General features: G+C 40.6%; 1 protein-coding gene across 5 annotated transcripts; it reads right to left on the bottom strand.

Annotated features, from left to right (window-relative positions):
- Positions 1 to 23,765: 23,765 nt before the first annotated feature.
- LOC107802414 (uncharacterized) lies at positions 23,766 to 34,861 on the bottom strand. Of its 5 annotated transcripts, none has more exons than XM_075221591.1 (7): positions 34,687 to 34,837; positions 33,056 to 33,108; positions 32,534 to 32,974; positions 25,908 to 26,800; positions 25,346 to 25,546; positions 24,738 to 24,933; positions 23,766 to 24,173 (listed from the first exon to the last, which is right to left on the bottom strand). In XM_075221591.1, exons 3-7 carry the CDS (start codon positions 32,583 to 32,585, stop codon positions 23,968 to 23,970), a joined length of 1,548 nt encoding a protein of 515 aa, XP_075077692.1. In that variant the 5' UTR covers positions 32,586 to 32,974; positions 33,056 to 33,108; positions 34,687 to 34,837; the 3' UTR covers positions 23,766 to 23,967. The 5 variants fall into 5 exon arrangements, with proteins under 5 accessions (XP_075077692.1, XP_016481402.1, XP_075077693.1 ...); XM_016625916.2 differs by having other exon boundaries at positions 32,727 to 32,974; XM_075221592.1 differs by lacking the exon at positions 33,056 to 33,108.
- Between the last annotated feature and the right edge of the window lie 33,996 nt (positions 34,862 to 68,857).

Genomic DNA, 68,857 nt, shown 5'->3' with positions numbered 1-68,857 from the left:
TACACCGGAATAGAATTTTGACGATTCCAACAGCTCCGTAAGATGATTTTGGACTTAGGAGCATGTTCGGAATTTCATTTGGAAGTCCGTAGTTAAATTAGGCTTGAAATTGCTAAAATAGGAGTTTAAGTTTGGCTGGGGAGTTGACTTTTTGATATCGGGGTTGGAATCTAGTTCCGAAAATTTTAATAGCTCCGTTATGTCATTTATGACTTGTGTGCAAAATTTAAGATCAATCGGAATTGATTTGTTAGGTTTCGACATCGAATGTAGAAGTTGGAAATTTTAAGTTTCATTAAGCTTGAATTGGACCATAATTCATGGTTTTAGCGTCGTTTTAGGTGATTTGAGGTTTCAAATAAGTTCGTATGATATTTTAGGACTTGTTGGTATATTTGGTTGAGGTCCCGAGGGCCTCGAGTGAGTTTCAGATGATTAACGGATCAAAAGTTGGACTTAAAAAGCTGCTGCAATTTTTCCTTATGCTGGATATTCTGGACTGTGTTCGAGCCCAAGATCGAGCCAAGATATCGAGCCCAGGGTAGACGGTCTGAGTCGAAGCCAGGGACGAGGCTCAATATCGAAGCCACGATCGAAGGCCTAGCTCGAGGGCCATGATCAAAGGCAAGGCTCGAGGGCCAGGATCGAGACCCAAGATCGAGAGTCACAATCGAAGGCACATGCTCGATGCCATGATCGAGGCCATGATCAAGACGATGACCGAAGCCCAGGCTCGAGGGCCTCGATCGTGGCAAGGCTGCCTAGGCAGATTTATAAAAGAGGGCATTCGTCTCATTTGCCATTTTTGACGAACTTCAGCTTGCGCAGAGGCGACTTTTGATAGATTTTCAAGGGAAAGACATTGGGATAAGTGATTCTAACTCGGATTTGGTCTACACACACAAATATATCATTGTTTTCACCATTTAATTAGTATTTTGGGATTGAAATTTGGAAAACTTTTATAGAAATCACATATAAACGATTTTTTAAGATTTCGGTATCGATTCAGAGTCAGATTTGAGTGAAACTGGTATGGTTGGACTTGTAATTGAATGGGTTGTCGGATTTCGTAACTTTCGCCGGATTTCGAGATGGGAGCCCCACAGACGAATTTTTAATTAATTTCGAAATTTTATTGAAAATGTAGTATTTTCTTATAGAATTGATTCCTATAAATTTTAGTGATTGTATCGAATTATTTTTTGTTAGATTCGAACCAATCAAAATTGGATAATCGGGAAAAATGCCTACTCGTGGATTAAATTGGAGCAAGACGAGCTAAGTCTCTTGTCTAATCTTGTGACCCCATAGGCGATTAAATTAAATAAGTATTGCTAATTGCGGGGGCTACGTTTGGACTTGTAATTGAATGGGTTGTCGGATTTCGTAACTTTCGCCGGATTTCGAGATGGGAGCCCCACAGACGAATTTTTAATTAATTTCGAAATTTTATTGAAAATGTAGTATTTTCTTATAGAATTGATTCCTATAAATTTTAGTGATTGTATCGAATTATTTTTTGTTAGATTCGAACCAATCAAAATTGGATAATCGGGAAAAATGCCTACTCGTGGATTAAATTGGAGCAAGACGAGCTAAGTCTCTTGTCTAATCTTGTGACCCCATAGGCGATTAAATTAAATAAGTATTGCTAATTGCGGGGGCTACGTACGCACGAGGTGACTAGAGTCCGTGCGTAGCTACTATTAATGCTAAAGTCTGGGTAGTTTAGGACTCAAAGCATGAATTACTTGTGTAAATTATATTCTTTGTTTAATTAATATTATTTGATATATATATATATATACAATTTTTAGTGATTGTATTGAATTATTTTGGCTAGATTCGAGCCAGACAGAGTTGGATAATCGTGGAAAAGGCAAAATCTTGGATTAAATTGGAGCAAGACGAGCTAAGTCTCTTGTCTAATCTTGTGACCCCATAGGCGATTAAATTAAATAAGTATTGCTAATTGCGGGGGCTACGTACGCACGAGGTGACTAGAGTCCGTGCGTAGCTACTATTAATGCTAAAGTCTGGGTAGTTTAGGACTCAAAGCATGAATTACTTGTGTAAATTGTATTCTTTGTTTAATTAATATTATTTGATATATATACATATATATTGTGAATTGTTAGATAAAAATATTAGAGGATGGAAATCTCATATACTTGTTATTTTTTTTGTTCTGTTTAAATTTATTTAATTGTTAAGAGAAATTGTTCTTCCTCTTGAATTTATCTTATAACAAATATACTCTCATTCCGGAGGTACATAAGAAAATATCCTCCTTTCTTGTGGAGCGGGCCGAATGCCTCGGCAGGATAGATGCATCTATGGATCGTGTTGCACGCCCTTCGGCAGTTGTACACGATACTCTGGATCGGGCCGTACGGCCTCGTCATAAATCGTGCTTAATAATAATAATAATTACACGATACTTGGACAGTTTATTGCAGCTTGTAAAGCTATTTGATAAATTGAAAATTTATTGAAATCGAATTGCAACTTGTAAAACTATTTGATAAATTGAAAATTTTATTGAAATTGAAGGCCTATAGCCCCGCGAAGCAAAAAATTTTCTTTTTCATTTTTAATGTGTAGTTTCTCTTTGATTTCTTTTTAGAAGAAAAAATTAGCAATGGCCTATAGCCTTCTTTTCTCTTTTTCTTGGCCGTTTGTCTACTACTAATTGTATTGTTAGAAAATATTTTTTAGTATAATACTCCATAAAAGTAGTAATTTAATTAGAGAGTTAATTATATTAATCGGTATTAAATATATATTTTTAAAACTGCTAACACTCATGCCCGACAGAAGCTGGTATCGATATTTTATGATTAATTAATAATAAGACACTGAATCTCATAAATATCTTTTTTCTTTTTGAGAACTACGAAGTTTGCACAAAAATAAACCTGTCAAAAAGTGTTGGTCATGCGATGGGTCCTTACTCCTTATAGAACAATTAAAGAAATTTAAGGAAAACAAAAAAGAAGAAAAAGAGCTTGAATGATTTGTAGTATCTACGTTTAGATCATAGCTAGAATATGGCCTGCAAATTTAAGCTTAAAGGAGCAAGAAAAAGAGGAGAAGATAAATGAACTAACAATTTTTTTTAAAGAAAATGTTAAAGATAAGCAAGGGAAAAATTATAAATGCCAAATACCACTGAGAAAGTCTATCAGAAATTTACTTGAACAGAAATGTACAAAATAATTGATTTTCTTTTTAATGAAGAGAAGTAATGTACGATACATGTATTACCCAAAAATCAAAACTGCCTAACCCGCAACCGCTTTGAATTTTTAAAATATTTTTGAACCCGCACCGCGGAAATTTAAACCCACCCCGCCCCGCGTAAGCTTAAATTCGCCCTGTTTGCCATCCCTAAGATTGGTGTACCTCTATCGTCGAGTTGTATGTCAATTAATTCATATATTACGTGTATTTATGTTGTCATGTTTGCATTATTGCCTTGGGTAATTTATTTTAACTTTTTTTTTTTAATTGATGTAGACTGCATAAGCATTATGACAAGGTAATATGTTTGATTCTATTTTCAATTATACCGACATGTTCTTTTCGATAATTTGATACATATGCTGTGTTTTGAGTTGAACTGTTTGTTTGAATAAGTAAATGATGAGCCACAATTTAAAAATTTGTAGCAGTACTATGAATGAAGACATTCAACTTTGTTTGTGGACCTTTGTTTATGAATCTTAGTAGCCTGTTTGGTCAAGGTTATGCTAAAAGCATTTTTTTCCAACAAAAGAAAAAGATGGTTCTATTTCAAAATTGAAGTGTTTGTTCAAGCTTTTAAAATGAAAAAAAAGTGTTTTTGTGGAGAAACAGAAACAGTTTTGGAGAAGAGGAAAAAATAATTTCTCTTCAGAAATACTTTTTTCAAAAGCACTTTTGAGAGAAAATATATTTAGCAACATTTTTTTACAGCTTGGCCTAAACACTAATTGCTGTTCAGAAATGCTTTGAAAAAAACGCCTTTGAGAAAAAAATATATTTGATTTTAAAAACTTGGCCAAACAAGCTATTAGAATGGTTGATTTAGGCATCGGCCGATCAACAAAAATAATAGAAGTCCGTTAGATGTTGCTTTGTTCTCACTATTGTATTATTTAAAGTTTTTATGACTTTGATCTACTGATGTGATGCCTTTGTATCTTGATTAGCATTGCTGGTTTACAATTATTGAGCTCATATTATATTTGTTGACAAGCATCATATATGGGTTGCATATTTTTGGACAGCAAATAAGAATTTATTACAAATGTGTTTCATACCTCTTTTATTATACTAACTTTAGTGTATGTGTGTTGCACGTGTGCTTGGCGTCAATCAATAAAAAATATATATATATGAAGAACATATAAATCAAGTTATCAAATGCTAACTTTAAAAATGTCTACATGAAGTTAATATTTTACAATAAGTATAGAAAGTTGTCATTTGTTTAAACGAATACCAAGAAAGAAAATTAATTAATGCCAACTCACTTAGAATATATTTTGTCTTCTAATGTTTCACTTTTGTTGTTAAACATTTGCATTTTTAATAATTTAACTCTTAATACTATACTATAACCGATTTATATGATGAATTTCGCAAAAAAATGACTTGAAATTTTTGCACACACGTTAAATCAAAGGCTTTTTTTGGTTAATCGAGACATAATGATTTGTTTTTAACGTTAAGGAAAATAATTATTTTTGTCATTGATTCAAATTTTAATATTAGCGCATGTTTAAATATTTAACTATAATTATAATTTTTATCCAATAATAATCTATGTTCATTGTAATAAAAAATCCGTTATGACATCACTTTTGGACTTTTATGTTAGTACAACCATTAGTGTTGTTGAATCTTACCAACACTTGTCTTTCTCTTATATTCTTAAAATTAAAATATTTTCTTAGTAAGCTTGATACTTGAAATTTGTAAAAAATAGAATTGATTGAGGTTGTTACATTTATGATTGCGAGATATTTGTTCATACTCCAAGTTTGATTTAATTACAAAAGTTTAGTTGACATTAAATACTAAATATAAGAAAAATAATTCAATGAGTATTTTATTATTTGAAAGAAATACTCGTAAACCTTGACAAAGTACTTCAAAAACTGGAAAAAAAGAAGAAGAAAAAAAAAGGATTCCTAAAACAAGAAAAGGAGAACAAGAACTACTAAACCTAAGCTTTTATAACAAAAAACAATACTCCTAAACCAATATAAAAAAATACTCGTCAAATGCTTGGAATTCAATACCCTAAATCTAAATATAGTTTAAATGAAGGACTCCAATCAAACAATATGTTTTTTTAGATCAATATCATAAGTGTTAGGAAAAGAATTTAGTAATTATTCCAAAATATTAGGAAAATAATAAATGACTATTCTTACAATTTAGAAAAATAACTTAAATTACTATTTTATCTGACGTGAAAGCCAGTTTTAAAGGGTAAAAAAGACAAACGATTATGAGCGAACACTATCTCGATGAATATGAACTATTAAAATAATATATATATATATATATATATATATATATATATATATATATATTTGAAAATTATGTTTGAGTGATAAAATAAAAGTTATAAAAAATATAAGTTCTTGAAAATAGTAATTATTGAACTTATCTAGCTAACATAATAAACAGAGAAACTATACCCCATATAAACCCTCGGGTCGTGACATCAATATATTCAACTTAAAAATCATTACAAATTTTATATAATATCATTACTTTAGTTTCACAAGTTATCGTTCTTCATTTTTAGTTTTAGCAATAACGCATTAACCCTTGAACATGTAAGTTATTATGTAAAAATTTGTTTGAAAAGTTATATATTCTTAAATTCATTATAGAAAACAGAAATAAAGTCAACTAACTAACAAAACATACCTTTTTTCTCGCTGAAAAAATACAAATTGTGCTATTAGTTCAATCAATAAGAAAAACTATAATGATTATTTCAACAAATTAGTAAAGAACTAAGCGTCTATGATTGTAATAAAATTATATGAAATTCACGGGTTATAAAAGGAGTACGTTAATACTATTTTAGAAGCAGTAAAAATATAAAATTCATGTTAAAATTAAAATTAGGTTTAGTTCTACCTTTTAGCCTTTAATTATTTTTTTAAAGTTACTTGTTGAAAGGTGGATTGTGAATATCCTTTGAAATATTCATGCTAAAAGAGTACTATTTTATAATTCTGTCATAATAAAATAAGAATTCCTAAACCTAAAAAAGCTATGTGTACTGTATACGGTTAAAATCAGGCCCATCCGATTTTACTATTTGACCGAGACCAGGGAGTTGCATCGAAGGTCAACCCCGTAGTGGATCAGACCGAAGCACAAGGACAAGGTACCGAGTTCGGAATTCGAGGTAACTGTCGAGATCGAGGCCAGTAGCGATCGAGACCAAATGAGACAGACATCGAGCAAGATCGAAGATAGCATAATAACAGAAAGGCGAGATATCCGTGACTGGTCGAAGATCATGGAGGAAATCTCAGAACATATTAAATCAGGAACGGTTAATTAGCTAATCATGGGATTTATTTCTGTAATTAGAGTTATACCATTAGTAGAATTCCTCTACTATATAAAGTAGAATTCTAATCATTTGTAACACACATTGTTCACACATATCAAAGCAATATAACACTTTATCTCTCGCTTATACATTCTTGTTCATCAATTTACTTCTGCTTTATTCATAATTGTTCTAATATCGACTAGTTCGAGGGCACTCTAGCTCGAGGGTTGAATTCCGTTTCAACACTGATTTGCTTTATCTTATTATTAATTTCTATTACTAATCTTCATATTTATCAATTGGTATTAGGTGAAATCACGTGTCCTTAAAATCACATTATAAGTTTAATTGTTATCCAATTTTAAGGGTAAACAGTTTGGCGCCCACGTGGGGCTAAGGATAGTAGTGATTGCTTAATACTGATTCCGACAATACATAGTACTTTACGCTTATTCTTGTAAGTGTTTTTGTTTTCAGGATAAACATGTCAAACTCACAAATAGCACCCACACATGGTGACAACGGCCTCGGATTTCACGGGGAAAACGATAATATAACAGCCCCAGGGATCGAGTGCCTCAGGTTGATCTCGAGGGAATACCAATTGCAAATCCCGTCGATGTTAGTTCACATATCGCCCTAAATGCAAATCTGGGCGCTTATCCCGAAGGTAGCGTACGCAGGGAAGGTCGATCAGATGGTCGAGGTACGCAGGGTGGAGAAGACGGTGGAGTCAGCCTCCAATTGATATTTGAAATACTTCAGGCTCAGTAAGCCGCTATAGCACAACTACAAAATCAGCACCGAGCACCAAGTGGGGTCGAACCCGAACCCTCACCAGAAGTTGTTCGTAGGGCCGAATCGAATGCCAATGAATCGGGGACTGATCCACCATTATGAAAATGCTCGAGGAGCTCACTAAACGAATTGAATCAGGTAAAAAGAAAATCGAGGTGAATGACAAAAAAGTAGAAACATACAACTCCCAGGTTGACAAAATACCGGGGGCACCACCGATTCTAAAGGGTTTGGATTCGAAGAAGTTCGTGCAGAAGCCTTTCCCCCCAAGTGCGACTTCGTAGCCCATTCCGAAGAAATTCCGCATGCCGGAAATTCCCAAATACAATGGGACCACTGACCCTAATGAGCATGTCACTTCTTATACATGCACAATAAAAGGGAATGACTTAGAAGATGATGAGATTGAATATGTTCTACTGAAGAAATTTGGAGAAACTCTATCGAAAGGGGCGATGATATGGTATCACAATCTGCCACCCAGTTCCATCGATTCCTTCACCATGCTTGCAGATTCCTTCGTGAAGGCATACGCCAGAACAATAAAGGTTGCAACTAGGAAGTCGGACCTCTTTAAAGTGAAACAGAAAGATAACGAAATATTAAGGGAATTCGTATATCGGTTCCAGATGAATGCATGGACCTACCCCTGGTCATAGATGATTGGGCTATTCAAGCCTTTACTCAAGGTTTGAACGAACGGAGTTCGGTAGCATCACGGCAGCTAAAGCAGAATTTAATTGAATATCTAGCGATGACCTGGGCCGATGTGCATAATTGGTACCAGTCAAAGATCAGGGTCGAGGATGATCAATTGGGGACCCCTTCCGGTTCCGTTTATCCAAACAGGCCCATCGACAGAGTTTAAAGGGACATCGACAGAGAACCCCGACCGAATAGAGATCGGTATCAACCATACAACGCAGATCGTAGAAATAGCAGCCCAGGACCTAATCCCGCTCGAAATGATCGAAGGAATGATCGAGGATAGAGTTCTCGAGGGCTCATGAGAAAAAGTGGCTTCGATAAACATGCCGATCCCACAGAAGCACCACGATTATCAGAATACAACTTCAGCATCGACGCATTAGGTATTGTATTAGACATTGGGAGAATCAAGGATACTAGATGGCCCAGACCCCTACAGACCGATCCATCCCAAAGGAACCCTAACCAAATATGCAAATACCATGGTACCCATGGTCATAGAACCGAAGACTGCAGATAACTAAGGGAGGACGTGGCCCGTCTGTTCAACGAGGGTCACATTCGAGAATTCTTGAGTGACCGAGCTAAAAATCAGTTCAGAGACAGGGATGCAAATAGGAAAAATGAAAAGGAAGAACCACAACACGTCATTCACATGATCGTTGGTGGGTCGACATACCACAAGGGCCTGTGTTCAAACGCACCAAGGTGTCGATCACCAGGGAGAAACGAACTCGAGACTATGTACCGGAAGGCACCTTGTCGTTCAATGACGAGGAAGCAGAGGGGATCTCACAACCCCACAATGATGTATTGGTAATCTCTATTCTTATGAATAAAATTCAGGTTAAATGTGTTTTAATTGGTCCAGGGAGCTCGGCCAATATTATTCGATCGAGGGTCATGGATAAACTCGGCCTACAGAATCAGATCGTTCCCGCAACTCGAGTTCTCAATGGTTTCAATATGGCAAATGAAACAACTAAAGGCGAAGTTATCTTACCAGTAAATATAGCTGGGACTATTCAAGAAACCAAGTTCCATGTGATCGAGGGCGATATGAGATACAACGCCCTGCTCGGAAGACCCTAGTTTCACAACATGAGGGCGGTCCCCTCAACCCTTTGCCAAATGCTGAAATTCCCGATGCTGGATAGAGTAAAAAGGGTGTATGGGGAACAACATGCTGCCAAAGAGATTTTCGCGGTCGATGAAGTAATATCGGTATCAGCACTTTCATTAGCAAAGGGATCGGAGTCAAAAGAAAAGAAGGAGGTTAAATAGCAACCACAGGTACCAGCCTCAACCCAATCAGAGGAACGAGGGGAGAACGAGGATGACGAACATTGGATTCCCCGATCCTTCATAATTCCCGATGACTCTGACGCCACAAAATCAATGGTCGAAGAGCTGGAGCAAGTCATACTAATCGAGTACCTACCCGAGCGAAAGGTATACCTGGGCACGGGGTTAACCCCCGAGCTCAAGGAAAAACTCATTAAATTCCTTATCGATAATATGGATAGTTTTGCTTGGTCCCACCTTGATATGACAGGGATCTCACCGGAGATCACTACCCATCGATTGAGCTTGGACCCAAAGTTCTGATCGGTAAAGCAAAAGAGAAGGCCCCAGTCCGAGGTTAAATATGCTTTCATCAAGGACGAGGTAACCAAACTTCTCAAAATAGGGTCCATCCGGGAAGTAAAATACCCTGAATGGCTAGCAAACGTAGTCATAGTCCCTAAAAAAGGGAATAAACTTAGAATGTGCGTAGACTATAAGGATTTAAACAAAGCATGCCCTAAAGACTCCTTTCCTTTGCTGAATATCAATCGAATGATCTATGCCACGGCCGGCCACGAGATCCTTAGCTTTCTCGATGCCTACTCCGGGTACAATCAAATACAAATAAACTCATAGGATCAGGAAAAGACTTCGTTCATCACTAAGTACGACACCTATTGTTATAACGTAATGAAGGCAACGCCTAGTAAATCGAATGTTCGAAAAACATATAGAAAAATCGATGGAGGTTTATATTGATGACATTCTAGTTAAGTCCCTGCGCGCAGAGAACCATTTGAAACATTTGCAGAAAACCTTCGACATACTAAGAAAATACAACATGAAGCTCAACCCGGAGAAATGTGCATTCGGGGTCGGTTCGGGCAAGTTCCTCGGCTTTATGGTGTCAAATCGGGGAATTGAGATCAACCCCGATAAAATTAAGGCAATCGAAGACATCACGATCGTGGATAATGTCAAGGTCGTACAGAGGTTAACAGGGCGCATAGCCGCCCTGGGTCGATTTATTTCGAGGTCCTCAGATAGGAGCCACCGGTTCTTCTCACTGCTTAAAAAGAAGAACAATTTTGCATGGACCCCGGAATGCCAACAAGCATTAGAGGAACTAAAACGGTATCTCTCGAGCCCGCCATTTCTTCATACTACGAAAGCGGACGAGCAACTCTAGTTGTACTTAGCGGTCTCGGAAATCATGGTAAGTGGGTCCTAGTTCGATAAGAGCAAGGCATGCAATTTCCTGTTTACTATGTTAGTCTAACCCTAGGTGAGGCCGACCCAGTACCCATACTTAGAAAAATTAGCGCTCGCTCTAATAAGCGCTTCTAGGAAATTAAAACCATATTTTCAATGTCACCCAATTTGTGTGGTGACTACCTATCCCCTTCACAATATTTTGCATAAGCCCGAACTCTCGAACCTATTGGTCAAATGGGCCGTCGAGATCAGCGGGTACGATGTCAAGTATCAACCCTGAATAGCCATCAAGTCTCAAATCTTAGCAGACTTCATGGCCGACTTCACACCAGCCCTCGTACCCGAGGTTGAAAAGGAACTATTACTAAAATCGGGTACGTCATCGGGGGTGTGGAACATTTTCACAGACGGCGCTTTGAATGTGAAGGGGTTTGGGTTAGGCATCGTTTTGAAATCGCCCACTGGTAATACAATTAGACAGTCTATCAAAACTTTAAAATTGACTAACAATGAGGCCGAATATGAGGCCATGATTACAGGTTTCAATCTAGCTAAGAGTTTGGGAGTAAAGGCCATCGAGGCCAAATGTGACTCCCTACTTGTGGTAAACCAAGTCAACAGAACTTTCGAGGTTCGAGAAGACCGAATGCAGAGGTACTTGGACAAACTACAAGTGGCTCTACATCGATTTAAGGAATGGACCCTACAACATGTACCTCAAGAAAAAACAACGAGGCCGATGCCCTTACAAATTTGGGGTCATCAGTCGAAGACGACGAGCTAAGCTCGGGGACTGTTGTACAACTTTCGAGGTTAGTAATCGAAGAAGGCCACGCTGAAATAAACTCTACAAGTCTGACCTGGGATTAGAGGAATAAATATATCGAGTACCTAAAGAATGGGAAGCTTCCATCGGATCCTAAGGAATCGCGGACTCTACGTACGAAGGTCGCACGGTTCACATTTGTCACGACCAAAATCTCACCCGTCGTGATGGTGCCTATCTCAATACTAGGCAAGCCAAAAATCTCAATAAACCACAATTTCTCTCAAGTTTGAAAATATAATATTTAAATATAATACAAACACTCCCCAAAACCTGGTGTCACTGAGTACATGAGCATCTAATATGAATACAAGTCTAGAAAATATAGTCTATAATAGTCTAAGACCAAATACGGTAAACAAAGAGATAGAGAAGGAGAGACAAGGTCTGCGGAACACAGCAGCTACCTCAAAATCTCCTGAAAATCAACCGCGCGAAAGGATTAACACCCGCTATGTTCGGGAATACCTGAATCTGTACACGAAGTACAGAGTGTAGTATGAGTACAATCAACTCAGCAAGTAACAATAATAAATAAGGAACTGAATATAGTAACGAGCTACACAGCTATGGTTCATTTCGAGTAATTCCAGCAAAGAATAGACATGCTATCAAATCTGGCAGTTTAATGTCAAATCAATCTTTATACAGTTCATGTTCATGTTCATGTAATCCGTATATCAATAATCTTTCAGATATTTCACAACAATGACAGATAGCAACTAAGTGCAACAACAAATGGAAATCAAGCACAACCTCTTAGGACAACAATCACTCACTGAGCTCCCAGCCCTCATCACTCCCTGGGCTCCCAGCCCTCATCACTTCCTGGGCTCCCAAGCCCTCATCACTCTCTCAATGGGTACCCGCGCTCACTGGGGGTGTACAGACTCCGGAGGGGCTCCTACAGCCCAAGCGCTATAATCTGCACGGACAACTCACGTGCCATAATATAAATATCTGGATCCGCACGGCCAACTCACGTGTTGCACGGCCAACTCACGTGCTATAGTATAATATAAGGATTCTGCACGGCCAACTCACGTGTTGCACGGCCAACTCACGTGCTATAGTATAATATAAGGATCTGCACGGCCAACTCACGTGCTATAGTATAATATAAGGATTTGCACGGCCAACTCACGTGCTGCACGGACAACTCACGTGCTATAGTATCAATATCTCACAAGCAGGCCCTCGGCCTCACTCAGTCATAAATCTCTCCAGTCTCTCGGACTCTCAATAATCATGAAATCAGCCCAAACAACAATGATATGATGTATCAATAATAATAACAGAGACTGAGATAAAATGTGCAAGTAAAAAAAATGAGACTGTTAGCATGCAATTCAACAAGTACGCGACCTCTGTAGGTCTCAACAGTACTATCACATAGCCTAAGCATGATTTCCAACATGATTTACAGTCAAATTTTATCAACACATAGAGAGCATATAACTAACAACAAATTATTCAACTTTACAGTTTCCGGGGACGGACCAAGTCATAATCCCCTCGGTGCACGCCCACACGCCCGTCACCTAGCATGTGCGTCACCTCCAAAATAATCGCATGATACCAAAATCCGGGGTTTCATACCTTCAGGACCAGATTTAAAACTGTTACTTACTTCAAGCCGTGAAATTCTTATTCTGCAATGTCTTTTCCTCGTGAATTGGTCTCCAAACACCTCGAATCTAGTCATAAATAATTCATTTCAGTCAATAAAATTCATTGGAATTAATTCCATAAGAAAATAATGATTTTCCATAAGAATCCAAAAATTAGCTCAAAAATCGCTCGTGGGGCCCACGTCTCGGAACTCGACAAAAGTTACAAAATCCGGAAACCCATTCAACCACGAGTCTAACCATACCAATTTTACCAAAATCCGACCCCAACTCGACCCTCAAATCTTCGATTTAAACCAAGAGGGTTTTCAAATTTTCCCAACTCAATTCACCAATTAAATGATAAAAACAACCATGGATTCAAGTAATTTAACGAATATTGAGTTAAGAACACTTACCCCGTTATTTCCTCTGAAAATCATCCAAAAATCGCCTCAATCCGAGCTCCAAATCGTCAAAAACTGAAAATGGGACAAAGTCCCATTTTCAGAACTTAAACTCTCTGCCCAGACATTTTCTCTACGTGATCACGAACATTCCCACGCGATCGCAAAGAACAATTTTCCATCGCCCAGATTTTACTCTACGCGATCGCGGACTTTCCCACGCGATCGCGATGCACAACATCACGGACATACGCGATCGCGGACTAGTCCACGCGATCGCGAAGCACAAAATGCCACTGCCTCACATTAACCCTACGCGATCGTAGATATCCCCACGCGATCGCGTAAAACAAAAAACCCCACTGACCAAATAAGCCTACACGATCGCAAACGCATTCACGCGATCGCGTAGAAGGAAAACATTATCAGATATCAGAAAATTCAAGCAGCTATTCAAGTCCAAAATTTTGATCCGTTAACCATCCAAAACTCACCCGAGCCCCTGGGGACCTCGATCAAATATACCAACAAGACCTAAAATATCATACGGACTTAGTCAAACCCTCAAATCACCTCAAACAATGCTAAAATCCTGAATTACACTCTAATTCAAGCCTAATGAACTTTGAAATTTCTAATTTCTGCAAACGACTCCGGAACCTATCAAATCACGTCCGATTGACCTCAAATTTTGCACACAAGTCATAAATGACATAACAGAGGTATTTCAATTTTCAGAATCGGATTCCGACCCCGATATCAAAAAGTCAACCCCCCGATCAAACTTCTCAAAAATTAAACTTTTGGCATTTCAAGCCTAATTCCTCTACGAACTTCCAAATAATATTCCGGACACGCTCCTAAGTCAAAAAATCACCATACGGAGCTATTGAAATCATAAAAATTCAAATCCGAGGTCATTTACACAAAGGTCCATATCCGGTCCACTTTTCTAACTTAAATTTTCAATTATGAGACTAAGTATCTCATTTTTACTCCGAGTTCCTTCCGGACCCGAACCAACTAACCCGATAAGTCATATATCAATTACAAGACATAAATTGAGCAGTAAATGGGGGAACGGGGTTATAATATTTAAAACAATCGGCCGGGTCATTACAATATTGGCCAAGGATGGAACATTGTATAGAAGAATGTTCGATGGACCGTTGGCAATATGTTTGTGTCCAGGATATACCGACTACGTCCTACGTGAAATTCACGAAGGCACTTGCAGAAATCATTCCAGTGCCGAGTCATTGGTTCATAAAGTCATCAAAGCAGGATACTAATGGGTCGATATGGAAAAGGATACAAAAGAGTTTGTTCGAAAGTGCGACAAATATCAAAGGTATGCGCCGATGATTCACCAACTCGGGGAGCAACTCCACTCAGTCTTATCCCCATGGCCATTCATGAAATGGGGAATGGATATCATCGCCCCTCTACCATCGACCCCAGGTAAAGCTAAATTCATTTTGTTTATGACTGACTATTTTTCTAAGTGGGTTGAAGCACAGGCCTTCGAGAAAGTCAGAGAAAAAGAAGTCATAGACTTCATCTGGGACCACATTATATGCCGATTTGGGATGCCTGCCGAGATCGTCTGCGACAATGGAAAGTAATTCGTCGGCAGCAAAGTGACAAAGTTTCTCGAAGACCACAAAATAAAAAGGATCATGTCAACGCCATATTATCCTAGTGGGAACGGACAGGCCGAATCGACAAACAAGACCATCATTCAAAATCTAAAAAAAAGATTGACCGAAGCTAAAGGAAAATGGAGAGAAATATTGCCCGAGGTCCTTTGGGCGTACCGAACAACATCGAAATCCAGTACGGGAGCAACACCGTTCTCTTTAGTCTATGGTGCCGAAGCTCTGATCCCGGTCAAAGTCGGGGAACCTAGATTCAGGTTTCGGTATGCAACGGAAGAGTCAAATCACGAGGCTATGAATACAAGCCTCGAATTGCTATATGAAAGGCGGGAAGCCGCCCTCGTTTGAATGGCCGCACAGATTCAACGGATCAAAAGGTATTACAATCGAAGAGATAATCTTCGACATTTTAAAATCGGGGACCTAGTTCTGAGAAAGGTCACCCTCAATACTCGAGACCCAAACGAAGGAAAACTTGTCCCAAACTGGGAAGGACCGTATCAGGTCCTCGATATCATCGGAAAAGGATCCTGCAAACTTGGCATAATAAATGGCGAGCAATTACCAAACAATTGGAACATATCACTCCCCAAAAGATATTACTGCTAAGGTATGACCTTCTCCATTTTTCATTTAAATTTTATATTAACCGATTGTATGTATTCAATCAAAGACATCGAGGGATTCTTCAGCACAAAGTCCTTAGGTCTGAAAGCACGTGTTGTACTCTTTTTCCCTTAGATCGGTTTTTGTCCCAAATGGGTTTTTCCGGTGAGGTTTTTAATGAGGCAACCATTGTTCGTGCTAAGTTAGAGCAATTCAACAGTATCCGAGGCTTCTTTACAATCAACCTCGAATACTGGGGAGCATCACCCTCAAATGTCAACTTTGTTACAAGGAAAGTACTTCCTGTCAACAGGGTCTCGATCGGTAAATTTTGTATATAAGGGCCAAACGGTCGAACGAACCGGCCCATGTAGATTACTCGAGCCCTAGTGACAAACATGTACGCATGTATGATCTACTGAAAGAAGTATTTTCTCCTTGCCAAATATTTCATGCCTTAGAGAAATTTTTACTTTACAATTTCGTGCTAGTGATTTATTGTGGAAATCGGCTTAAGGGCCGATCGCAACTAAAGTTTGAACAACTAAACCCGCACTCGGGGACTGCCGTCAGAAAAATCGACATGATCGAATTACTAAAACCTCGAGATCGTAAGACCTTAAAAAGACAACCCTCGATTTTATAGGCCACAGCCACCCCACTCGGGAACTGACACTTCGAACAAGTTCGAAGTACAATAGGGAAACAAGCCCAAGAGGCAAATCCCAAACTAAAGGCTACGGCCAAATTAATACGGTTCGGAGACGTCTGATTTCCGTTATAAAATAGGCCTTCGAATATTTTTATAAACCGGTTAAAAAGGCTACCCTCGGCTGAATTACTAAGGGTCTCGATAATATCGACCCTCGAAAACCCTAATGGGTGCAAAGTCGTTCGAACTCTCGAACAAATCCTTTATTTTATGCTAAGGCATTACGAAAAAAAGGGTCTCGATAATATCGACCCTCGAAAATCCTAATGGGTACGGAATCGTTCAAACTCTCGAGCAAATTCCTTATTTCATGCTAAGGCATAATAGATTTTATATGATTAAACAATAAACTTTTCAAGCCGAAAAGGGGGGGACGCCATTCTTTTTACTATGGTCGTATCGGCCTAATTCAAGAGCCTAAAGGGCCATTTTAAAGAGCCTAAAGGGCCATTTTATTTTTGAGTTCAAAAAACCATCCTCACTAAATTAAGACCTAAGGGTCACCCTGCTCCGAGTTCGAGCAAATATTCACTTCACTCGATTATAAAGGCTACACTAGTCCGACTTCGACCAAGTTGCCTAAACCTCGAACTTATGAGCAAAATTTTCATAAAGTATGAATGAAACAAAATTTTCACTAAATAGAAGATGAAATAAAGACAAGTCAAAAGGGAAAGAGATCTTTTATATATGAGAATATTTACAAGATCCGATCGGGACCCTATACAAAAAATAAAAAGAGAAAAAAATCCTAAGGTTCCTAATTTTCTCTAGGGGTAACTTCTCGATCGGGGTCCCCCTCCCCCGCTCTCGGACCCGTTCTCGGTGTCAGCATCATTATCATCATCATCATTGAAGGAGGCCAGTTCTCTAGCATCGGCTTCATGCTCTTTAGCCTTTATTATCTCGTCAGTGAGATCGAAACCTCGAGCATGGATCTCCTCGAGGATTTCCCTCCGAGATTGGTATTTGGCGAGTTCAGCAACCCAATGTGCTCGAGTTTGAGCGGTCTCGGCAGTCTCTCTTGCTTGGACTTGAGCAACTTCAGCATCAGACCGGTAGACGACCATGATCGCCTCCGCATCGGCCTTAGCCTTTTCCGTCTCGAATTTGGCCTTCACAAGTTCGGTGGACAATCGAGCCTCGAGCTCCTCTATTTTCTTTTCCTGAGCCGAGCTCTTCTCCTTCATACCTTGAAGCTGACTTTCGGCTGAAGGCGGTCCATATTTTGTTTCCACCCCAAGGTATCCGCCTTCATCATATTGATCTCCTCACGGAACTTCTCGATTCTCTCAACCTTTTGCTGAACCTGTGAGATTAAATTGTTTAGCCATCATCCCCTAAATTATGCCATGACTTTCTAAGATTTTCATTACCTGCTTGATCAGATCGGTCTGTTCTTTGTGAGCCGTGGCCAACTAGGCTCGGAGGTCCTTGATCTTTCTTCTTTTTGCCCGCTAAGAAGTTTGAGGGCATTTTTCTCCTCCGTGAGCCCTTGAAGATTGGCCTCACATCGACTCATCTCTGCTCGGGATTTGGAAAATGCCTTCTGATTGAGTGCCAAGGCCTATACGGAAAGAAAAAAGGAAATCAAACAGGAAAAGAAGAAATAAACATAAGTGTGATATCGACGAGGGGAATTTACGCTTACCCGATTCAGGACTTGTTGAGCCTCATCGAAGAGACTCGATGCTTCGCTCGAGTCCTTCCTGGAAATCTCCAAATCACTCAGGCCGGTAGCGTCTTCGACTCCTGTAAAGTAACCACGGAAGGGATCCTCCCCTTCGTGGGCTCCTTCTACATCGGGAGTCCTCATAGCTTGGGCCTCCCGAATTGCCTCCTCGAAAAATGTAAGGAGAGTCGACGAGTCTCCAATTCCTATTGCCCAAAATGGGTCGCTTGGGGCGTTCTATTAATTTCAAAGGGCCTTAGAGCTAGCCCCTTCAGACATACCCGCCATTTGCTCATTCCGGTGGGAGGCATCTTCAGTCTTCGACAACTCGGGGACTTTGCCTGAGTCCTTTTACAAGACCCCTTTGGCTCGAGGCGGAATCTCTTCAGCCCCTACCAACTAAGTGGCCTTGGGGGCCTCGGTGTTCCTCTTCACTTGGGCCACCAGTTCGGAGCCGTTGTCTTCTTCTTCTTCTTCCTCTCTTAGGCGCCGAAGTACCTCTGCAGGCAGGGTGATGGTGTCTTTCTTCGGCTTACGAGCCGTATTTTTCTTGGGCTTTGGATCCTCGGAGGTTGAGGTCTTTTTCCTCTTTTTATCCTTCACCGGTTTTGTGACCGGGGTCAAAGTTTCCTCCTCACCAAACGGGGGCCTCATGGTCACATCTTTTCCTAGGCCTGTATACAAGAAAATTGAGTTAGTATGAGAAGAATATCTTGATCAATCCACTATACACGTGAAAGAAAGCTTACCATGAATTTTGGCCTCCCATCGGCCCTTCGATAAATCGCGCCATTGGCGTTCAGCATAGGTCGATGTCGAGACTAGGTCCCTGACCCAGCTCTTTATGTCGGGGATGGCACTGGGCATCCATGCAGCGGCTACATCGAAAAAGAACATCAGTGAGAGAAAGCAAAAAAGCCAAGTAAGAAATAGAAGGGGATCGTACTTATGTTTCATATTCCACTTCTCAGGAAAAGGCATCTTCTCAGCCGAAATTAGGTCCGAGGTCTTCACCCTGACGAATCGACCCATCCAGCCTCGGTCCTTGTCCTCGTCTATACTGGAGATGAAGATTTTGGTGGCTCGACGTTGGAGCTTTGTTAACCCACCTCGGTAAAGCCGGGGGGCAATATAACCTGATGAGGTGGTCGAGGGTGAAGGGCAGCCCGTCAATTTTGCTCGAGAAAAACTGAGCAATATGATGATCCTCCAGAAGGAGGGGTGAATCTGACCGAGGGTTACCTGGTACTTCTTGCAAAAGTCCACGATGATTGGGTCAAGAGGACCCAACGTGAAAGGATAAGTGTAAACACTCAAATACCCTTCCATGTGGGTAGTAATAGCCTCATCTGGGCCCGGAATCACTACATCTTTCTTTTGCCAGTTGCAATCCTCCTTTACCTTGTCGAGATAGCTCTTAGGTATCGAGCATAAGTATCTCGATACCGGATCGCAACGACCGGGAACCGATGAGGTCTTCCCTATCTTGAAATCAGAGTTTAGTACGCACCCCCCAGGAATACATTCCTCAAGGCGGGGTTCCACTGGCGCTTTTCTGCCGGCCGGTTGAGAAGATGAAGTATCTTCTTTTTGTGGTACCGTTTTTGACATTTTTGCCATTTTTGTTTGAGTTTGAAGAAAGAAGAAGCTATTGGGATTTGATGTTTAAGAAGGGGTTAACAACAAAACCTGAAGATCTTGTAGAATGGAAGAACTTAGAAGATGTAAAAAGCTTTGAAGAATAGAGGAGATTGAAAGTAAAGTTTGAGTAAATAGGAAAAATGCCTATTTATGGGTTTCACGGCGACGGTTCGAAACCACTAGTGGCCAACCACCAACTGACATGCATTAAATGCCTGGAGAACTACACTGACGGGACGTTTCGGTCACTTCTATCGCTTACGTCACGGAGGTAACGTCATGACAAGTCAAGGATCGAAGGCTCAATTCGTTTCTTGTCATTACACTCCAAAAAACGAGGGGACTATCTGTATATAGTTAAAACCGGACCCATCCAATTTTACTATTTGACCAAGACCAGGGAGTTGCATCGAAGGTCATCCCCGTAGTGGATCAGACCAAAGCACGAGGACAAGGTACCAAGTTCGGGATTCGAGGTACCTATCGAGATCGAGGCCAATAGCGATCGAGACCAAATGAGACAGACATCGGGCAAGATTGAAGATAGCATAATAACATAAAGGCGAGATATCCATGACTGGTCGAAGATCATGGCGGAAATCTCGGAACGGATCAAATCAGAAACAGTTAATTAGCTAATCATGAGATTTCCTTCTGTAATTAGAGTTATACCATAAGTAGAATTCCTCTACTATATAAAGGAAAATTCTAATCATTTGTAACACACATTGTTCACACATATCAAAGCAATATAACACTTTCTCTCCCGCTTATACATTCTTGTTCATCAGTTTACTTCTGCTTTATTCATAATTGTTCTAATATCGACTAGTTCGAGGGCACTCTAGCTCGAGGGTTGAATTTTGTTTCAGCACTGGTTTGCTTTATCTTATTGTTAATTTCTATTACTAATTTTCATATTTATCAATTGGTATTTGGTGAAATCACGTGTCCTTAAAATCACATTATAAGTTTAATTGTTATCCAATTTTAAGGATAAACATGCACGAGACTTTATTTGTACTTTTAAATTTATTCTCTTTCAATTAGCTTTATTTTACTAAAATTATAAATAAATAATTGGTTATAATTCTATACAAAGAATATAGACTTCTAAATCTAAAAAGAGTTCTAAGTGAACGAAACGTTCCTACTTTAGTCCTTTTGGGTGTTAATTTTCTATTTAAATATATTGTTGAGGGATTCAACATATAATATTTAGTTGATTTGGAAGTCCTAAATATTAGGAAAATAATTAAATAGATATTCTTTAATATTAGGAAAATAATTAAATGACTATTTTATCTAGTGGGAACTCTATTTTTAAAGGGTAAAAAAGGCGAACGACATTTTGCTAAGGGCCTTCGTGCTTTTAATATAGTATATAAATTATATTCTTTGATTTTTATGACAATCAATAAAGTGAAACGCCCAAAATAAAAGGCTAAAATGCCAAAATGTTCATGTACAGATGAATGATCTTTTTACCTTTCATTCAAACGATGTTCCTAATGTTTTTGTACAATGTATCATGTACTGAAACTAAAAGAAGCATGATTAGAATAGATCAAAACTCTAAACGTGATTATTATTTTCAGGAACTTGTAATGCTTTGTTAATTTTTATTTCTAGTTTAAAAAAACAAACACATCTTTTTAATATTATTATGTTGTTTTTTAAAAAATTATTCTCATTGATACAAAGTACACGTGTGGTACCTTAAGACTAATATATTGATAATTTTATACAATTCACTCAAATTGCCTCTATTATGGTAATCTACCAGGTATCAAAATCTTTACGTCACAAACTTTTAATGTAAAGTACTATTTTAGAGAGTCATTTCATAATTATAAGAGCCACTGTTCAAATAATAGATTTGTATTTAAAATACCCTCTTTTGTAGGCTAAATAGTAAAAACAGTTATTTGCAATTTTAGGGGGCTGATATCTTCGACTCTTATATATTAAAAAATGTTGTAGAAATGTATCAATTCCTGAAACAATTTTGAAAAGTGATTATTTTAACAAATTAAATTTTATTCCCACTATTATATAATATAGGACATGCTTTTTTTGTTTACTTTGATGATACATAATCATATATACAAATAAACTCCATTGCATTATGAATCCATATGATTTGGCAAGTTTTATATCAGCAAATTAAATGACTGAAGTTTCAAGTCATGTGATTTCCCTTATCCTTTCCACATATTTTAGTGATTTCTAAATACTCCCCCGTTTCAATTTAGATGATGTAGTTTGACTTGACACAAAGTTTAAGAAATAAAAAAAGACTTTTGAAACATGTGATGCTAAAAGCTTCATGGGCAAAAGCTTAGTGGGGTCATGATATTTGTATGGCCATAAAAGTTTCTCATTAAGGATAAAATTGGCAGAATGAAAAGTTTAAAGTTAAATTGTTTCTAAATATAAAAATGTGTCATACTTTTTGGAACAGACTAATAAGAAAAATGTGTGTTCTAAATTGTGACGAGGGAGTAGTTGTTATCACCCTTATTCTTCTCCAAGATTGTTCTATTAGCCAAAAGTACTCAAATGTTTTGATAATGATATTCTACTATTAGTTGACAATAGGTGTGCATAACTTTGAATGTCTGGCACGGTAACAAGGTCCAACAATGAATCTAACATGAAAAATGGAGCAATGGCTCTGTCAATGTCAAGTTCTTGCCACTATTTTGGCTTCGATGATTCACCCCCCTCACCAAAGTTCTCTATTTAGCCAAATCTCCGATGGATGTGATTAGCAAATAGATGAAACCATCTGGGCTTTATAACTAATGATGCAAAAACTATACTGGAATTTCCGGTTTATACTACGTATTACAATTTACAACAATGCTAGTTATAAACTTACTCGATTTGCTACGACCTTATTCTCGGTCGCATTGGAAACTTTATCTTCCAGTTGAGTAGTTTACAAGGCATGTACTGCGTTCAATTGACCAACAAATCTCTATATAATCACAAATTCCGAAACATAAAAATAAGAATCTGTATATTTCGTTTTGCTTATCGATTGTTCGTGACTTGATACGAGCCGGATGAGCACGCTTAATGAGGATGATTTCCTAGTCAACATCATAGCATTGGAGTGCTTTAAAGGAATCAAGATCAAGAAGGCTATATTGACAATTTAGCTATTTAGGCTAGTCTTATAATATAGGTCTACTTAGCTTCTTTACTAGCCTAAGGGTATTTTAGTCATCTAGCCTAAATAGACCAAACCTTGAGAGGTTTAGGATATCTTTTATTTCTCTTTATTTACCATGTTTTTAGACTATCTATATTAGGTTTATCATGTATGAGTTCATGTTCATATTCTTGGATTATCTTTTGTATTTGGATGTTAATTCATTGTTCTAGTTTGGATTGCATTCTTTACTTAGCTTAATCCGTGTTTCGTATCTAACTAGTTCATAGTTAGGTTCTTGTCTTTCTCTATTTTAAACCCTAATCTTCTATCTTTTTGATTCCGTGTATTTTTGCATTATCCGTGTTTTCTATACGATTCCGTATCATGACTGCTTAACGATTTGTGAATCTTACTCTTAAATTTGCTGTTTTGCATTTGTGATTATTCTTCTAAGATAATGTGGGGCAATAGAATCAGCTTTTGGCAGTCTCTAATCTTACAATAGTTTTTCAATCAAGCAGATATAAGTCAATCATGCAAATTTGGCCAATACGGCAAGTGCTGGATTGTTTCACTTGTCTCTGGACCAATCTAACCATTATCTCATTAGAGGAAAAAGTGCAATAAGAATCTTAAACATGTACTCCCTCAATTATTATCACCTTTTTTCATCAGCAGAAATGAAAAAGTTCATGAGACGGCAATACACTATTCCTAAGCTGTCTACCTACAATTTCAACAGCTTGATGTTCATGCTATTGAAAGAACTGCTGCATTTTCATGTTATGTTCCTATTTTGCCACAATAGAAGCCATCTACAGCAATAATAACCAATTTTAGCACTTACCAGATCCGTCATACCCTAGTAGTATATCTGACAAATATCCATAGCATGAAAATTAACTCCAAATTATCAGAATCATAACAGTATATTGCAACTGCTATTTATGTACAAGTATATTGTTTATGTACAAGGGAGAGAAGCTATTATCCTGGTTCGAAAGCACATTCCTCTACCCTATTAAACCAAATACTTCACATTTCTTCCAGTATGAACAAGGGACTGCAAGAGCCAACACATCTCACCATTTTAATCATGGACTCCTTTCAAGCGTAGTGGAAAGCTTTCATATAGGTCTCTGAGTGCAGCATACAAGGGTTCTCCAGCTTTGGGTCTCTCCACTGTCCCAAGAAGGATGTCAGCTGTAGTAAGGTAAGGATCCCCATAGAATCGGAGATTTGTATCCATCCGTGTCGTGACGATGTTCCCCTCAAGCGAGACTCCCACAAATGCACCTGAAGCACACAAGTCAAACCCAACGAGAATTAAGCGATCACAGTTTTGCTGATAACCCCCACTGGTGCAGGAGATAGCCACCAAAGAGAGGAAACGGTAATAATGTGCCTGGCCGCTCCGTTTTCTAAAGAGTCATCAGCAGCATACTTTGGACTCGTTTTGGATTAATTCATTTGAATCTCGATATAACTATGCATACAAAAAAGTGCAATTTGCATGAATAAGAGGTCTTTTACTGTGTGACAATGGATTTTATCTTTTCCTAAGAGTTTTCACATAGGCACTGGCTTGTGAGGTCGCCCTTACTATTTTGACAAACTTCTGAAACAAAATTCCAGACACAGTTAAAACAAAAATCGAGACTCGTGTCCCTCCTCATATTTCCGAATTTTAACATATGCATGACCAAAGATGATTAATAGCTCCAATGTCTGCACAAGATTGTATCAAGTAATTCTTGTATGACCTAAGGCATGGCACAAGGCCAACCTTGAATATTGGAAATTCAAAACAAACTTTCATGATATGTTACGGAAAATCTAGGCCCAAAAGAAGCTACTTACCTTTACTACAACTGTAAGTATAGCATATGCCAGAACCTCTCTCTCCAGCTCGAAGATCTGCCTCCACAGCTCTCCCAACTGGACCAGCTGCAGCACTGCAACCAGCACCAAGAGAAAAATGCATACGGCTGCAAAATGTCTTCACAGCCTTAGAGTCATGTAGCACAATAATGAAGTCCGTCAACTCGCCTCCAATCTACACAGAGACAAATATCAATCTTTTGGACAAAGGATGATGAAAAAAGTAGCAAAAAACAAATGCAATAAATATGTGCTCTACTATTTAGTTAATAGGAGAATAAGCCATTCATTTTAGTAGAGAGAAATGGATCAAATTCTTAATTCAGGAAAAACCAAAAAGTATTTGTCAATTAGGGTAAAGAAAAATGCCGATTACATGCCCATGGATCTTTTTGTTCCCCTTTGACATAAAATACTTATAATTCAGACCCAACCTTTGGCAGAAAACAGAAAATGAATCTGATTAAAGACAGCATAGTCAATCACTCAACTCATCTGAATTCCTAAAATTTAGTATTCTACATAATCTAAACTGACTGCATTCTCAAACCTGAAAAAGACTCACTAGCAAAGACCGTTAAGTATACCTGCGCACCCCATCCCAAACCGGCTGATATTATAGCAGATGGTGCAGACCATGAACCATCAGACCTTCGTGCAACCACCAGGCCAGTACCAAGTTTATACGTAAGCAGCACCCCAGCTTTTGCAACCGTTAATATTGCCAGACCTTTAGCTCCTTTGAGAACTGCACCAGGTATGGACCTCTCAGGATTCAACCGAGCAACCTGTGCATTACAAGATTTAGTCAGCATCACAAGGCAGAAGTTGCACGATAGGGACAGCAAGTCAAGCACAAACGAATCTAAAGATTCTGATAGGATCTTCTATCAGAATCTTCTGGAACTAATTCCATTCCTGTATACGCCTTACAGGAAGAGAGGGACGACGGAATGCCATATGAGCTCTCTGTGTGTGTGTATGAGAGAGAGAGAGAGAGAGAATATCCAAAGAAAAGAAAAAAAGTTGTATCCAAAGAAAAGAAAAAAAGTTGTCAATATTCATCTCAATAGTAACAAAAGACACAGTGGTGATCTGAGGTTAGAGCAACCAGAATTAGGAAAAGAAAAAGTAGTAAATATAATAGACCTGTGCATAAGTCCTCAATGTGTTTGATGACTTGTATATCTCATATTCCATAGATAAACCCACTGGAAGGTTCAACCAACCTCTCGTACAAGTCCAGTCCATAACATCATGCTTTGCGGCCTGCACAGCGTTGCTGATGGTGTTGATGAGAACGCCTTGCACTGGATCAAGCCTATCATAGCAGGAATCACACACTCTCTGGGGGTTCTTCTCCCGAAACATCATGGGCAACAGGCACCTCCCTTTTGTACATGTCCTACAAAAAACCCCTCCGCAAAACCGACAATGATGTCTTCCACGAGTAAAGGCCGTGAAAGGCGCAGTGCACTGCATGCAAACAGTTGTAGAACTGTCTGGGAGCCACTCTGGAGGCTCAGCTTCCAACACATCCTTGTAAGCACTATAGTTAAACGCACTTGGTTCAACTAGTGGGGGAGCACTTGGTATGTAAACTGATGAGTGCAAGAAAGTATCTCCATTCTTACTAGATCCAAGAAATGAAACATCAGAACTAGGCAACTGAGGAACTGCATCTGAAACATGACCTTTATTCTGCCCAGTTACAATAGCAACTAGCCCACTCAAGACATTTTTTAAATTGACCTCAGGAGGACGATTTTGTGGCACGAAGTTATATGGGTCATTACCAGAATCATATCCCCTATCTAATACATCATCAGATTCGATCGAAGGGTACCCACAGAGATAATTTTGCCCAGCAGACTGGGAAGCTTCTGGGAATCTCCCGAATGAATCTTCATCAACTTCGTCTTCAACAAACTGAAATTTCACATTGTCCTTTTCCAAATTAGCAAGTGAAGAATACACAACTTTGCCTTCTGATTTCACCATGCTTCCAGCATAAGCAGTACAGCACATCAACAATAGATAGGCTGCAAATAGGCAACATGACACCAGTCAAAAGAAAATTTAACAAGAAAATTCAGAAGGAACCGTCAAAATTTCAACTCTGTTATCTAACGAGATACTCATAATAGCCATCAACCAATTTAAAGAACCCCATCGCCCTAAAATGCTTCTCCTGATTTAAATTGAAGGTTCTAAAACATTTTAAATACCGTAAAAAGTTTATGAGACGCACTTTAACTATTCACATCTTTATCCTCTTTTCCATTCATTTAAAATGTCACAGAAAATATATACCCGGGTATGTTTCTACACATTCTGTTAATAATTGTGGCAGGCCAAAAGTCCACAAGCAAATAGGGAGGAGAGTAATCCAATTAACAATCAAATCAACTAAACCTCAATCCCCAAACTAGTTGGAGCTGGCCCCAATTTCAGTACTATAATTGAACTTATTCACCCAAAAGCAAATTACTTCCAGCCAGAAATGAGAATTAAAGCATTATTGAGAATAGTAAAAATGAAGAATCAAGTCCCATAACCGAAAAATGCATCCAAGGGTGTCGCTAAACTGATAAAGTGGGAGGATCGCCATGAAGCTTCGGGTTTAAATCCCAATGAAACCAAAAAGCAATAGGTGATTTTTTTTTTTTTTGAGTAGGTTACATATTGTATATTAATATAAAGACTACACAAAAAATGTGGAGTCACCCATAATTACATAGGAGAGGAAAAAAGACTCCTAATCCTTGGTCTTCTCACAAGGAATCTAAAACATCAAAAAGGCTCATGTTCTTCTAAAAGTTTTCCTTTACACCAAAAGTAGAACAACAATAGACACTTCATTTTTATCTCCTGTACATGATTATACTTGTCTTCAAAACATCTCTTGTTTCTCTTTTCCCAAATTGTCCACCAGATGCAAGTAGGGACAATCCCCCATCTCTGCTTCTGATAGGACAAATTACATCTCTATTCCAACATGCAAGAACTTCAGGAATTCTTCTTGGCAGTCCACATAATACCCCTTAAGTTGATAAAAATTCTCCATAGTTGAGCACTAATTGTCTTTGCCTCCTCTCCACACAACTAGCATTTAGAGCATAATTGATATCCTCTCTTGACTAGGTTGTCCTGTGTCAACACTGCCTCCTTTGCCAACAACCAAGTAAAGCAAGCAACTTTATAAGGAATTTTAACTTTCCAAATCAGTTTCCATGGCCAACAACCAACTTGGTTCATGGAAAGGCTGAATTCATTATAAGCTGATCTAACAGAGAACTTCCCAATTTTATTTCCTTGCCAATTCAAACAGTCTTCAAAGTTTGAAATTCCTTTAAACTGTTCTAAAACATTGTAGAACTCTGTTAGTCTACCAATCTCCCAGTCATTTAACAATCTTCTGTAAGTAAGATTCCACACTTGCATATTCCATACCTCTCCTATTGTTGCTTCTTGTTGTTGATTGAGGATGTAGATGTCAGGAAACATTTGACTCAAAGATCCTTGCCCTAACCAGTTATCCTTCCAAAAGGATATCTTTATGCCATTTCCTACACTGAAACTTGTTTTGTTCATGAATTTAGGCCATAGATTCCTGATGGATTTCCATAGACTAACCCCATGAGGCCCATTCACTGATTTGGTTGTCCATTTGCCATTCATACCATACTTCTCCCTAATCACCTTTTTCCATAAGGATTGTTCTTCGGCAAATCTCCATAACCACTTCATCATCAAGCTTTGATTCTGAGTTCTCAAGTTCTTTATTCCCAACCCCCATCCTTTTTGTTAATAGCAAGAGAGTTCTATTTGACTAAATGTATTTTCTTCTTAACACAGTTCCCTTCCCACAAGAAGTTCCTTCTTAAAGCATCTATCCTCTCAGGAATTGGAAACAGGACATCATGTAAGTAGGCATAGCATCTAATACAAAGTTTTAATCAGAGTTAATCTACCCCCATTGATAGGTACTGACTCTTCCAGTTAGTCAACTTCTTTTTACATTTCTCTATCAACACCATTTCATATCCCTTTTGATTTGTTTTTTGCCCCCAATGGCATTCCCTGATAGGCTGACGGCAGCTCCCCTATTTTACCTCCAAGAATTCTAGACAAGTATTGCATCTCACTTACATTATTAACTAGATACATAAAACTTGATGTAGCTTCAAACAAGACAAAAACTGCCCTTAACACTTTCAGTTGCTCACTGTCAGCCTCACAAAATACAATAGTGTCATCGGGATATTGTAGATGGGATATCTCCAAATTGTTGTCTGCCCTAGCATTTACCTTAAAACCCCTTACCCAATTGTTTAATTGGGCAGTTTTCAACATACCATTCAATCCTTCCATAGTATTGATGAAAAGGAGATAAAAGGGTCTCTCTGCCTCAAACCCCTCTGAGAAGGGAAGAAACCAGCTGGTGAACTATTAACCATAATTGAAAACTTTACTGTACTGATGCAAAATTTTATCCCTATCCTCAAAGCTCATTTTAGTCCGAGTTTCCAACAAAAAGTTCCAATTTAAGTGATTGTATGCCTTCTCTATGTCCAGTTTGCATAATATTCCAGGCTCTTTGCTTTTCAATCTTGCATCTACACATTCATTGGCAATTAAAATGGCATCCATTATCTGTCTGGCCTAATGAAAGCCATCTGTTTGAGCATCCACCAGCTTGTTTACCACTTTTTTGAGTCTTTCAGTCATTAATTTAGATATGATCTTGTAAACACTGCCTATTAAACTTATAGGCCTAAAATCTTTCAACTTTTTAGCCCCATCTTCTTGGGAATTAATGCCACAAAGGTGGCATTAAAGCTCTTTTCAAACACACCCTGCTCATGGAAATTGTGGATTGCAGTTACTACTTCCTCTCAGCATTGAAAGAAGAAAGCCATAGAAAATCCCTCAGGACCTGGTGTCCCCTGCACAAGCCTTTACACTTTCCCAAATCTCCTGAGTTTCAAAAGGACTTTGCAAATTAAGTTTTCCTCTGGAGAAATCCTAGGACAATTTATGATATTGCCATGTGGCCTCCATATTTCTGGTTCAGAATATAGCTTTTGGTAGAATGTTACAATCTCCTCTTTTATGTCTGTCGGATTCTCCATAGTTTCCCCTTCTACAATCAATTTGTCAATGTTATTGTACCTCCTATGAGCATTTGCAGTTCTGTGGAAATATTTAGTGTTTTTATCCCCTTGTTTCAACCAAAGATCCCTAGATCTTTGCCTCCAAGCCACCTCCTCATTTCTAGCAATCTCTTCAAATTCTAGAGCTAAAGCAGACTTAACATGTAGTTCTTCCTCAGTGAGACATCTTTGATCATGTATTTCCTCTAGTTCAGCTAGTTGGTTGAGGATTAAGTTTCTGCATCTCCGGATTTCCTTGTAGTGTTTTACTCCATTCCTTTAATTTTGCCTTCAGGGCTTTAAGTTTAAAGGCCAGAATAAAATCAGGTCTTCCTTCACAATTAAAAGAGTTCCACCCGTGTTTAATCCTTGATTGGAAGCCCTCAATTTGAAGCCACCAGTTCTTAAACTTGAAATAGGATTTAACTGAATCCCAATTGTCACATTGAAGCATCACATGGGAGTGGTCAGATGTCACTCTATGATGGATTGATTGCTTAATGTTTCTGAAGCTCTCATTCCAATCCATAGAGATCAAGAACCTGTCCAACCTAGCTGATATCACATGCATGTCGCCTTTTCTCCAAGTGTAGTTACCTCCTGCCACTTGAAAATCCACCAACTCCATGTCTTCAATAAACTCTGAAAATCCATTCATTGCTCTAGAGATTCTATTGCAGTGCTTCTCTGATGGAAACCTCACTGTGTGGAAATCCCCACATACCACCCATGACCCCTCAAAGAGTACCCTAGCTCCTGCTAATTCCCACCAGACTTTATGCATTTCCTTCATATGATTTGGTGCATATACACTGGATAGGTACCAGGTGAATCCCTGACATTTACCAAAAAATTTACAGGTTATTGTATAAGAACCTAAGCTACTAATCTCCCCTTCCCACATTCTACCATCCCACATAACTAATATGCCCCCTCCAATCCCACTAGCTTCCAATTGTGCAAATTTCCCCCATCTATTATTCCACAGTTCTTTCACAATCTCCCCAATGTCTCCTTCGATTTTGGATCCTTGAAAACAATATACATCTGCTTTCCACTTGTGAATTAAACTCTTGATCAACATTCTTTTTCTATGTCGATTCAACCCCCTAACATTCCATGAGAGAAATGTTTACCTTCATTGGTCCCTGGATAACCATACACCCCCCCTTACTTCAAGTACCATTGCTTCTGAAGTCGCTTCCTATTTCCAACCCCTTTAGTTTTTAATCCATTTTCGCCGAGGAGTTTCTGACATTTGCATATCTGGAAACCTTTGTTCTCTTGTCTTTTGTTGTCAATTTTCATGAAAAACTTCAAAGCTTCTCTCTCGCATCCCTGAAAATGTATCCCAAACTCCTTTTCGAGTCTGATTATGTTCTGGTGTACCCAAATTGAGGTCTCAAATTTTGGGTTCTTCTCTTCCTCTAAACTCTGTAAATTTAGAGGAGTAGCTTCTTCAATTACCAAACCCACAAATTTTTCCACCTCTGAAGTTTGCATGTGTTTGTTGCTGAAACCCTAATTTTCTCTCTCCTGACTTCCTGTTTCTTTGAAGATTGTCATAGCATCTTCCTCTTCGATCATATGTTGTTGGACATCTACCCCTTCTTCAATTTCTCTTTGATTCTCTTTCGTAGAAATCAGCTCTTCATAACTCGTTAACTGAGTTCCAAACAGAGGTGTATAATTATTGGCCATAATCTCTTCTTGATGTGGGTCAGTCCTGGGCTCTATGTTAGCAGCCCTCTGGGCATTAATATCTGAAATACTTTGGGCCAAAAAATTTGGCCCAAAGATTTTATTTTAAAAACTTGACCCTCATTAGAAATAGGAACTGATAGCCCTATCTCACGTGAGACCCTACATGAAGACCCTAAATTATAGCTACTCAGTGCCTCCGCCACTTTTGAAGAACCCACGTGCCCTGTCAGATCTAACTTTTCTTAAGCCCCCCCTCCCCCGAATGAGATTTCTTCGATTACTCACTGGTCCGTGCGCCTGCAACAGCTCCCGTACTGGTTCTTACTGGAGCTTCGCACCAGATCTGAATTTCCATGGATTCCTTCGAACTCCACCTTTACTACTTTCGAAACTGCATCGCCATCTCCTTTAACCTTCAACCTCGCCCATTTCAAGTGGTTTCTCAGTTTCGTTTCCTCTTCAGTTTGAATCCAGCCACCCCAGTAGTCTCCAACTTCCTTGAAAACTTTTTGGGACCATAGTTGAAGAGGAAGCCCTACCAATCTGATCCAGACATGATTCACCTTTTCTTTTCTTGGGACAGAACCCACTACTGGCGACCACCATTGGAGGTTGGGTTTGTGTTTTTTCCGGAACCAGACACCTCTCATAATTTCCTTAGAATGAAATTCAAAGAGAAAGCGATTGCGACCCATCTCGTATATGTTAGTTCCATGTACCCGTTTCCAAGAGCTGCTGGCCCATCGACGAATTTCCGACAGGGTTGGGATATCAAAAATATCTTCTAAGAGGCTCCCCACCATACTTCGCTCAAGAAGATCATTTTGAATTGAGTTGTTTCCTCCCTCGATGTGTATAATGCCTCTTATTGCCTGAATTGTAGCTTCTTGAATGTCTCTAGATGACCATTTATACCTTTTGATAGTGTCGGAATAGAGAAGGCCTTCCTCGGTACGTTTGGGAACATTTGTAACTAACAAATGACCTTTGTAATTAATGAACCTCTCAATCTTTAGTGCAATATCCAGCCACCCCGTATTGAATGCCACTTCAGGAATGATTATAACTGATCTCCTACTTCCTTGAATGCTAATGATTGTTACTTAACAGCCATATCTGTTGAAGTTTTTGGCACAGAAAACTTCTGATGAGTGATCATGAAGTTTCCATCTCTTCACATAATTCCTCTTAACTTTTGAAGCTTCCTTCAAAGTCTCGCATATCCACCCCATCGTCCTCCGGCTAAAGGTTGTTCTTCTTATAAGGTTCTGATCACGTTCCGACCACGTTCCGTCCATTTGTACCACTCCTCACCTCTATTGGCGCTTTTGATGATATCATAGGACTCGAATCCCACTGCAAAGTAAATTGTGTTATCGCCCATGTCTACTAAAAAGAATTTAATACCAAGAATGTTAGTGAGCCTGAATTTAATACCAAGAATGTTAGTGAGCCTGATTAGAAACCAACTATGCTGCCGGAATAACCCCCTGAAAAAGTAGTTAGAATGAAAAGAAAGACTAGGAAAAGTTAGTCCGGGAAAAGTGCCTGGGAGCATTCTTACATGCCCCAAGCTTTCTTTTTACTAGTTTAAAAAAAAAGTAATAGGTGATTTATGCCTATCTATTCAAACATGAGTTGACAGAGTTACCTACTCGATACCTGGTGGGAGATAACATGTACCCTATAGAATAGTAAGGTGGGCACAGGTGGGTCTGGACACCACCATCAAGAAAAAAAAAACCATAACCGAAAATACCAGAAAAATATGCAACATTACACAATCAAATCTATAAAAAGAAAACCCAAATAGCATACCCCAAAGAAAAAGAGATTTGCACAAAAGTATAACACAACACACTATATTGTACGCCATGTTTTTAAGTTCACAACCGCATAGCCCATTATTTTTTTTGAAACAGTGTTTGCACCAGGTATACACTTTATCCACTTATTATAATATTGCATAATGTCGTATAATGTTGTATACAAAATCTAGCTTTTGTATCCTAAGAACTTCTAACTCACAAAAAGTATCACCAAATAGCTTCAAATTTGAACCACAACTTCAAAATGACATCCCAGCGCACCCCAAACTTCAATTTGTCAAAAACTTCAACAAATCACAAAACCCATTTATGAGTTTTTCAAGATTTTAAAAATCCCAACCATGACATTTTTAATTTTTCACTTTTAGTTCTCGGTACAATATTTAAATTTGTGATGATAAACATGAATATCACCTCAAACAGTTTCTAGCTAAGAACTTCTTAATATAATTACAATGTTAATAGGTGAAAAGAGGTTTCAAATTATCTACAAAATAAGCTAAATTAGGTACGAAAAAAAGAATATAGGCTATAATTGGTTGGGGAAGTATACTTCGCCGTAATTGTTAAAAAACATACTACGCCGTAATTGTTAAAAAAAATACTAATTTGGAGAAACAGAATCCTGAGTTTTTCAGCTAATTGCTGATGAGTATAAAGCAGGAGCTTACTAGCTAGCTACTAGACAACTTCAAACAATAAGGAGGGAGCAGGGAAGTAGTCCTATTAACAATCAAATCAACTAAAGCCTCAAGCCCAAGCTAGTTGTTGCCTGCCCCGACTCCAGTACTATAAATGAACTAATTCACCCAAAAGCGAATTCCTTCCAGCCAGAAATGAGAACTTAAGCATTATTGAGAATATTAAAAAAGAAAAATCAATCCGAGAACCAAAAATACCACAAAAGTAAGCACTTACAGCAGAACATACACAATTAAAGCAATAAATAAAATCACAAACAGCAAACAGCAAAATAAACAATAATTTGGAGAAACAAAATCTAGGGTTTTCAGCTAATAGCTGATGTGTATAAGCTAGCGTTCACTAGCTAGCTACGACAACACTTCAACCTACAAAATAACATTTTAATATCAACTTTCTCTATATCTAGGGTTATCTTGTATACCAAAAAATTCATACACACAGAGACATAGACAAAACTGAATATTGAAGAGAGAAATTAATCAATTATACTGGAATTCGATCGGAAGAAATTTGAAAAAAAAGGAGTAAAATTACCGGATCTTGTCTGTGGTCGGTGAATTTGTATAAGGGTTGAGTTTGTGGGAGGAAGGAAGAAGGCGATAAGAGAGGGTTTGTGGTTTCGTGAGTTCCCTGTTTGCTTGGGAAACCGGACAGACGCTTCGGAGATTTCACCCTTGTTTGGATTGGGGCTATTTTAAAAAATATTTCTGTATTTATACGTTCGTGTTGAAATATTTATAGTTTCGTGACGTACATTGCGCCAACACAAAACGATCTATCTATACTAATATTATTATCTATCTATATCTATATTTATCTATATCTATCTATATATTTCACGTTAAATGTTGAACGACTAAAATATACTTGAAATGTTAATCGACTTTTATATCCTTAAATATTTTGTTAAAAAGATAGTTCCATATTGGCTAAAATAGTAATCTAATAATAATTTGCCTAATATTTAGGAATTCGATACCAACTAATAATAAAATTCTTTTAAATAACTGAATGTAATGTTCTAATACTATACTAATTCTACCTGAAAAATTACACAGAACAATAGTAGAATCTCACATTCAAAACTAGGGGTGTTCGTCGGTCGGTACGGTACAATATTTAGACATTTCGGTTCGGTATCTTCGGTATTCGGTTTCGTAAAATGCTATACCAATACCGTACCTAACTAAATTCAGTATGGTTCGATTTTTCTCCTTTCGGATTCGGTTTATTCGGTTTTTAATGCTAACTAGTGCATAGAGTCATAGGCGGTAATATTCTTAATTAAAGTTGCTTACCCTTAAAATCGGATAACCATTAAATTTGTAAGTGATTTTAAGGATATATGATTTCACCTAGCACAAATTGACAAATGTGATAATTAATGCTAGAAATTGACTGTAAAATAAAGCAAACCGGTATAGAAATACAATTTGGCCCTCGAGCTAGATCGCCCTCGAAGCGGCTGAAAATATAGTTAAGAAATATGCTCTGAACTAAAGAACAAGAGAATTTAAGAGAGAAAAGTGTTGTATTGCTTTGATATGCCAGAATTAGATGATTACAAATGATTAAAACCCCCATTTATATAGTAGAGGAATTCTACTTATGGTATAATTCTAAATACAAAAGAAAAACACACAATTGGCTAAATGACCGTTCTTGATTAGATCCGTTCCGAGATTTCCGTCACGATGCTCGACCGGTCACGGATATGTCGGCTTTCCGTTAGTATGTTATCTTCGGTCTTGCTTGATGTCTATCATGTTTGGTCTCGATCTCGATTGGTACTTCGAATCCTGAGCTCGGTACCCACCTTCATGTCTCGGTTTGATATAACACGGGGTTGATCCTTGGCCCACCATCCTGGTCTCGGTTAATCAAAAAAATCGGGTGAGCCCGGTTTTAACCGTATACAGATAGTCCTCTCATTTTTTTGAGTGTAATGACAAGAAACGAATTGAGTCTTCGATCTTCACCCGATTTGTCATGACGTCATCATCATGATGTAAGCGACAGAGGTGGCGAAACGTCCCGTCGGTACAGTTCCCCAGGCATTTAATGTGTGTCAGTTGACGGTCGGCCACTACCAGCTTTGAACCGTCGTCGTGAAACCCGTAAATAGGTCCCTTTTCCATTCTTTCAAACTTTACTTTCAATCTTTTCTGCTCTAATCTTCAAAGCTCTCTACATTTTTCACCTTCAAATCTTTAAGTTCCATTGTTGATCCCTTCTAAAATACCAAATTATCATCTTCATTCTTCTTTACCCTCAAAACCTAATGGAGAAAACATCTAAAATTGTTCCACAAAAAGAAAATGCCTCATCACCTCGGTTGGCCCGCGAGAACACAACGGTGGAGCCACGCCCTGAGGAGTGTGTTCCCGGGGAGTGTGTTATTAGTTCTGACTTTAAAATCGAGAAAAACTCATTGGTCCCCGGTCGATGCGAGCCGGTATCGAGATACATATGCTCGATATCCGAGAGTTTCCTCAAACAAGTGAAGAAAGACTGTAACTGGGAAAATAAAGAAGTCGTGATACCCCTGAAGAAGATATCACTACCTATGTGGAAAGGTTCTTGAGTGTTTACACTTACCCTTTCACGCTAGGTCCCCTCGATCCAGTCATCGTAGACTTCTACAGAAAGTACCAAGTAACCCTCGGACAAATCCACACCTCTTTCTCGAGGATTGTAATATTGCTCTGATTCTTTGTGAGCAAAATCGATGGGCTCCCTTTCACCCTCGATCACCTTATAAGGTTGTATAGCCCCGGGCTAATAAAGCTTCAATGCCGGGCTACCAATATACTTATCTCGAGCTTAGATGAAGACAAAAATCGAGGTTGGATGGGTCGGTTTGTCCGAGCGAGGACCTCAAACCTGATTCCGGCTGAGAGCATGTCGTTTCACGAGAAATAGAATATGAAATGTAAGTATGATTCCATTATTAGTTCATGTTTGTCATTTTTACTTCTTCGTTTTTCCTTATCAGCATTTTTTCTCGGTGTAGCTGTTGCTTGGATGCCGGGTGCGGTCCCTCACCTTGAGTGCTGGGTCAGGAGCCTAGTCTCGACATCATCATATGCTGAGCACACATGGTGCGATCTATCAAAGGGCCGGTGAGAGGCTAAAAATCATAGTAAGTCACCGTTCTTGTATTTGATTATTTACTAAAACGCCTTTTCGAGCTTACTCTGTTTCCCTTTTTTGCAGGTCTCGAAAAAGATGCCATCATGAGGCCCCCATCTGGTGAAGAAGAAACCTCATTCCCTATCCCAAAGCTGGAAAAGGAGAGCAAGAGGTTCAAAATCCGCCATTAGAAACCAATGCGACTCAGCTGCTATTACACATACCAACAGTTCCAAAATTTTGACTAACTCCTTAAATTTTCAAACATTTCGCCAGAGTTTCCCCCATAATTGGGCCTATCCACATGCCAAAGAATCTCAAAAATAGTCCTAACAACATATACTTGAACCAACGACGCAATATAATATAAAAACAATTCCAAGCGTGGCCTCACGAGCAGTATATTACCAAAGAGGAACACCTTTAACATCAACTGTACAAATGATACAAAATTCACAAGAAACAATTTAATAGAATCGATTACATAGCTATTCAAACAAATTAGGGTACATCTTGTTCATCTCGTCCTCGGCTTTTCAGGTGGCTCTTTGACTTGTTGGATTTGCCATAACACTTTCACGGAGGCAATTTCTTTGTTCCTTAACTTTCGAACTTGCCTATCATGCTCGCCGCGAAGAATCTCTACAATCATCAACACATAAGTGTATTATGGCATCACGAAACCCCGGGTTTTAGGTGAAATTTTACGAGGCCTTACAACCTCCCCCACTTAAGATCATTCGTCCTCGAATGAGGGTCCAAATCCGCCATTAGAAGACAGTGTGAGTCAATTTCAATTACACACACCAACTGTTCCAAAATTTTGACAAACTCCTTAAATTTCAAAATATTTCGCCAGAGTCTCCCCTGTAATTGGGCCTATCCACATGCCAAAGAATCTCAAAATCAGTCCTAACAACATATACCTAAACCAACGACGCAACATAACATAAAAACAACGCCCATCGTGGCCTCACACGCAGTATATTGCAAAAGAGGAACACCTTTAACATCAACTGTACAAATGATACAAAATTCACAAGGAACAATTTAATAGAATCGATTACATGGCTATTCAAACAAATTAGGGTATATGTAGAGCGGCTCGTAAGCCTAAGAAGAATGTGATCCCCCTGTCCATGGAGTCAGTTCAACTCCTAAGAGAGGCGGAAGAAGAAGAAGAAGAAAAAGAAAAAAGAAAAAAAAAAGAAGAAGAAGAAGAAGAAGAAGAAGAAGAAAATGAGGATGATTTCGGTCTGGTGGCTCGAGCACGAGCTAATACCGAGGGTCAAAAGGTAACTAGATCGGTCGAAGCTGGAAATATTCTGCCTCGATCTGACGGGGTCCAAGAGGGGGATTCAGTTGGAGTCATTGAGCCGATTGAAGCCGAAGGTGCCTTACCTCAGGGTGAGAAAGCGGCGGAAGTGGCTGTGGAGGCCGATCTCGAGGCTCCTCGAGATGGAGAGAACGCCCCAAGACACCCACTTGGGGAAATAGAAATCAGAGACTCCCTGTCGCTTCCTTCATTCTCCGAGGAAATGATTCGGGAGGCTCGGGCCATGAAGACTCCTTAGGTAGAAAGAGCCCACGGAGGGGAGTGACTTGGAGGTACCGAGGAAGGACTCGGGCAAAACTTCCTTGAGTTTCAGATTGACCAGCCAGTTTTCGACCCCTAGTGTCAATCCCAGGGGCAAACGAATAATCAGCATCTTGATCCCGGAGGATGTACGAGTTCTTGCCGCCCCCGTAGGGGTGGCTTGTTATCTTCGGAGTCTGGTCACGGAGGAAGATCAGGCTCTGATGGACGAGGTGGGAGCACCATGTCTTTTTAATGAGGCCCAACAAGCTTTGAATCGGGTAAGCCCCAACTCCCTTTGTCAATATCAGTTTCTATACTTATGTTTTTTCTCTTTTTGCTTAATTCTTTTTCTTCTATTTGTATAGGCCTCGGTACTTCATCATGAAGATTTCTTTAGGTCTCGAGGGGAACTGAGTCGATATGAGGCCGAAATTCAAGGGCTCACTAAGGAGAAAAAGCCCTCAAGCTTCTCAGTGAGCAAAAAGAAGAGAAAGCAAAGGGCCTTCAAGCTAAGCTAGTTTGGCTCAGAAAGAACAAAGCGACCTGGTCGAGCAGGTAATAAGAATCTTAGAAGTTTATGACATCGGTTCGGGCGTGACGGCTAATAGTTCGATCCCACGAGTCTAGCAGAAGCTTGAGATAATCGGCCAACTTCGGGAAGAAGTGGATGGGGTGAAGGCAGAGACCATAGCATGGAAGCAAAATATGGACCGTCTTGACTCAGAGAAAGAGGATGCTCGGGATCAGCTATCTTCGGCTGAAAACCAACTCCAAAGCATGAGAGAGAAGAACTTGGTGCAAGCCAAGAAAATCGAGGAGTTCCAGACTCGGTTGGGTTCAGCAACCTCCGATCGAGAGAAGCTGGTCACGAAACTTGCAGTGGCCAAATCTGAGGTTGAGACGGCCAAGGCCGATGCCGAGGCAATCGTGGCCGTCTATCGACGCTGAAGCTTCTCAAGCTCGAGCAAAAGAATTTGCTGAAGTTGCTCAGGTTCGAGCACATTGGGTTGCTGAGTATGCCAAGTGTCAGTCTCGAAGAGATCCATGCTCGTGGCTTCGGTCTTACTGCCGCGATTGAAAATGCCAAAGAGCTTGAAGCCGAAGCATTGGCCTCTCCCGATGACGACGACTCCGGAGCATGAGCGGGTCTGAGAGTGGAGAAGACCCTGATGGTGAAGATGTTGCTCCCGGAGAAGATTAGGTACTTAGGATCTTTTTGGGGGTTTTTCTATAGAATTCCGATCGGGCCATGTTGCCCTTGTAAATAATTTTTGATATATATAAAGATATTTTTCTCTTTCTGTCTTGTCTTGTGAAATTTTTACTTCATTTATGCCTTATGAAATTTTTGCTTCATTTATGCCTTATGAAATTGTATTCATAGGTTCGAGGTTTAGGCAATTTGACCGAAACCGAACTAGTATAGTTTTTACGATCGAGTGAGTGTTTGCTCGAACTCGAAGTAAGGTAACCCTTAGGTTTTATTTGAGCGAGGACGATCTCTCGAACTCAAAAGTAAAAAATACCCCTTAGGCTTTTGTATTAGGCCGATATGGCCTTTGTAAAGAGAATTGTATATGGCTTTCTCCCCTTTTCAACTTGAAAAGTTTTTATCATTTGTATTTGTAAAAATATGTAATGACTTAGCATGAAATAAGGAATTATTCGAGAGTTCGAACGATTTTGTACTCATTAGAGTTTTCAAGGCTTGATATTATCGAAGCCCTTTATGATTTTGCCGAGGGTAGCCCTTTTAACCGGTTTATGAAAATATTCAAAGGCCTGTTTTATTACGGAATTCTGACGTCTCCGAACCGTGTTAGTTTGGCCATAGCCTTTTTAAATTCGGGACTTGCCTCTTGGGCTTATTTTCCCATTTCATTTCGAGCTTGTCCGAAGTGTCAGTCCCCGAGTGGGGTGGCCATGGCCTATAAAAATCGAGAGTTACCTTTAAGGTCTTATGATCTCGAAGTTTTAATAATTCAATCTTGTCTGTTTTTTGGACGGCAGTCCCCGAGTGTGGGGTTAGTTGTTCGAACTTCAGTTATAATCGGCCCTTAAGCCTGTTTACACAATAGGTCAAGAGTATGAAATTGTAAAGTAGAAAATTTTTCGAAGGCATGAGATATCGGCAAGGAAAAATACTTCTCTTAATAAATGATTATACATGCGTACATGTTCGATGTCAGGGCTCGAGCAACCTATATGGGTACGGTTCATTCGACCGTTTGGCCCTTACAAAATTTACCTATCGAGCCCCCGATGTAACGAAGTAATTTCCTTGCAACAAAGTTGACATTCAAGGGTAATGCCCCCTAGTATTCGAGGTCGATTGTAAAGAAGTCTCAGATACTGTTGAATTGTTCTAAGTTAGCACGACCAATGGTTGCCTCGTTAAAAACCTCACCAGAAAATGAAAACTCATTTGGGACAAAATTGGTCTAAGGGAAAAAGAGTGCAACGGTACTTTCAGACCTAATGACTTCGTGTTGAAGAATCCATCGTCGTTCCTGGTCGGACACCTGCAATGGTTAGTTTGAAATATAATTAAAATGAAAGGGTCGTACCTTAGCAGTAGTATCGTTTTAGGAGAGATGCGTTCCAATTATTTGGTAATTGTTCGATGTTCATCGTGCCGAGCTTATATGATCCTTTTCCGATTATGTCGAGGACCTGGTATGGTCCCTCCCAATTTGGACCCAGTTTTCCTTCATTCGTATTTCGAGTGTTGAGGGTAAATTTTCTTAGCACCAAGTCTCCGATTTTAAAATGTCGAAGATTGGCTCTTTGATTGTAGTACCTTTCGATCCGTTATTTTTGTGCGACCAATCGAACGAGGACGGTCTCGTGTTTTTCGTCCAACAATTCTAGGCTTGTATTCATGGCCTCGTGATTCGATTATTCTGTTGCATATCGAAACCTGAGGCTAGGTTTACCGACCTCGGCTGGGATAATGGCTTCAGCACCATAGACTAAAGAGAACGGTGTTGCCCCCGTACTAGATTTCGATGTTGTGTGGTACGCCTAAAGAACCTCAAGCAATATTTCTCTCCACTTTCCTTTGGTGTCAGTCAGTCTCTTCTTAAGATTTTGGATAATGGTTTTGTTGGTCGATTCGGCTTGTCTGTTCCCACTGGGATGATAAGGTGTCGATTGATATTGTGATCCTCGAGAAATTTAGTCACTTTGCTGCCAATGAATTGCTTTCTATTATCACACACAATCTCGCCAGGCATCTCGAATTGACATATAATGTTGTCCCAAATGAAGTCTATGACTTCCTTTTCTCTGACTTTATCGAAAGCCTATGATTCAACCCACTTAGAAAAATATCCAGTCATAAATAAAATAAAATAAACTTTACCTAGGGCCGAAGGGAGAGGGCCGGCGATATCCATTCCCAATTTCATGAACGGCCAAGGGGATAAGACCGAGTGGAGCTTCTCCCCGGGCTGGTGAATCATTGGCGCATACCTTTGACATTTGTCGCACTTTCGAACGAACTCTTTTGTATCCTTTTCCATATCGACCCAGTAGTACCCTGCTCTGATAACTTTGTGAACCAATGACTCGGCACCAGAATGATTTTCATAAGTGCCTTCGTGAATCTCCTGTAGGACTTAGTCGGTATCTCTCGGTCCCAAACATATTGCTAACGGTCCATCGAACATCCTCCTAAACAATGTTCCATCCTCGAACAAAGTGAATCGTTCTGCCTTTGTGTGTAGAGTTCTCGACTCCTTTGGATCTGATAGACACTTCTCGTTCTTTAGGTATTCTATGTACTTGTTTCTCCAATCCTATGTCAGACTTGTAGAGTTTATTTCGGCGTGGACTTTTTCGATCACTGATCTCGAGAGTTGTACAACAATCCCCGAGTTAAGTTCGTCATCTTCGACCGATGACCCCAAGTTTGCAAGAGCGTCGGCCTCGCTGTTCTGTTCTCGAGGTACATACTGTAAGGTCCACTCTTTAAACCAATGTAAAGTTACCTGTAGCTTGTCCAAATACCTCTGTATTCGGTCTTCTCAGATTTCGAAAGTTCTGTTGACTTGGTTTATCACGAGTAGGGAATCACATTTGGCCTCGATGACCTATGCTCTCAAACCTTTAGCCAACTCGAGACCTGCAATCATGGCCTCATACTTGGCCTCATTGTTAGTTAATTTCAATGTTCTAATAGATTGTCTAATTATATTACCCGTGGGTGGCTTTAAAACGATACCCAGCTCGGACCTCTTCGCCCTCGAAGCACCGTCCGTGAAGAGGGTCCACACCCTCGATGATGTACCCAATTTTAATAATAGTTCTTTTTCGACCTCGGGTACGAGGGCTGACGTGAAGTTGGCCATGAAGTCTGCCAAGATTTGAGACTTGATGGTCGTTCGGGGTCGATACTCGATATCGTACCCACTGATCTCGATGATCCATTTGGCCAATTGACTCGAAAGTTTGGGTTTGTGCAAAATATTGCGAAGGGGATAGGTAGTTACAACGCATATTGGACGACATTGGAAATACAATTTTAATTTCCTAGAGGCGCTTATTAAAGCAAGCACTAATTTTTCTAAGTGTGGGTATCTGGTCTCGGCCACACCTAAGGTCCGACTAACATAGTAAACAGGGAATTACATACCTTGTTCTTCTCAGACTAGGACCCCACTTGCCGCTATTTCCGAGACTGCCAAGTACAAGTAGAGTTACTCGTCCGCTTTCGGGGTGTGAAGTAGTGGCGGGCTTGACAAGTATTGTTTTAGTTCCTCTAAGGCATGTTGACATTCCGGAGTCCATGCGAATCTACTCTTCTTCTTAAGTAGTGAGAAGAATCGGTGACTTCTATCTGAGGACCTCGAAATGAATCGTCCTAGGGCGGTTATGCGCCCCGTTAATCTTTGTACGACCTTGCCATTATCCACGACCGTGATATCCTCGATGGCTTTGATTTTATCGGGGTTGATCTCGATTCCCCAATTTGATACCATGAAGCCGAGGAACTTGCCCGAGATGACCCCGAACGCACATTTCTCCGGGTTGAGCTTCATTTCATACTTCCTCAGTATATCGAAAGTCTCCTACAATGTTTCAAATGGCCCTATGCTCGCAGGGACTTAACTAACATGTCGTCAATATAAACTTCCATTGATTTTCCTATTTGTTCTTCGAACATTCGATTTACTAGGCGTTGATAAGTTGCACCAATATTTTTTAGTCCGAACGACATTACGTTATAACAATAGGTGCCGTATTTAGTGATACACAAAGTCTTTTCCTGATCCTCCGGGTTCATCTGTATTTGGTTGTACCCGGAGTAGGCATCGAGAAAACTGAGAATCTTATGGCCGGCCGTGGCATCGATCATGCGATCGATATTCGACAAAGGAAAAGATTCCTTAGGGCATGCCTTGTTTAAGTCCTTATAGTGTACGCACATTCTATGTTTATTTTCCTTCTTAGGAACTACCACTACGTTTGCTAACCATTCAGGATATTTCACTTCCCGAATGGACCCTATTTTGAGAAGTTTGGTTACCTCGTCCTTGATGAATGCATGCTTAACCTCGAAGTAGGGCCTTCTTTTTTGCTTTACTGGACGGAACTTTGGGTCCAGACTTAATCGATAGGTAGCGATTTCTGGTAAGATCCCTGTCATATCGAGATGGGACCAGGCAAAGCAATCCATGTTAGCTTCAAGGAAATTAATAAGTTTGTTCCTGAGCTCGGGGGTTAGCCCCGTGCCCAGGTATACTTTTCGTTCGGGCTGGTAGTCGATCAACGTGACTTGTTCCAGCTCTTCGACCGTTGACTTGGTGGTGTCAGAGTCATCGGGAATTATGAAGGATCGAGGGATCCAGTAATCGTCATCCTTGTTGATCCTTTGATCCTGTAATTGGGTCGAGGCCGGTGTCTATGGTTGCTATTTGGCCTCCTGCTTTCCCTTCGACTCCGATCCCTTCGCTGATGAGAGTACCGATACCGGTATCACTTTATCGACTGAAAACATCTCTTTGGCGGCAGGTTGTTCCCCGTACACCGTTTTTACTCCCTCCGGTGTCGGGAACTTCAAAACTTGGTAAAGGGTCGAAGGTACTGCCCTCATGTTATGGATCCAAGGCCTTCCGAGCAAGGCGTTGTACCTCATGTCACCCTCGATCATATGGAACTTTGCTTCTCGAACGGTCCCGGCAATGTTTACTGGCAAGATAATTTCACCTTTGGTAGTTTCACTCGCCATGTTGAAGCCGTTAAGAACCTGAGCTACATGCACAATTTGATCATGTAGTCCGAGCTGCTCCATGACCGTCAATCGAAGAATATTGGCCGAGCTTCCTGGAACAGATATTACAGTGCATCGTTGTGGGGTTATGAGATCCCCTCTGCATCCTCGTCATTGAAAGACAAGGTCTCGTCCGGCACATAGTCCCGAGTTTGCTTTTCCCTCGTGATCGACACCTTGGTACGCTTGAATATGGGTCCATGTGGAATATCGACCCCACTAACGATCATGTGAATCACATGTTGTGGTTCTTCCTGTTTGCATCCTTGTCTCTGAAGTGGTTCTTAGCTCGGTCGCTCAAGAATTCTCGAAGATGACCCTCGTTGAACAAACGGGCTACCTCCTCCCTTAGCTATTTGCAGTCCTTCGTTCTATGACCATGATTACCATGGTATTTGCACATTTGATTAGGATTCCTCTGGGCCAGATCGATCTGTAAGGGTCGAGGCCATCTGGTATCTTTGATCCGCCCAATGACCGATACAATAGCTGATGCATCAACGTTGAAGTTGTATTCTGATAGTCGTGGCTCATTTGTGGGCTTGACATTTCTATCGAAACCACTCTTACTCATGAGCCCTGCCCTCGATCATTTCTTCGATCACTTCGAACGGGATTACGTCCAGGACCGTTGTTTCTCCGATCTCCACCGTATGGTTGATATCGATTCCTGTTTGATTGTGGTTCTCTATCGATGTCCCTTTGAATTCTGCCGACGGGCCTGTTTGGATAAACGGAACCGGAAGGAGGTCCCAACTGATCATCCTCGACCCTGATTTTTGACTGGTATTGATTATGCACATCGGCCCAAGTCACAACTGGATATTCAATTAAATTCTGTTTTAACTGTCGTGAGGCCACCGAACTTTGTTCGTTCAGCCCTTGAGTAAAAGCTTGGACGGCCCAATCATCTGCGACCGGGGGTAAGTCCATACGTTCCATCTCGAACCGAGATACGAACTCTCTAAGCATTTCGTTGTCTTTTTGCTTCACTTTGAAGAGGACCGACTTCCTAGTCTCGACTTTTATAGCTCCGACGTGTGCTTTGACGAAGGAATCTGCAAGCATGGCAAAGGAATCAATGGAGTTGGGGGGCAAATTATGATACCATATCATCGCCCCCTTCGATAAGGTTTCTCCAAATTTCTTCAGTTGAACGGACTCAATCTCATCATCCTCTAAGTCGTTCCCCTTTATTGTGCATGTGCAAGAAGTGGCATGCTCATTGGGGTCAGTTGTTCCATTATACTTGGGAATTTATGGCATGAAGATTTCTTCGGAATGGGCTTAGGAGCCGCACTTGGGGGGAAAGGTTTTTGCACGAACTTCTTCGAATCCAAACCCTTCAGAATCGGTGGTGCCCTCGAAATTTTATCAACTCGGGAGTTATACGTTTCTACCTTTTTGTCATTTTCTTCAATCTTTTTCTCCCCCGATCCAATTCGCTTTGTAAGCTATTCGAGCATTTTCATAATGGTGGGGGCAGTCCCCAATTCATTCACGTTTGACCTCTCCGGTACTGGTTCAGCCCTGTGAACAACTTCTAGTGAGGGCTCGAGTTCAACCTTATTTGGTGCGCGGTTCTGATTTTGGAGTTGTGCTATGGCAGCTTGTTGAGCCTGCAACATTTCAAATATTAGTCGAAGGCTGACTCTGCCGTCTTCGCCGCCGTGTGTATCTTGACCGACTGGTCGAACATCTCTGCGGACTCTATTCTCGGGGTTGATGCCCAGATTTGTATTTAGGGTGACATGGAAACTGACGTTGATGGGATCTGCAATCGGTACTCCCTCAAGGCCAGCCCGAGGTACTTCAATCCCTGATGCGGCTATATTGTCGTTTTCCTCATGAAAACCAAGGCCATTATCGGCGTATGTGGGTACTGTTTGAGAGTTCGACATGCTGATCCTGAAGTCAAAAACACTTACGAGAATAAGCGTAAAGCAGTGTGTGTTATAAGAATTAGTACCAGGCGATCACTATTATCCTTAGCCCCACGGTAAGCGCCAAACTATTTACCCTTAAAATCGGATAACAATTAAACTCGTAAGCGGTTTTAAAGATATGTGATTTTACCTAGCACAAATTGACAAATATGATAATTAATGCTAGAAATTGATTGTAAAATAAAGCAAACCAGTATAGAAATGTAATTTGGACCTCGAGCTAGATTGCCCTCGAACCGGCTGAAAATATAGTTAAGAAATATGCTCTGAACTAAAGAACAAGAGAATTTAAGAGAGAAAAGTATTGTATTGCTTTGATATGCCAGAATTAGATGATTACAAATAATTAGACCCCCTTTATATAGTAGAGGAATTCTACTTATGGTATAATTCTAAATACAGAAGAAAAACCCATGATTGGCTAAATAACCGTTCTTGATTTGATCCGTTCCGAGATTTCCGCTTCGATCCTCAACCTGTCACAGATATCTCGGCTTTCCGTTAGTATGCTATCTTCGGTCTTGCCCGATATCTATCCTATTTGGTCACGATCATTACTGGTCTAGATCTCGATTGGTACTTCGAATCCCGAGCTCGGTACCGCACCTTCATGTCTCGGTTTGATATAACACGGGCTGATCCTCCGCCCACTATCCTGGTCTCGGTTAATCAATAAAATTGGTGAGCCCGATTTTAACCGTATACAAAAGTACTCAAAAGTGCAAAACTAAAAACGTTTGTTGACAAAATTTTTGTCAAAAATCAGCAAATATCAACCTAGAGAGAGAAAACTTAGAGAAATATCTTGTTGCTTGCTTAGAATTAATTGATGAACTTAGAGAATAAAGGAAAGTAAAATTTTAGATTTCTTACATTTAAGTTATAATTAATAAAATGTGTATTGTGTAATATAATATATATTTCTGTATGGTATCGGTATTTCGGCATTTCATTTTAAAATACCAAATACTATACCTAATACCAATTTTGCGTCCTCGAACGGACATAGAAAAGTACCTGGGCTGGTGAAAAGGTGGGGATATCTACTCCGCATATCGGACTCGGACTCCCAAGTAGCTGCCTCAATAGGCTGACCTCTCCACTGCACTCGAACTGAAGTCTAACTCTTTGATCTCAACTGGCGAACTTGCCGGGCTAGAATTGCCACCGGCTCCTCCTCGTAAGTCAAATCCTTGTCCAACTGGATAGAGCTGAAATCTAACACATGGGACGGATCACCGTGATACTTTCAAAGCATAGACACATGGAATACCGGATGAACAACTGCTAAACTAGGTGTCAACGCAAGCTTGTAAGCCACTTCTCCCACTCTCCAGAATCTCGAAAGGTCCGGTATACCTAGGGCTCAACTTGCCCTTCATTCCTAACCTCATTACACCCTTCATGGGTGATATCCGTAGTAACACTCCCTCTCCGACCATGAATGCAACATCACGAACTCTACGGTCGGCATAACACTTTTGCCTGGACTGAGCTGTGCAAAGTCAATCCTGTATAATCTTGACCTTGTCCAAGTCCTCCTGAACTAAATCTGTACCCAATAACCAAGCCTCCCCCGGCTCAAACCACCCAACTGGCAACCTGCACCGTCTACCATATAATGCCTCATAGGTAGCCATCGGAATGCTTGACTGGTAGCTGTTATTGTAGGCAAACCCCGCTAACGGCAAAAACTGATCCCAAGAATCTCCAAAGTCTATTACACAAGCGCGGAGCATATCTTCCAATATCTGAATAGTGCGCTCTGACAGTCCGTCTGTTTGTGGATGAAATGATATACTCAACTTCACCCGCGTGCCTAACTCACGTTGTACAGCCCTCCAGAAATATGAGGTAAACTACATACCTCGATCTAAAATAATAGACACGGGCACACCGTGAAGGCGGACAATCTCACGAATTTAAATTTCAGCTAACCTCTCCGAAGAATAGGTAATTGCCACTGGAATGAAATGTGTTGACTTGGTCAACCTGTCCACAATGACCCAAACTGTGTCAAATTTTCTCTGAGTCCGTGGGAGCCCAACAACAAAATCCATAGTGATACGCTCCCACTTCCAGGAATTTCTAACTTCTGAAGCAAACCACCAGGTCTCTTATGCTCGTACTTAACTTGCTGACAATTCAGACACCGAGCTACATATGCAACTATATCCTTTTTCATTCTCCTCCACCAATAATGTTGCCACAAATCTTGATACATTTTGGTGGTACCTGGATGAATAGAATACCTGGAACTGTGTGCTTCTTCAAGAATTAATTCACGAAGCCCATCCACATTAGGCACACAAATATGACCCTGCATTCGTAGAACCCCATCTTTCCCCCACAACAACCAGTTTGGCATCACCGTGCCGCACCGTATCCTTAAGGACAAGTAAATGAGGATCATCATACTGCCTCTCTGATGCCCTCATATAAAGATGACTGAGCGACTATGCAAGCTAGAACCTGCCTGGGTTCTGAAACATCTAACCTCACGAACTGATTAGCCAAAGTCTGAACATCTGCAGCTAATGGCCTCTCACCAACCGGAATATATGCAAGACTGCCCATACTCACAGCCTTTCTACTCAAAGCATCAGCCACCATATTGGCCTTTTCGGGGTGATACAAAATGATGATATCATAGTCTTTCAACAACTCCAACCATCTTCTCTGCCTCAAATTAAGATCTTTTTGTTTGAACAGATACTGAAGGTTGCGATGATCAGTAAATACCTCACACGAGACACCGTAGAGGTAATGCCTCCAAATCTTCAGCGAATGAACAATGGCTGCAAATTCTATGTCATGAATATGATAATTCTTCTCGTGAACTTTCAATTGCCACGACGCATATGCAATTACCTTGCCATCTTGCATTAATATTGCACCAAGCCCAATGTGAGATGCGTCATAATATACAGTATACGATCCTGAACCTGTGGGTAATACCAACACTGGCGCCGTAGTCAAAGCGTTCTTGAGCTTCCGAAAGCTCAACTCACACTCGTCTGACCATCCTAATGGGACACTTTTCTGGGTCAATCTGGTCAATGGGCTTGCTATAGATGAAAACCCTTCCACAAACCGACGATAATAATCTGCTAAACCCAGGAAACTCCAGGTCTCCATAACTGAAGTAGGTCTATGACAATTCTGAACAGCCTCTATCTTCTTAGGATCCACCTTTATGCCTTCTACCGATACCACATGCCCCAAAAAGGCAACTGAGTCTAACCAAAACTCACATTTTGAAAATTTGGTATATAACTGATTATTCTTCAAAGTGTGAAGCACACTTCGAAGATGCTGCTCATGCTCCTCTCAACTGCTGGAGTAAATTAAGATATCATCAATGAATACAACCACAAAAGCATCCAAATAAGGCTTAAACACCCGATTCATCAAATCCATAAATGTTGTTGGGGGCATTTGTCAACCCAAATGATATCACTAAGAATTCGTAATGCCCATACCGAGTTCGAAAAGCTGTTTTAGGGATATCAAATGTCCTAATCTTTAACTGATGGTAACCAGACCTCAAATCAATCTTCGAAAATACCTTGGCACCCCGAAGCTGATCAAATAAGTCATCAATTCTTGGCAACGGATATTTATTTTTGATAGTGGCCTTGTTCAACTGCCAATAATCTATACACATCCGCATAGAGCCATCTTTCTTCTTTACAAATAATACCGGTACATCCCAGGGCTAGACACTTGGTCTAATGAATCCCTAATCAAGCAAGTCTTGTAACTGCTCTTTCAATTCTTTCAATTTTGGTGGGGCCATACAGTATGGTGGAATAGAAATGGGCGAAATGCCCGGAGCCAAATCAATACAGAAGTCAATCTCTCTGTCGGGTGGCATCCCAGGAAAATCTGTAGGAAATACTTCTGGAAATTCACGAACAACTGGTACTGAGTCCATAGAAGGGACATCCATACTAGGATCGCGAATATAAGACAAATAGGCTAGACACCCTTTCTTCTACTGTACGCCGAGCTTTCATATAAGAAATAACCCTACTGGTAGAATGACCAAGATTCCCTCTCCACTCTAATCGAGGCAACCCCTGCAAGCCTAAGGTAACCATCTTGGCGTGGCAATCTAATATAGTATGATAAGGTGACAGCCAATCCATACCCAGTATGACATCAAAATCAACCATGTCAAGAAGTAGAAGATCTACACGAGTCTCAAGACTCCCAATGGTGACCACACATGAACTATAAACGCGATTTAGAACAATAGCATCTCCCACTGGTGTGGACACATACATAGGAGCACTCAAAGAATCACGGGGCACAACAAAATAGGAAGCAAAATAGGATGACACATAAGAGTAAGTAGATCACAGATCAAATAGAACTGAAGCATCTCTACTGCAAACTAAAACAGTACCTGTGATAACAGCGTCAGATGACTCAGCCTCAAGTCTGGTTGGGAAAGCATAACACCAGGGCTGGGCCCCACCACCCTGAACTACATCCCTGGGATGGCCTCTACCTGGCTGGTCTCCACCTCTAACGGCCTGACCTCCACCTCTAACTGTCTGGCCCCTACCTCTGGCTGCCTGACCCCTGCCTCTGGCTGGCTGAGAAGGTGGTGCAGCAACTGGTGCCGCAACCATGGCACGAGAACTCTGATGCTGTGAGCTGCCCGTTTCCCGAGGGAAAAATCTAGCAATGTGCCTCGGATCACCACAAGTATAACATAACCTCGGCTGCTGTGACTGCTAACCCTGAAACTGACCCTGTCGACCCGAATAACCACCCTGATAACTCTGGAGTGGAGGTGCACTAATAGGAGCTGGTGGTGCACTATAGGCTAGCTGGTCGGAATAATTCATATGAGGGCCACGACCACCTGAGGCACCGTGGGATGCCCAAAGCACTGAATGAAATGGCCTGGAAGGATGGCCTCTACCAAAAGTACTCCTGCCTCTAGATGAGGCACCGCTGAACTCACCGGAATGACGAGGTCTCGTGTCAGACCCCTGACCTCCCTGAGTAAGAAACATTTCGACTCGTCTGGCGACATTAGCTGCCGCCTGAAAAGAAATCTCACTCCCAGTATCCTTAGCCATCTGCAATCTGATAGGCTGAGCAAGTCCATCAATAAACCTCATCACCCTCTCTCTCTCGGTGGGAAGCAAAAGAATGGCATGACGGGCCAAATCCACAAAATAGGTCTCATACTGAGTAACAGTCATACTGCCCTGTTGGAGACGCTCAAACTGACGACAACGCTCCTCTCTCAATGTGATAGGCAGAAACTTCTCTATGAAGAGCTGAGAGAATTGGTCCTAAGTAAAAGCAGGCAACCCAGCTGGTCTGGTCAACAAGTAATCTCTCCATTATTTCTTGACGGAACCAGTCATCTGAAATGCAGCAAAATCAACCCCATTGGTCTCCACTATACCCATGTTTCGTAGAACCTCGTGACAGCTGTCAAGATATTCCTGCGGATCCTCTTAAGGAGCACCACTGAAGTGAACAGGAAAGAGCTCAGTAAACCTGTCCAATCTCCATAATGCCTCAGAAGACATAGCTGGCCCATCTCCGACCTGTGCTGCAATAACCGGCTAAACTAATCCGACTGGTTGAGCGGCTGGAGCCTGATACTGGGGAGCTATCTGCTCCGGAGTAGGAGTGGTAGGAGTGTGGTCTCCTCTTCCAGCCTGAGAGACTGCTGGTGCCATGGTAAATGCGCCAGTCTGGGCCACACTCTCCATAAGGCCCACCAAACGGACCAAAGCGTCCTAAGTACTGGGGTAGCAATGAACCCCTCCGTAACCTGAGCTGGTCCGGTAGGAACAGTTTGGGCTGGAACCTCCTCATCAAGCTCTATCTGAGGATCCACTGCTAGGGCTGGTGCTCGGGCTTTAGGCTGAGCCCTGCCCCTGCCACGGCCTCTGGCACGGCCTCGGTCTTAACCTCTGCCCCGCGTAGGAGCTGCCACTGGAGGCTCTGGCTACTGCTTAGCTGAGGAAGTGGTACGTGTTCTCGCCATCTGCGAGAGAATAAAAGTAGAAGAGTTCAATAAGTATTGAGAAAGCAAAATCGCACGACAGAGAAGAATAGAAGTGAAACCTGTTCCTAAACTTCATAGCCTCTAGAAGATAAGCACAGACATCTCCGTAACGATCCTCCAGACTCTACTAAGCTTGCTCGTGAATCGTGAGACCTAGGAAACCTAGTGCTCTGATACCAATTGTCACAACCCAAAATTTCTCACCGTCGGGACCGTGATGGCGCCTAACATTTCACTTTCTAGGCAAGCTAATATTAGAGAAGAAATACAACTGTCTGAATGAAAGAAACAGTAGAGCAGCAAAGATAGACGGGAACTTCAAGGTCTGTGAATGCCGACAGATCTACCTTGAGTCTCCGGACAGCGGACCAATAGCAAAAATCTCGATCAACCCGAGCCGATATCAAAATCTGCATAGAAAGTGCAGAGTGCAGTATCAGTACAACCGACCCCATGTACTGGTAAGTGTCGAGCCTAACCTCGACGAAGTAGTGACGAGGCAAAGGCAAGGCACCTACAAATCAACTTGTACAATTTAACAGTGTATATACAAATAACAGAAATGAAGAACTAAACGGGAAATGTCGGGAGGGGAAACATACTGAGGGGAATACGAGATAAGGAACTACAACAGAATGATCACCGGAGCAGTCAATATACCATGAATCAACAGCAATAGTGAATACAATAAGGAAAAATACACGGCGTCACCCTTCGTGCTTTTACTCTCAATCTCACCATAAAAATCAATAGAAACGGCACAGCATCACCCTCCGTGCATTAACTCTCATATCATGGTACGACATTACCCATCGTGCATTAACACTCACAATGTGGCACGGCATCACCCTTCGTGCATTAACACTCACAATATGGCACGGCATCACCCTTCATGCATTAACACTCACAATATGGCACGACATCACCCTTCGTGCATTAACACTCACAATATGGCACGACATCACCCTTCGTGCATTAAAACTCTCCCTTACCATAATGTAATGCATAAATAACAACAAGGAGATAGAATAACAAGTACAAACCTTGCTTCAACATTTGGTTCCATAACATCAATCTCAACTTTGAAATAAAAACTCAATTATCACCAGAAAATCCGTAAACATGATAATGACAATCCATTTAACAATACTAGTATAACACATAGCAATTAGGCATAGGAATGAGACAACATAAGAAAACGGAAGAAACGTGAAAAAATAGGTAAATTGGCAGCGCATAAGTACTCGTCACCTCACATATACGCCGCTCACATGAATTTCACTTAGCAAGTAATCTAAGGTTCCTAATTCCCTCAAGTCAGGGTTAGACACAATACATACCTTGCTCCAAAGGCCACTTAATTCTCAATCACAGCTTTTCCTTTGGAATTCACCTCCAAACCACTCGTATCTATTTAAAAATGACTCAATAATATTAAATATTTCTAAAGGAATCAATAACATTGCATAAATTTAGATTTTCCTAAATTTTCCTCCAAAAAGTCAAAAATCGACCCCGGGCCCGCTTGGTCAAAACCCGAGGTTCGGACCAAAATTCATTTACCCATTAACCCCCGAGCCCGAATATATAATTGGTTTTGGAATCCGACCTCAAATTGAGGTTTATATCCCCAAATTTTTGAAATCCCTAGTTTCTACCCAAAACCCCTAGTTCTACGACGAAAACCTTAGATTTTTGGTTGAAATCTTATAAAATGTAGTGAAAGATTGAAAGAAACCAGTTTAGAATCACTTACCTCTGATTTGGGAAATTGATGGTCTTTGAAAAATTGCCTCTTGTGTTTTAGGTCTTAAAAATTTTGAAAATGAATGAAAATTCCTGTCCAAAAGTCATTTTGTTCAGCTGCAGACGTCGCATTTGCGACCTGATCTTCGCGTATACGAAGCTCGCAATTGCGAAGGGGCTATCACAACTGCGAAGCCTTCATAATCCTGCTACCCTTTGCAAATGCGAGGAAAGTGTCGCAATTGCGATCACTAACCTCGCCAATGTGGACAAAAGATCGCATTTGCGATCCATACCCCTCCCAGACTCCCTTCGCAAATGCGAAGAAAAGTTCGCAATTGCGAACACAGGCTGGCCCAGCTTCTCTTCGCATTTGCGATGAAAAGTTCGCAAATGCGACCTCAATAGTGATCGCAAATGCCAACCCTGACCTCGCATTTGCGAAGTCTGAGGCCTGCAACACAGCTGAAGCACACCAGCTATTTTTCTAAGTCCAAATCACTCAGTAGCCTATCCAAAACTCACCCGAGCCCTAAGGGCTCCAAACCAAACATGCACGCAAGTCTAAAAATATCATACGAACTTGCTCGCACGATCCAATCGCCAAAATAACACATAGAACTATGAATTTAGTACCAAATCAAATAAAATTCTCAAGAACACTTCAAAATTTCTATTTTCTCAACCGGACGTCTGAATCACGTCAAATCAACTCCGTTTCTTACCAAATCTCACAGACAAGTCTTAAATATCATAATGAACCTGTACCGGGCTCTGGAACCAAAATACGGACCCGATACTAATAATGCCAAATATCAATCAATTCTTGTAAACAAATAATTTCCAGACTTTTAATTTTCATCAAAATTTTGTAACTCAAGCTAGGGACCTCTGAATTAAATCCAGGCATACGCCCAGGTCCCATAATCCGATAGGACCTACCAAGACCGTCAAAGCACGGATCCGAGCTCGTTTACCAAAAATATTGACCAAAGTTAACTAAATCAACTTTCAAGACAAAAATTCTTATTTATATTAGTTTTCAACATAAAAGCTTTTCGGAAACCTGCCTGGACTATGCACGCAAATCGAGGAGGGTAAAAATGAGATTTTTACGACTTAAGAGTGCATATTTAAGTTCTAAAACATAAGATGACCTTTTGGGTCATCACATGTAGTGAAGTGCCAATTGCCTATCCATAATTGATAAGCAATTTGGTATACAAAAACAAGGTGAAGTGAGTCTAGGTCAACCATACAAAAAATCACAAGTGAACCTAAAATAACAAGGTAAGATATTTGGAAGGACATCTTCCAAAAACAAAAGGACCTACATCTAAAAAGTAGGTTGATTCTCCCTTTGGACTAAGGAAAAAAACAGGTGAGTATGCTAGAAGTTGTCTTCAACTTAGCTTTGACAATGAGAGCATAGAAAGCCAAGTTGAAGACAGTTGTTACTGAGATCCATTTAGATGACTTAACTTGCTGCCTCTGAATAGTGAAGTTGACAGAAGAGATTGAGCCTTGGCTTGTTGTCTTCATCCAAAAAACATAGGAGTATAAGAAGAGAACTGGTAGCAGCGGGGAGCTACTGTTGGAGCTATTGCAATATGTAACCTTCTACATTTGGAGGCTAATAATAGTAGTGACATATTGGACAGTTAGGTTTGAGCCCCTAAGTGTGTCCTGATCAAACCTCAGCACTTGAACACTGAGAGTGATGCTGCTGCAGACAAAGGACAGTAGTACAGGTGGCAGATGGAATATCCTGTCCTGACCTTTAGACTTGTACATGTGGTCAGGAACTTGGGAGTAGGTCAGTTAGACTGTTAATGACTGAATCCTGGAGTTGGAACTGCTGCAGGCAAGTTGGAATGATAAGATATGAGGGCAGGTGTTGCAGCTACATTGAAGACAACTGCTCAATCCAATGTGTCCAGTTGGTTGCCCATTCTGTTAAAACATGTGTGCATGTCTTTGAGAAGTTGATATGCCTTAACCTTTTCATGTGTTCCCAGAAGAATGAGCACTAAAAGTGTTGATACCACACACTGAGAACACCTCAATAGGTTAGGCCTATCCACCATATTGGTACCTGCACATATAAACAAACATGTTAGTGTAAAATAGGGGATCTTGCTCTTCTCATTAAGAGGAAGGGCCTGATGTTTCGCCTCTATCTCTATGGACTATGGATTGGATAGTAAGATTTGGGGGTTTAAGGGTCTATTTATGGTCGGAATTTGATGATATTGGTATGGTTAGACTCGTTATTGAATGGGTGTTCGGATTTTGTAACTTTTATCAGGTTCTGAAGGATGGGCCAGGGGTTGAGTTTTTGTGTTGACATTTTGAATTTGGTGAAAGAACATAGCTTTATCGTATGTGATAGATTCCTATAGCTTGTATTGATTATATTAAGTTGTTTGTGACTAGATTTGAGTCGTTTGAAGGCCGATTTGCGAGGCAAGGGTTTCTTGGAGCATTGAGTTGCACACTTTGGGGTCAGTAACACTTCTAAACTTGGTATTAAGGGCGTGAATCCTTGGAATACGTGTTATATGGTTGGTGTTGGGGTGACTCACATGCTAGGTGACGGGAGTGTGGGCGTGCACCGTGTTAATTATGACTCAGTTGATTCTGTGTAGTTATGTATCTTGTTTCTACCCGTGTAATTCCTATGTGTTAGAGTTATTGAGTTGTGATCCATATTAGAAATCATGTTTACGCTATGTGCTTATTCTGTTGGGACCCACTGAGGTCATTTCTGCCATTGAGTTATTTGCTTAAGTTGCAATTATGTACTAAGTCATATTTATTCATTTGCATATCATATCTCGGTCTCTGTTATCATTTACTGTTACATCATGTTATCATTGTTCGGTCTAAGTGGTATGAGATTTGTGAGCCCGTGAGACTAGAGAGATTGATGACTGACTTGGGACCTGAGAGCCGGATTTTGAGTGATATTTATGGGATTGGGCTGCAAGCCGTAATAAGCCTTATTGGTTTATTTATGGAATCAGGCTGCACAACGTATCAGACCTAATTTTCTTATCTATTATTATGGGATCGGGATGCATGTCATAGTAGACCATATTGTCTTTATATTAGCGCTTGGGCAGGATTCGCCCCTCCGAAGTTTGATATAATAGCATTGAGTGCAGGTACCGTACAATGCTGAGTGATTGTGCTGATGAGTGGGAGTTTGAGACAGACAGATTAAGTACTCTGAGAGTGTGAGTACCTAAGAGTATCATTGTGATGCATTACATTTAACATGCATATTTGACTTGTAGGCATAGAAATGTAGCATTCCTCATGCTAGTTGTACTTGGCATATTTTATTAGTGTTTAAATTAAATTATTGACCTTTAAGGCATGCCTACATTTATGTACTGTGTACTAGCTGAATATGGAAGTTCCCTGAGTTATTACTATCATTATCTTGTTATATAAGTGTTGTCATTGTTTTGATTCAGACTGTATATTTCTTAGCTCGTCACTGCTTTCACCCAAAAGTTAGTCCTGTTACTTATTGAGTATATTGGGTAGGTTGTACTCATACTATACTCTGCACTTTGTGTACAGATCCAGGTGCATCTAGATGTGGTGATTTCTAGACGTGGTATTAGTACCTGCTCGGAGACCTTAAGGTAGCTTCTATGACGCCCACAGACCTTTACTCTCCTTCCTTTCATTTTATTTTAGTACTATTCTAGTTTCTCAGACAGTTGTACTAGAGTTTTAGACTAAATGATATTAGTAGCTCATGTACTCGGTGAGACTAGGATTTTGGGATTTGTTGTCGTTGAGTTTCAGTTGTTTTATCAGTTATCTATGAGGTTTTCCACTGTTGATGTAATGACTCGACCGGTCGTTTTGAGCTCTAGCACGTCGTTTGACAGTTTGAGGTAATGAGTAGATTCACTTCAGGTATTATGACTTGTACGCATGGTTGGAATTTAAATTCGGGAAGGTCGGAATGGATTTAGAAAGAGAATTCTCATATCGGAAGCTTAAAGTTGGAAGAATCTGACTAAGGGTAGATTTTGAGTTAAAGACCTCAGAATAAAAATTTGAAGGTTCCAATAGGTTTGTATGATGATTATGGACTTGGTCATATACCCGGATCGGGTTTAGGATGGCCCGGAAGTGTTTCGGCACCTATTGTGGAAGGTTGGTATTTTGAAAGAATTTCATAAATTTGGGTGGAAGTGCATTTCAATGTTATTGATGTCCGTTTGGGCTTCCGAGTCTAGGAATAGCTCCTTATGGTGATTCTGATATTGGGAGCACGTCCGGGAGTAGATTTGGAGGTCCATAAGTCATTTTGGGGTCATTTGGCGAAAGTTAGAAATTTGAAGGTTTTTGAGAAGTTTGACCGGAAGTGGACATTTTGATATCGGGGTCGAATTTCGATTCTGGAAGTTGGAGTAGGTCTGTAATGTCGATTGTGACTTGCATGCAAAATATGACATCAATCGGACGTGATTTGATAGGTTCGGCATCGAATGTAGAAGTTTGAAGTTCTAAAGTTCATTAAGCTTGAATTGAGGTATGATTTGTGGTTTCAGCGTCGTTAGATGTGATTGGAATACTCGACTAAGTCTGTATGGTGTTTTAGGATGTGTTGGTATAATTGGTTGAGGCCCCGAGGTCCTCGGGTGGATTCCGGATGGTAAACGAATCGAGTTTGGGCTTGGAGGAATGCTGGAGCAACTGTCATCTGGTGTAACCGCACCTGCGAGGTTTTGGCCGCAGGTGCGAAGCCGCAAAAGCGGCCAGGAGGGTCGCAGAAGCGATTCTGGGCGACCAGGGCAGGAGTGCAGGTGCGAGGAAATGTCCGCTCCTGCAAAGCTGCAGATGCGGAGGGGAGGTCGCGAAGCGGAATTGGCCAAAAAGGCTTGGGGTCACAGAAGCGGACATTTGCACGCAAGTGTGTGAGCGCAGAAGCGCTATTTGGGTCGCAAAAGGGGAGGCTGATGGGTTGAGTTAGAGCCGTACCTGTAAAGGATTTTCTGTAGGTACGGAGCTGCAGGAGCGGCTATTGGACCACAAGTACGAAGATTGGGCTGGTTAGTGTGCTTCATTAAAACGAGGGTTTGGCTCAATTTCACTTCATTTCGTCCTTGGGAGCCGATTTCGGAGAACCTTTGGACTGCCATCTTCATCAACTATAATGAGGTAAGTGCTTTCTTCACATTGTGGTTTAAACACATGATTTATATATGGATTTAAGCATAGCAACTTGTAGAAAATGGGATTTTTGGTAAGAAACCTAGAATTTGGTATTTTTGTATTTTGACCACGGAATTAGACATGAAATTGGGAACAAATCATATATTTGAGTTCATAAGGTTATGGGTAATATTTATCTTCGAAAATTTTGGAATCCGGGCACGTGGGCCCGAGGGTGATTTCTATCGACTTCTCGAGCGGAGTTAGGAATTGTTATGAATTGGATTGTACTAGGTATTAGAGTGCATATTTATGGATTCATATGTTTATTGACTAGTTTTGGAGTGTTGGGCATCGGTTCGAGTTATTAGAAAGGTGTTTGAGCCGGTTTTGGGACTTCGGAGCAAGGTGAGTCTCCTTTCTAACCTTGTAAGAAGGAATTAACCCCATAGGTGAATTGAATTTATATGTACTCTTACTTGCGGGGGCTACGTACGCATGAAGTGACGAGAGTCCGTACGTAGCTACTAGTTATGCCTATGTCCGGGTAGTTTTATGCTTACACCATTCCTTGTTGATACTATTATTTGATTTTTTTATTAATTTTGAAAAGAGTTGAAATTCAGGATTTTGAGATTTGAGGTTTTCACTTAAATTTTGTACTTTTGAAAAGAATTTAGGAATATTGTAATAACTTGAGAAATCTATGTGCAACCGCTTCGCAATTTATATTCCGCGAGTGGAGTAAATTTCTACTACTCTCATAGGAGCGGGCCGATCGCCTCGGCAGGTTAATAGATGTATCTATGGTTCGCGTCGTTCGACCCTCGACAGTGCACATTTTATATTTATATGTTGGATCGGGCAGTACGTCCTCGGCATTGTTTGTGCATGATAACTCTTTGGAATTAAGAATATAAGTTTCTGCCTTATTGGCTTGAGGTATAAGTTATTAAATGACGAAACCAGAAAGGGAGATTTCCTAAATAATAAAAGACATGTTTACTTACTTCATGATTTTTGAGCCTTCAGTTTTTTCATATAATTCATGATTAATTACAATATTGGCATTTTATTGATAGCCCATAGTGAGTGTCGGATTCGACTCCCCGTCACTGCTTCTTCGAGGTTAGATGGGATACGTACTGGGTACGTATTAATTTATGTACTCATACTACACTTGCTGCACATTTTTCTGCAAGTGCATTTATGTTTAGCAGCCCTGTGAGAGTTGAGGCGGGTATGCATGCAGAGACTTAGGTGAGCTGCACACTTATTACGGCCTGCAGACAGCAGAGTCTCCTTCAGAGTATTTGTATTTCTCCTGTCTAATTTGTATTCCGGGCAGATGCTGTATTTTATTGTACATTCTTAGATGATGCTCATGTGTTTGTGACACCGAGATTTGGGGCGACTATGGGTTGCACTGTATTGAAATTGTTGTAAAATGGTATTATTTATTCTGTAAATTCAATCTTTTACTTTTTAATTAAAGGAAAATGAATTTCTGAAATAATAAAATGAGAACAAAGTTAAGTATTTATTGTTGGCTTGCCTAACAGTGGTGTCCGTCGCAATCACAGTCTTCAATGGATTTTGGGTCGTGACAACATGGTATGAGATCACTAGGTTCACATAGGTCTCACGAGTCATGAGCAAGTCTAGTAGAGTCTCGCGGATCGGTACGGGGATGTCTATACTTATCTTCGAGAGGCTACAAAGATGTTAGGAGCACTTCCCTTCTTGTTTCCACATTCTGCGATTTGATTCTTTTGAGGCTTATGCCTTCATTTCTTTCCAATTCAATCTTATGCGACGCGAGGCGCTTGCTATAAATCAAGAATTGAGGAATTGTAATGGTACTGCAGAGGTGGTGCAGGATATTTCTACCTGCGTATTTGATTGGGCTATTACCGTTTCCTTGCGGAGGAACATTCTGTCGTTTCAGCTCAGTATCAGTACTACCTAAGGTTTCAATATTTGGCAATGATTGTTATGACGGTTCATGCATTGCTATCGCACAGTGTTAGTGTAATGGTAGGATGCTTGTCTATGCGTCAAAGCAGTGAGCGACTTGGAAGAAGGTTTACAGTGCATGATTCAGAGATTCAGTATTTTATTTCCGGCAGAGGAAGGGCAATCGGATAGGAATGCTCAGGTTCGGGTTGATGGAGTAGCGAGGCTTGGTATTTTCAAGCATGGTAGAGTTCTCAATTGAGATGTGGTGTCATCATCCTTGTTGAGGGTGATAAGGTTCGCCGATATTATGGCCTTCTTTAATTTACCTTCGGGGCAGGGTATCAGGAAATGGTGTCTGAGATGCGGTTGTCAGAGATGGCGGTGTGTAGCAGTTTCGGGATAGAGTTAGCATTTTTAATGTTGATGGCTCGAGAAAGATGATCTTCGGGAAGTCTTAGGGTTGGTAGCAATTGGTCAGATCAAGTGCCGCAGAGATGGATGATGCTTTGAGGCGGTATCTGGCCAGCGAAGGATAAGGAAGAATGTGTGGGAGGCATCTTGCGGTGGTTAAATTTCTAGAGGGCCAGGGGTAAGAAGCAGGAGTCAAGTAGCCGCTTAAAGGAGAGGGTTTAACTAAAGTGGGAGAATGGCAGAGAAGCATATGGGTCCCATGGTAGGATAGTTTCATTCCTTGAGCAAAGTTTAGAGTGATTTGGGGATTCATGGTGGGCAGTGACTAGGTCTACGGACTTAATTTGGAATGTTGGCTGCTATGCTAGGAAAGGTTGGATAAGACAAAAGGAGTTACTTGATGTGAAGTGGGATGCAATGCGACTTCGGATTGGAATGTATTATCGCACCTGTAGTTAATGTCAATGGGGAGTGGACGGCTTTGTATAGTTGGTTCCGTAGTAATTGTACCTAGTGCAGCGTCGATGGATGATGTCGGCATGGAGATTCCACAGGTGGGCTGTCTCCTGTGAGGAGATTAGCGGTTGTGTGGTGTCGATGAAGCTTATACGAAGAATTTTACTGGCTATCCCGTAAGCGGTCGAATATGTAAATGCGGCTAGTGATTCAGAGTGTTCATGAAATGGTTAACAGGAAGATTTTGAGGAATTTGGCTGGTCGATTATGCGAGGTCATGTCAATGAAGAAGCAGGAATCTTGGTAGGTTCCAGGGTTATGAAATTGTAACTTCAAGCTAAGTGGGAGAGCCCCACCGTCTATGATTGGATTGCATGGTTGTCTACTTGTGAGGTTTTTGGTTATCGCCATATTGGTGAGTCATTACGACTAAAGGAAGAAACCATCAGTGGTAATTTGAGCAAAGGATTTGGGGAATGTGTACTATAGTTGGCCTTATCGATTCATGTTCAAGCTTTGGGAAGACTCAGAATTTATGCTTCGTATAGAGGTAAGTTACAAGGAAGACGATTCAGCCGGGGTGCTTTTTTGAGGGGGTTTTCATATGCTAGCAGGGCCTTAGAGTTTGATTATATTTGGGACCAAGTCAGAGTGGGTGACTCTCATCAACGGTCCTAGCGGATTCAAAAGTTAAAGTGCGGTGCCTAAGGATCTCGAGTCCGTAGTGTGGTTAGATATCGAGCTTTGCAGTGGGTTATGAAAGGGGCTTGGAGTTTTCCATGCCATGTTCGGTCCGCGGTGTAGCATTGTAGGAATGGGGGAAGGTGACTTCGGATCTATGGAGGGATTTATCAGAATAAGTATACCAATTGAAGATGCGAGTGTCACACAAGAAGAGTAAGAGATAGTTCGTGGGTTTTAGGGACAGAGTATTCTCGTCAAATAAGGTCACTCAAGATGAGTGCGGATTTGAGTCCCCTATGTTTGAATGGAGCTACGACTATTCCTATGTTTGGATTGACATGATGGTAGCAATGATCAGTTCTTTCAGCGTGTTAAGTTACACATGTGACTGTGGCGGTGCGCGCGAGGCTTGAAGGCCGCCGTAATTGATTTTGTTTGGGGGCATTCGAGTATTATGGCCTATTATGTGTAGATGGATCCCGGGAGAATTATGGTGGGTTAGACCACAACTCGAGGTTTGTATTTCCTGCAGTTATGGGAATTGGAATTGGAGGATCAAGGTTTCTGTTTGGTGTAGGCAGAAATGTTACGAGCTTGGGTTAGCAGGAAGGGATTCAGATGTTAGAGTAAGCTGGTATTGTCTTTAGCGTCACCTGAGATCAGTGTCCTATGTAAGAGGCTTTGTGTTCTGATTGGCGGATCCATGATTTGTTTTACATCATTGATATGGCTGGTGGTATGGATGTGCAGACTTGTTACATGGTGCGGACGATTGTGGGAGCATATCCCACGGAAGGATCATATAAGTGTGACATGTAGTCACTTAGTCGATTAAAGACTGAAATCAAGTATGGAGATTGTGGTACTATTGCTAGTGTGAGAATTTATGCTTGAAGGGCGCTCGGTTCATCTAGTGGTGGACTGTGGAAGTTTGTTCCGAATTTGACGGTTGTTCTTATGCATCATGGGAAAGAGGGGTGTTGTGGAGTCCTGAAAGATTATTGGCCCTATGCGGTACGATCGGAATCAACTTGAGGTCTGTGGATGGATCTAATTGTGGATGTAGTTCTGTATCAGGTCGGATGTGTTCATTTCAGCATAGCATTGTTTATGGAGGAGTATTCGGACATTGGATGTTATTTCGTCATTGGGTATTTCATGTAATGCTTCATTGTGCCTCGTAGGTTGTGAGGCGGTTTGATCATTCACACTCGTATTGAGATCCGGTGTGGTTTGTGGTGTTATGAGTGCATGATGGCTCTCGAGATGCAGGTCATTTATTGCACCATAGTTATGCTTGAGTTTCGTAGTGTATGGCGCTATCCGTCTCCCCGAGATTTGTATATCGCACTTCGCGTGCTTATGGTCGATATTCGAGTATTTCGTAGTTATGAGCATTTTAGCTCGGTAAGTATTTTCTTATAGATTATTATGTGTGGATCGGGTGGCACGCCGCCACAGGTATATTGTTTGGATCGGGTGGCATACCGCCACAGGTATCATGGCTGGATCGAGTTGCACACCGCAATGGTATCATGGTTGGATCGGGTTGCACGCCGCAACAATGTGATGTTGAGTACAGTTCCCTATACCTAATCTTGTGTGTTTATTTCTTAATTTCTGAGGAAGGTTCATACTATTTTTTTCAGTTGTTTAATTAGTCGCGTGGGTTGCGTAGTTCTTTCCAAAGTTCATTTTCTTTATGTATTACATTCGAGTTTGTAGCTTTTTGGCACATTGTGGCATTATATGAGACTTTTGGCAGTGCTTGAGGTGGCTTATTGCCTAAGCAGCTATACTAGGTTAGACGAGATTATTGGACCTGGGATCAGTGCGATCGGATTTACATGCAGTATAGTTGAGAGCAAATATCGTTATTTGGTTCATAATGAGGTAATGGCTTTTATCTAGAGGGGAGACTCAATGATTTATTGACTCGGGAGTTGGTTATGAATTTCTACACATCTCTTTCGTCGTGGATGTATTGCAAGAGTTATAACAAGACTTATATGTGTCATGGGGTGTGTTGTGGGCATCAGATTCGTGGAATTGTGGCTATTATTGCAAGAGGGTGTTATTATGGTCAGGTGAATTATGCAGTGCATGGTGTAGATTCAGAACAGGTATACAATCATGTATTGGTACATCGTGTGGTGATGGGTACGGTGGTTGTATGTTGGAACGGACGTGGTAGAGGATTTCAGGTGTTGGAATTTGGCTTTAGGGCTTATTTGACTAAATAAAAAGGAGGAATTGCAGGTTTACTTGAGCTGATGTGCTCAACTGGATTGTGGAAGCACAGGTAGGTACACGAGGTGTTAAACAATGATCTCAGACAACTCCAAAGCAGTTCTTAGCACATTCGAGGACGAACATATGTTTAAGTGGGAGAGAATGTAACGATCCGACCGGTCGTTTTGTGCTCTAGCGCGTCGTTCGACAGTTTGATGTCATGAGTAGATTCACTTCAGGTATTATGACTTGTACGCATTGTTGGAATTTAAATTTCGGAAGCTCGGAATGGATTTGGAAAGAGAATTCTCATATCGGAAGCTTAAAGTTGGAAGAATCTAACTAAGGGTTGATTTTGAGTTAATAACCTCGGAATCAAAATTTGAAGGTTCGAACAAGTTCGTATGATGATTATGGACTTGGGCGTATGCTCGGATCAGGTTTTGGATGACCCGGGAGCGTTTCGGCACCTATTGTGGAAGGTTGGCATTTTGAAAATATTTTATAAATTTGGGTGGAAGTGCATTTCAATGTTATCGATGTCCATTTGGGATTCCGAGTTTGGGAATAGCTCTGTATGGTGATTCTAGTATTGGAAGCGCGTCCGGAAGTAGATTTGGAGGTCTGTAAGTCATTTTTGGGTCATTTGGAAAAAGTTAGAAATTTGAAGCTTTTTGAGAAGTTTGATCGGAAGTGTACTTTTTGATATCGGGGTCGAATTTTGATTCTGGAAGTTGGACTAGGTCTGTAATGTCGAATGTGACTTGTGTGAAAAATTTGAGGTCAATCGGATGTGATTTGATAGGTTTCAGCATCGAATATAGAAGTTTGGAGTTCTAAAGTTCATTAAGTTTGAATTGGGGTGCGATTCGTGCTTTCAGCATTGTTTGATGTGATTTGAATGCTCGACTGAAGCTGTATAGTGTTTTGGGATGTGTTGGTATAATTGGTTGAGGTCCCGAGGGCCTCGGGTGGATTCCGTATGGTAAACAGATCGAGTTTGGGCATGGAGAAATGTTGGAGCAGCTATCATCTGGTGTAACCGCACCTACGAAGTTTTAGCCGCAGGTGCGCAGCCGCAAAAGCCGCCAGGAGGGTCGCAAAAGCGTTTCTGGGCGAGCTGGACAGGAGCGCAGGTGTGAGGAAATATCCACACCTGCGAAGCCGCAGATGCGGAGGGGAGGTCGCAGAAGCGGAATTGGCCAAGAAGGCCTGAGGCCGCAGAAGCGATCATTAGCACACAGGTGCATGAGCGCAGAAGCGGAAGTACAGAAGCGCTATTTGGGCCGCAAAAGCGAAGGGTGCTGGGTTGAGTTAGAGCCGTACCTGCGAAGGATTTTCCGCATGTGCGGAGCTGTAGGAGCGACTATTGGACCGCAGGTGCGAAGATCGGGCTGGGCAATGTGCTTCTTTAAAATGAGGGTTTGGCTCAATTTCACTTCATTTCGTCCTTGGGAGCTGATTTTGGAGCACTGTTGTGAGTTAAATACATGATTTATATACGGATTTAAGCATGAAAACTTGTAGAAAATAGGATTTTTGGTAGGAAACCTAGAATTTGGTATTTTTGGATTTTGACCACGAAATTGGACATGGAATTGGGAACAAATCATATATTTGAATTCATAAGGTTATGGGAAATGTTTATCTTCGAAATTATTCAGAATTCGGGCACGTGGGCCCGAGGGTGATTTCTATCGGCTTCTCGAGCGGAGTTAGAAATTGTTATGAATTGGATTATAATAGGTATTAGAGTGCATATTTAAGGATTTGCATGTTTATTGACTAGTTTTGGAGTGTTGGGCATCGATTCGAGTTGCTAGAAAGGTGTTGGAGCCGGTTTTGGGACTTCAGAGCAAGGTAAGTCTCCTTTCTAACCTTGTAAGAGTGAATTAACCCCATAGGTGAATTGAATTTATGTGTACTCTTACTTGGGGGGGCTACGTATGTACGAATTGACGAGAGTCCGTACGTATCTACTAGTTATGCCTATGTCCGAGTAGTTTTAGGCTTACACCATGCCTTGTTGATACTATTTTTTGATTGTGTTTATTAATTGCCTTGAAAAGAGTTAAAATTGAGGATTTCGTGATTTCAAAGTTTTCTCTTAAATTTTATACTTTTGAAAAGAATTGAGGAATATTGTAATAACTTGAGAAATCTATGTGCAACAGCTTCGCAATTAATATTTCGCGAGCGGAGTAAATTTTCACTACTCTCATGGGAGCGGGCCGATCGCCTGGGCATGTTAATAGATGCATCTATGGTTCGTGCTGTTCGACCCTCGACAGTGCACAATTTACATTTATAGGTTGGATCAGGCAGTACGTCCGCGGCATTGTTTGCGCATGATAACTCTTTGGAATTAAGAATATATGTTTCTTCTTCATTGGCTTGAGGTATAAGTTATTAAATGACGAAGCCAGAAATGGAGATTTCCTAAATAATAAAAGACATGTTTACTTACTTCTTGATTTTTGAGCCTTCAGTTGTTTCATATAATTCATGATTAATTATAATATTGGCATTTTATTGATAGCCCATAGTGAGTGTCAGAGTCGACTCCTCGTTACTGCTTATTCGAGGTTAGACGGGATACTTACTGGGTATGCGTTGATTTATGTACTCATACTACACTTACTGTACATTTTTGTGCAAGTGCATTTATATTTAGCAGCTCTGTGAGAGTTGAGGCAGGTATGCATGTGGAGACTTAGCTGAGCTGCACTCCTTATTACGGCCCCCAACCAGTAGAGTCTCCTTCAGAGTATTTGTATTTCTCCTGTCCAATTTTTATTCCGGGCAGATGCTGTATTTTATTGTATATTCTTAGATGATGCACATGCTCTTGTGACATCGGATTTTGGAGAGACTATGGGTTGCACTGTATTGAAATTGTTGTAAAATATTATTTTTTATTCTGTATATTCAATCTTTTACTGTTTAATTAAAGGAAAATAAAATTTCTGAAATAATAAAATGAGAACAAAGTTAAGTATTTATTGTTGGCTTGTCTGACAATAGTGTCCGATGCCATCACGACCTTTAATGGATTTTGGGTC

Source organism: Nicotiana tabacum, chromosome 9 (assembly GCF_000715075.1).
Source record: "Nicotiana tabacum cultivar K326 chromosome 9, ASM71507v2, whole genome shotgun sequence".
Lineage (NCBI taxonomy): Eukaryota > Viridiplantae > Streptophyta > Magnoliopsida > Solanales > Solanaceae > Nicotiana > Nicotiana tabacum.
This window is presented reverse-complemented; position numbering and strand designations above follow the sequence as displayed.

What these genes read in the sequence shown, in the direction of transcription:
- LOC107802414 (XM_016625916.2), bottom strand. Translation starts at nt 32,916, where the DNA reads ATGGACGGAACGTGGTCGGAACGTGATCAGAACCTTATAAGAAGAACA. An exon ending in CATTGAGGACTTATGCACAG is followed by an intron (nt 25,547 to 25,907) that starts GTCTATTATATT and finishes TGTAATGCACAG; the next exon opens with GTTGCTCGGTTGAATCCTGA. An exon ending in GTTTGGGATGGGGTGCGCAG is followed by an intron (nt 24,934 to 25,345) that starts GTATACTTAACG and finishes GTCTCTGTGTAG; the next exon opens with ATTGGAGGCGAGTTGACGGA.